The sequence below is a fragment of the Falco biarmicus genome, chromosome 2 (assembly GCF_023638135.1).
Source record: "Falco biarmicus isolate bFalBia1 chromosome 2, bFalBia1.pri, whole genome shotgun sequence".
In the NCBI taxonomy this organism is placed as follows: domain Eukaryota; kingdom Metazoa; phylum Chordata; class Aves; order Falconiformes; family Falconidae; genus Falco; species Falco biarmicus.
Window position 1 is genome coordinate 20,934,447 of NC_079289.1, and position 72,089 is coordinate 21,006,535.

A 72,089-nucleotide genomic window follows, 5' to 3' on the forward strand; every position below is an offset into this window, starting at 1 on the left:
GATCTGTGTGCATATGTAGATCATCAGAGATGAGTTTAAGCAGACAGTCCTGTCATTTGAGAAAGGAGGTAGTATAATGAATGGTCTCTCCCTGACACTTACAGATGGTCCAGAGGGCTGGCGAACCTTCACTTTACAGATATTTTCCCCCCCAAAAAATCTGCATTACTGCATGATGTTTGGAAGACAGATTAAGAAAACAGATAACTATATATATCAGAGGTTATAGTAAGTATTTTTTAGTGATAATGTATGAAATACATCTTGGCCGTATTACTTGTTTTCTAAGGTGAAAATCTTGGGGGACAAAAAAGGAAAACTGAGCAAGCTATGATTTTCAGCTCCTCAGCAGTGAGTGAAGAAGCTTAAATACCATGTCTCCATATTAAAAAAGAAAGATTAAAGCAATACTGGACAATGTCTGATCATCTCAAATAACAATAACCAAATCAAAGCCAGTAAGCCAGAAGCCAATTTTGCCTAGATTTGCTGTAAGGTAATTACATCTTTGTCAGCTGCTGCAGTTTTCGGAGGTGTTTTCAAAACATGTGGAACTGACAGTGCCACAGATTTGCATGGCTGGTAATTGTGCTGCTCTCCTGTCTACCTCTTCAGATGGCTTTATGGCTTCACTGTACTCATTAGAGGCAACCACTTCACATCATGAATTGATGTGAGTCACAGTAAATGGTTTTGTCTACCACTGACACACTCTGGTCCATACATGGTGGGGAAGATAGATTATTGGATGTGTTTGAGCTAGTTTGTATTCCTTCATGCTGAATATCTGTGTTGTGGCCTTCCTTCCAGGTCCTTGGATTTCATAGCACACTTAATAAATATCTTTAATTTGTGTCTACATAAACTGAGGAGTAAACAGAAGCTTTATCTCACTTCAGAATAAATTTGCCTCAGGTCCTTGTTTGATAGCTCATTTTCATCTTCAGAAGTGACTTGAGAAGGAGCTATTAATGCCACCAACAATCATAAGATGTAGTGACTCCTGATACACTTCTTCAGCACATTGTTTTACACAGGTGCACAGGATAAGAAATTAATAAAATCATGGTGGAACTACTACAAAGCTCCCGCCAGACAAAAAAGCACTGAAAGCAAGTGCAGTTTTCAAAGATGTCCTGGAGATCTGAGAACAGAAGTCCCAGCTAAAAACCTTTCCTTTCAGCAATAGAAGTCCAAATTCACAAAGACTACCCCTGTACTTCAGAGTGAATCTAACAAAGGCAACCATGGAAAGAAAATGAAACCAGGCCATAGGAAATTTCGAAGTGATGAATGTGTCTGAAATCCTGCTTTTATTATGCGTTTAGGTGCCTACCTGAAATCTGAGATATGTAAAATGGCACTGGCATCCCTGGAACTGCTTAAGCCCAATATTTTGGGCTTGGGCTTGCTCTTTTTTTGTGAAAAATGTTGGTGGTAAAGACTACAGTTTGGCTGTAGGCAGAAAGTGGGTGGCCACTAGGGCTGTGGTTCCCAAACTTACTTTTTGCTTCTCTCAAGAGCACCCTGGCCATTGCAGCTGCTAGTGAGGCTGGGACAGTGCCAGTCTTCACCTATCCTAGTGAAGTGGGGCTGTGTCATGGTTTAACCCCAGCCAGCAACAAAGCCCCAAGCAGGTGCTCGTTCACTCCCCTCACAGTGGGATGGGGGAAAAAATCAGAAGAGTAAAAGTGAGAAAAGTCATGGGTGGAGATCAAGACAGTTCAATAGGTAAAGCAGAAGCCGTGCACTCAAGCAAAATGAAATAAGGAATCCATTCACCACTTCCCATTGTCAGGCCGGTGCTCAGCCATCCCCAGGAAAGCAGGGCTCCATCACGCATTAACAGTTACTTGGGAAGACAAACCACCATAACACCAAACGTCCCCTCTCCTCCTTCTTCCCCCGGCTTATATACTCAGCGTGATGCTATGGTATGGAATATCCCTTTGGCTAGTTTGAATCATCTGTCCTGGCTATGTCTCCTCTGGTTGGCAGGGCCTAAGAAACTGAGAAGTCCTTGACTTAGTATAAATATTACCTAGCTACAACTAAAAACATCAGTGCCTTATCAACATTGTTCTCACATCAAAACCAAACCACAGCACTAAGAAGAAAATTAACTCTGTCCCAGCTGAAACCAGGACAGGCCGCTGTACCAAACAGCCAGAAAGACAGCTAACAGGACTGAATGATGGGTGATCTAAATTTTAATTTCTTTGCAAGGTCATCCACAGAAGTCATTATGGCATGATCTCTGAAGTGGTCTGAAGTATCTTTGCATACGGTTTGGAAGGTCACTTCCAGACAGCAACATCAAAACTTTCAAGTGCTGGACTACCCCTTCCCTCCTGTCTCACTGTCACTCCATCATGTTCACTGGAATGAGAGCAGGAGCACCGGGTCACAGTTAAGGTTGGTTGCCAAATTTCAAAGCTTTCAAGACCTCTTTATTTCATAACTGAAACATTGTAATAGCACTGCTTTAAATTAGCTAATATGTATTTACTAACTTAATCTTAGTACAATGCAGGGGCTTAAGGGTCTGGGAATACTGTGCAGCTTTGATCTCCATAAACCCTTATTAGCACAGGTTCTGATACAATTATCTGCAGGATCACTCTATATACTTACAGGCTAGCAGTCCAGTCAACAGATTAAATTACCTCATTTATCATTATGTGATCTGTTTCTAATTAGTTCACTCCAGTTAATGGTTTCTTAAAACTTTTTTGAGTTAATTTTTCAGAAACACATAAACCACTTGAAATAACTTCTCGAGGGTGGGTAAATATATTATTTATTTTCTGGCATGTTTCCAGTTGTGTGAGTTACACATACTTCATTTACTTCATAAAATAGTCATTTCTTTGCTCTCAGAGATGGAGGGCACAGAACTGTGTTGTGATGATGGTAGAAGCTGATAAAAACCATTTTAACACATCCATTACACTGTCCTGGCTCATGGAGCCTGACATTTACAGTTCTGAAATACCTCTAAAGACAGCTAGTTTTATCTTCTTCCAGGAAAGCAAACCCATGAGTCTTACTGAATGACTAGTACTCCATGAACAAACATCAAATTAAATTTAAAGCTGCAGGTTGTACTACTAGTATGGATTGCAACAAAGAGGAAATGTCAATGGTTTTGCATGCCAGTCATAAATTGCTGGTCTTAATTAAAGTGTAGTAAAATTTTTAATTTGATCAAAGCATGTAGCACCTGTTGTAAGCCTGCTGTTTCATCAGGGAGATTTATACCTTTTGCTTTCTTCTCATTACTCCAGTAATTGCGTTTGGTTATTACTATATTTGCTATTACAAATACACCTCTCCTGAAGATCTGTGGGCCAGGATTTAGTGCTATTAGGCCTGACTTGGTTTGATTCCCTGTAAAGGAAAACTCTTCAGTCTCAAGCATTTCATAAACCACCGTGACCAGTGTGCCAGCAGGAATGAAGTGGAATTTAACAAGCTGGGTATATTGGTGTGGATAGTGTGTAAAGCACATGAAATTACCAGTCTCAGAAGAAATTCTTAAACTGGTAAAGAATGGCTGTCTCAGAAACTCATAACTTGAGCTCTCCTCAAGGACTGAAGTGTTAATAAGTTGTCATATTAGTTTCTGCAAAGCGAGCATTCACTTCTGGAGGAGAGTAAACATGGAGACAAGACAGGGTTGAAAATCCCACTGTACTGCTGCTCAAATCAAATGAAGCCCAAATTCCAGGTATCATCAGCTCAGTGCCACCTCTTCCCTTCTAGGTGACATCCTAGGTTGTTTTCTGGAAATTCTTCTTTTCCAGAAAAAATTTAAAGGGAAGGTAATCTCTGAAACAAAGTGGTAGCTAGCACTGGCACATACCTGCATATGGATTGTGCCAGGGAAAGATCTGTGGACACAACCTGCACCTTCAGCCTTTTTGTATAAAATCTTGTCCTAGTTTAAATGACAGGACATCTGTGTGGCAAATGCTTTCCATGCATCAACCATCATTTTTACGAGAAGAAGCCAAAGACAGGGTAAGAAAAGGGCAGCACTGGAGGAAAGAAAGAATTTGGAGAAGGAGAAAAAGTTTTTAAAAATGTAACTAAGGAAAACGGAGAGGAAAAACAGTGTTTTGTCTCATCCAGCTGTCAGTGACTCAGGCACTAAGGCAGACTCCTGCCCTTGGATGTTGGAGCCTCGCTGGGAGCACACACAGCACGGAGCAAGATCTCCCAGTCTCACATGTTTCCTGTTAGATCACCAGAAGGTAGAAAATGGGGGGAAGGGGGGTGGGGCGGGGCAGGGAAGAGACCCTTTTCCCCCACATTCTCCAGCTTTGGAAAATAAAAAATTCCGTATGAATGTCCCTCTTTCTTTCCAGCTACACCTATACTGTTAACAGAAATAAGGACTCAGAAATGCAGTCTTCTGTAGTAAGAGCAGTGTTCATGTCCTGCTGTTGCCTGGTTGGCAGTCTAAGCTGGATTTCGTATCTTATGCTTATTTTCCGTTGTAAGGAGGAGTTGCTATTAAGGCAATTATTACTCCCAAGCTCAGAAAAACCTCTCATTTTTTCAACACCGTCTTTGCAAGGCTTCTTAGTTTCCATGGAGAATTTTTGTGCAAAGTGGCTTTTTGTTAGCAGCTGGTACCTCTAATTATAGCTAAGTGGATACTCCCAAAACTGAAATAAAGTTTTCTTTAGCCACCTTTTCATGTTAAATTCAGTCCCGTCTTTCTGGAATGACCTGGCACCTCATTGCTATCTCAGGTATACCTACTATATGGTGGTGTCATGCTGTTTTAGATTGCGACTCATGAGTTAGACTGAAAGTATGACATTATAACCTATTCCTTTATATTAAAAAATAAGTTTATTCCCTGACATGTTTTGTTTTGTTTTGTTTTTTTCCTCATGGAAATTAATTGGCAAAGTGGGAAATGTACATGTTCTTTTAGAAAAACCAAGAATTAGCCACAGCCTGATGTCTGCCACAATGGGTAAAGTCATTGAAGGTAGATCAGTTTTGCCCCAGTGTAATGGATGTGGTATTTTCAACAGAGTGAAGGGATATTGTTATAATGTTATAATGATGATAAATGTGAGGTAATGGTCTCTGTCATAACAGAGTGACTTCTGATCTTTTTCTCTTCCTGAAGTTTTGCTACTGTGGATTCCTTGCTGTTTGCTTCCAGCCCAATGTGGATACATTAAGGGCTCTCAAGAAGTTTGTTCAACTGTTTAAACTGTTAAATGCTTCATGATTCTTTGGTTCCAGTGAGAGCCATAAGTCTCTTACAGTCAGTACTACAGAGTACTGTAAAACAAATATTATGTCATGTTGGCATATACCATACATTTTGAACACTGCCAATGTATTGTGGTTTGGTCTGGCCCATTGCTTCATGAGCAAGGCTCATGCATATGTTCTCATCCACACCTCTATCCTGAAGTCTCAAGATTATTCTAAACTTCTATCATGATTTTCTGAATAATAAGTAAGCATATTTTTAGCTTTTTACCTGCAGTAAGGTGACATATACCTGCAAACCACCAAAAAAAAAAAAAAAAAGAAAAAAAAAAGACCATTTGAATGTGCAAATATCAGATCACCTGGTGCATGAAAAACAAATGCCATGATGTTCATGGAGCATAAATGCCAGAGTTTGCATAACTAAATGCTAGCATAAATTTCATTGGGTGAATAATAAATTCCTCACAGTGTATCCAAGACCATCATGCTGGAAAGTTACAGAAACGGGGAATATTTTTATTTTAATTTTTTTTGCCTTCTTTTGGCTTCTTTGTGGAAGAAGCTCTTGTGTCATGAGAATGGGCAAGAAACTAAATTTCTTTCAGTAAGTGAATAGAATTGTTTGATTTGTCACCTTAAGGAAGTGGGAAGAGAAAGACATAATTTCTCAAAAATATTTTAATTGCATGTATGTCTCAGATGACTACTGAGGAACAGTACATTCACAGCCTGGAACTTCAACCATCTTTATTTTTCACACTGTTTGGGTTTTCCTTGAAGGATGTGGAATTCCTATTTGCACTCTCACGGAACCTGTTTTTGTGGTTTTGCATCTTCACATATGAAAGAGTTTTGAATCACATGCTGTAGCATATGTCTAGCCCAGCTGTTCCCTCCGTTTTTACATGGTCCCATCACCATAAATCTCTGAGCAGATCACAAGTATAACAAATAACTCTTGCAGTACCCATGGCTGGGGAAGCATTTGGTGTCTACCATTAATCAAATGGGTAGATTGGAGAAGACTTATGAAGTGTTTAGTCTCAAATCAAGCAAGAAAGCTTGAAATCAGTCCCCCTGCTCAGTCCCAGCCAAAGGCACCTTCTTCATTACATCCTCTCCCAGGAAGCAGAAAATTTGAGTGTGAATTTTCTGCAGTGACATGTATGGGCAGTCCTCACGTGGCCACTGGTGCCTTCAAAGATTAAAAAAAACCCCTGCATCTGTGTGATGGGTTGACCTTGGCTGGACACGAGGTGCCCACCAAGCTGCTCTATCACTCACCTTCTCAGCAGAATGGAGAGGAAGAAGATAAGATGAAAAACCCCTTGTGGGTCAAGATAAAGGCAGTTTAATGATGCAATAGCAAAGGTCACATGCACAGAAGAAAGGAAAACAAAAGATGTTATTGTCTGCTTCCCATCAGCAGGTGATGTTTGGCCACTTCCTGGGAAGCAGGGCTTCAGTACACTTAGTAGTTACTCCAGAAGACAAACATCATAAATAATGAATGCCCTTCCTTCCTCCTCCTTTCTCCTAGCTTTTAGATCTGAGCAGATATCATATGGTATGGAGTATCTGTTCGGTCACTTCGGGTCAGCTGTCCTGGCTATGTCCCCTCCCAAGACCTGCCCACCCCCAGCCTGCTGGTGAGGTGGAAGGTTGGAGGGGCAGCCTTGATGCTGTGCAGCGCTGTTCAGCAGCAGCCGGAACACTGGTGTGTTATCACCACCTTCTAGCTACCAACACAAAGCACAGCGCTGTGAGGGCTGCTGTGGGGCTCAGCCAGACCCAATACAACCCGAAACCTTCAGTGCTGTGCAGCTGTATTCTGTACTGCCCTGGGAAAGGTGAGCAGTTCTGGTACAGGAGCCTGAAAGCAACTTTTACCTTTTACATTGTGAGCACCCCAGTGAGCCATCTCTGCTCATATACTTTCCCCTTCCCCACAACAGTTTCTACATCTGAAAATTAACAAAAAGACCAGTTCCAGCGTATATTTTTGACCTTTTTATACACTGTGCTATTTTACATGAAGAAAAGGAGGAACTGTTTTGATCAAGGCATTTTTCTCTGACATAGCAAGACTCAATAATGTATCCTCACAAATGCCTCAGCTTTCAAATGCAGAACATACCCTTACATTTATACCATAGAAGGTGCTACTGGGATACTCCAAATTCCCCTCATTCCCAAGAGATCTGCTGACCTCAGAAGAACAGAGGCAGGGAAGGAGTTTGCTTGGCCCCAGATTTCACAATGTTGTGATGCACTTGTGGAGCTTCAAGACCTAGGATTCAGGCACAGGGCTACAAGCTCTTCTTGCACTTGAGTGCACCACCAGCTGGGCTCGGAGGAAGACCCCAGACTGGCTGAATTAGCATCAAACCACTTCCTAACAGCCACAAACCTTAAATGGCTCCCCCCTTGCCACCCCTACCAGTGAACCTCAGCACTAGGAAAAATCTGCTAGAGGGGAGGAGCACATATCTGAGACCTTCCTCAGACTGGGCAGAAAAATCTCACTTGAATTTATTATTGGCATTTAAGTACATTTTACTTAGTAGACAGACACATCAAATAGGTGGTGTCACCCATGCAGTATAATGCAGCTTTGTGGAGACCATCTCATCCTTGGGATGAGGGGCAGGGGCAGAGGGAAAATTGTATGTGTTCTCCTGCCTCCCACCTGTGGGACTTGCCAGACAAAACACAGCTGCTTACCAGAAAACAGAACTCTGCAAAAATAATCTGGTGGACTCTTTACAATGCCTTACACCATTCAGATTGTGTTTCCTCTCCAAGATAAGCAGTTAGTCAAGCAGTGGAGAAGTGGGGTGGGATTCAGGACAAGTGGACTGTCCCAGCTGGGCATCCCTGGCTCAGTGGGTGAATGTGAGATCATTATTTTATCTCCTTGGACAGTCCACTGGGGTAAATGCTACCTGAGAACAAGTTTTGAGATCTATTGATGTACTCTGTGGTGGACTGTATTATACTGCCCCCAATTAAGTGTTTTTACTATATGATCAAGAATTCTCTTCCTTGATGAATGGCTGAACTACAGTGAAGATGTCCTGCATGTTCCCTGCTGAAAACTTTCTTTTCAAAATGTCAGCCTGCAAATACCAAGTCATATCAAAGAAACCTATAGCAAATAATATAAATAATTGAAAGATACATAATCAAGATATATGAATGTCTGGAATAGCCGCCCCTAGGGAGGGAGTTTCAAGAACAAGGGGATGTTGCTATCTAGCCAGGTAGTTGATTTTTTTTTTTTTCAGCAGTCTTGGTGCTTAACAGACATTCATGTTATTGTTATTAATATGATCTTAAAGAGTATTCCCCTTTGATTCCTGAGGACTGTGGTATGCAGGTGATACAGAAGCATTCAAACATTCAAACCTCACCTTGACAGAACCTGATGGTCTTGAAAACAACATTACCTATGACAGACAGGTCAGTTAAAAACCCTTGATGAATGTCCGGAATAGTATCTAATGAACCTAAGAAAGCCATGAAAGACTGGTACACACGGAATTGGCTTACATTGTCCAAAAAATGTTACTAACACACAATAATGAAATACAGTATGCTTTGCACAAAGATTTTAATAGTGCCACTAGACTTCAAATTCTTATTTTTTTTGGTTGGATATAAAGATTTTTCTGGATAAAAATCTTGCATACCTTCCTTAATCTTTTTGTCTGTATTTTTGTCAATGGAGGTTATTAAGAGGGGCTAGTAGTAAAAATTTTCTTTTCATTGCAGTTAAGATTCAGCTTATGCACTCTGTGTTCAGGTTAAACAGTGAACCTCACCATACCATGCTAGAGAGCTTGTGTAGCTTTGTGGTGCTATAGTGTTTGGACTTGGCTTGTTGAAGAGAATCTTTCCTTACAAAGTCTTGCATTTCCATCTGCACTCACCCTCTAGTCCCACTTCAACTGTTTTTAAAAAATGTAAGCACATTCATTTTCCGTGCTTCATTTAATGAAGGATTTGCCTTTTCCCTATTAAAAAAACCCACCTCCCTTGAATTAAAGACTAGAATGTAAGCAATATCAAATCTATTAAAAAAACTAGCATTGGTTGAAAAGAAGTCACTGATACAAATCATAAATATCTAGACTGAATACCTTTTCTTCATTTTCTAATCCACAGACTCACATATGCATATGCATGCTATTCACCCTCTCCAGTGCAAGACCAACCTCACTAACCCTGTGAGATGCCGCCTCTCATACAGGCACAGTTGTAGATATTTCTTGTATGGTATTGCTCTTCCATTCTTGGTATCCATATAAAGGCTGTGTCCAATTTCTTTGTAGGTTGCAGAGACTTAGAGTTTGGTATTTCTTTACCCATAAATGTGCAAATTGTTTTCGTGCAACATTTGTGTGCATGAAATGCAAATGCAGGCTCATTTACATATGCAAATGGGACTGGCTGCTAAGGTTGGCTCTATTTGAACCCTATCTAGAATGTCACAGTACCTCCCAGTATCCAGAGAGGTTCTAGCCAATGTTCCCTGAAGGAAAGGCTGGAGAACCATGCTGGGACAGTGCACATGATAGAAAGGCTCCAGGAGGTAACAGCTCTAATGCACCATCTAAGAACCAACTCCAGCAATCAGTGTGGCTGAATAGCTGAGCAAGGACAACCAGTGAGAATGTATGATGGATCTGACATGCACTTGACTTGGAGGGAGGGGCAATGCTGCTGTGAATAACAAAAGCTCACTCTTTTTGGTCAGTGACATTTATCTTCAGAAGTTCCCTCTTAGACTCGCAGATACATCTGAAAAGCAGAGAGGACCATCATCACATCCTCAAGGTCACCAGTGCCCCAACTTTATTTGGACAGCATCGGTCGGGAGTGGGAGGTGTGCTGTCCCACAGTGATAGCAGCAGTATCTTCTGGCTTTCTGTCAGCCCCTGGGCTCATGTAGGCAGAGATGTTCCTCAGGGTTTGCCAGGTCCTTTTGCAGGGGTGGAGCTGCTAAGAAGAGGTTATGCCTTTTCACAGGAAGGCAACCTAAACAGATTTTTCTTCCTTTTCTGAAGTAGCTTGTAGGACATGAGTGGTTCACATTTCACAGGGTGAGAAGCCCAGCACTCACCTGAATTTCTCTGTAGCACAAGCCATCATCTAGTTGCTCAAGTGAATTTTCCTAAGCACTTATACCCACAAGACTCCCACTCATATCTTTATGTGCCGAGCTAGTCTGAACAGTCAGGGTATGAGCAGTGTGACTCACATTCAGATGTAAGAAAACAGTTCTTGAAAAGGGTTACTATATACAGCAGCTCTAGCAAGAGGTTCTGCAGGAGTTCGAGGTCTCCTTCCTGAATTCTGTGCTAGGGAAGGCAAAGTTAGGGCAAGAGTAGGCTCTTCTCCTCTGCAAGAGTAACAGCTGTAAGTGGAGCAGATACAAAGAGTAAAAAACCCAGGAATCTCAGCAATTCCTTTGAGCCATATTTTAAAGATTACATTCAGTACATCAACATACCTTTCTTTCTTATGTTAATGAAGTATCAGTCAATAACTCTTGTGTAGAACAAATCCTCTTATATGTATAAGCATGTAGCTGTAACTCATCAGGGTAGCCCAAAGCACTAAAGCAAGAGATCTTCAGCTAGGATAAGTCAGCTTAGCTGCAGCACAACATTTCCAGTTGACATCGAATGAGAATCTGGCTGTACAGATGAGGATAGAGCTGTAGATAGCTGAACATAGCTCTTCCTTTTAGTGGAGATTATCTAAAACATTAATAGTTCTGGCTTTTATAGCAACTCTTGCCTCTCAAATCTAGCCGGTGTGGGTTCCAGTTTGGATCTAGACCTGTGAAGCCTGAAGGAGGTCTGTGTGTGGGCACATTCCTGCAGGACTGCACTGATAATGCCTTCTCTAGTATGAACTGTATCTGTATTTATTTTGAGCTTTATTTGCTTGTGGTTTTGAAATGATGTTATCTCCTCTATTCTCTAAGCAGTGCTGAAAAATCAAAAGCATTAATTTCCAAGAATTTGCTCTTTTTGAACATTGAACAAGCAGAATATGCTGGAGGTTGTAACAGCGATAGAACGAACAAACCAACAAACCCCCCACACCACAAAATATCAAGTGACTCATAATGTTTACAAATTGCTACCTACTAAGTGACTCAAGGTGTCTGAAATAGATCATCTAAACTCAGCACAAATGCAACATGTAAAAGAGGCCGAATTCTTAATTTGGCTGTTTATAATGGTGTTTAACAAACACAATGCAAATTCAAGAAGCCAGATTTTATATATTATTTTTATAGAAAAAGGCTTATTAATTATTTGTTTGTCTATTTTAAGCCACATCTAAATTATGAAGCATGTTTTCTATCATGACTTAGAAAAAACTGAGATATTTATATGTAACCTTGTCCCAAGAAACACAGTGAGATTGTTTTGGTAGCTAAATCCAGTATAATGCAAATACATTTGGGAATTTCATTTTCAAAATAAACTCAACTGTATCTACTATTGCTGTCAATCATGAATAGCATTTCTTCAGATTAACTGATTTATCACAATAGGTTAAATAGAGATACTCTTTCTGATCAGATGATCTCTTAGACATGTGATCATCTCTTCAGGTGTATGCAATAGCCAAAACAACTTTGCATAGTTCCAGAAGTCAAACCCAATTGGTGTATGGACTATTTATAGCTAGAAAAAAATAACAAAGGGCTATATACTTTCCCCTGCTTCAGTTTCCTGTTGTTCTCAGTATTTTGTCAGGGTTTTGCCCAGAATTTTTCAAAATTTTCTTCCAAATCATGGGCACTTTCTCTGAAAGTTTTCCTGGTATTTTTCTGCTTTGTCTCAGCTTCTCTTCCTTTGTGAACCACAGTGTTTCCAAGTATTTAATGTTTTTCTTTTAATCCAGCCTCAATACCTGATAATCTTGGTGTTTGTTCTTTTTGCAAAAAGTGGGACATAACTGGCTCTGTATAAGATATGACCCATGCGAATGCTGGATATAGTAGTTCTACATTACCTGTGATGGGAATGATATGACAGGAGCCTCCCATATATATCCTAAATGAGGTTACACCTTGGTGAATGCACTCTGACTACATATAGCAGATTTCCCAAACTCTGAGACATCCAAAGATATGATGTAACATGTTAGTTAGAACTGCTAGAATTCCTGAGTTTCCCTGGAACAAATTTGGGAAAAAAGAACAGGGTAAACAGGTAATAAAACTGCACCTGCCTCCAACTACTTGTAAGGAACTTCCTGAGCTCAGTGGATTTCCCTCTTTTGAATTTCTCTTTCTCCTCTTGAATTTTGGCACATACAGAAACCTAAGCCAAGGAACTCCACTGCTCAACTGAACCCCAAGTGAATGGGCATCTTACTTGTTTTTTTGCCTCTCTTCTGAGACATCCAAAGATATGATGTAACATGTTAGTTAGAACTGCTAGAATTCCTGAGTGTCCCTGGAACAAATTTGCCAGGTGATACCTGCTGGGATTTAGCATTAGTAGTCTGAGAAGTAGTCTGGTTGGGAGGGAGCAGGAGACCAGGAGACCACCGCTGTGAAAAGGTGAGGTCACACAGATGTGGCTTTGGTGAGTAGGTCTGTACGAATGTATGATGAGTTTCTGTGCAAGACCATGTGTATAAAAGCGGAAAACTAAGGACAGAATGGGAAGGAGGGTGTGCTGGTACACATACATGCACTGTACACCCTGAACATCCCCAAAAGATACTGCTTTCATTGGAGTATACAAGTACTTTGACTAGTGACAGCATACATCTTTGGAAAGATATAGCGTATGTTAGGCTTCCTGAAGGGGTGACAGGGTCTTTTCCCAAGGTCACATGTTCAACTCATCAAACTAATCTGATAACCACTTGACAACATTAAAGTGATGACATTGAAAGCATCACCACAAGTTTGAGTTAACACCTCGTTTAAATTTGCTGAGTGTAGTCATCCTTATTTCTCAGATCTATTCTTCCTGGCTCTGTGCAAACTTGGGCAGGCACAATTATATTTTACACTCTTCTTAGGTTCTAGAAGTTTTCTTTGCAACTACAGTTGTGAAAGGTTAATTTCAAAAACAAAATCTGAAATTCAGAGGGGCTGAAGGGAGCTGGTGGTACCTAGGGTTGAAATAATTTGTTTAAAAATGACTTTGCATGTCTGCTCTGTGCGTATGTGCATGTACTAATGTATTTGGCTTTACTCTGTAATTGTCATTTGTGTTTGATGATGATACATGTACTGCTGTATAATGGAAAGTCAGGTTTTGGAAATTGTGGGATGACACTGTACCTCTAAATACAGATGAAGAGTAGCTGTGCAAGTTTGGTTTATCCTGCATGTGGTGGAGGCAATGGGAGAAAGCTTTCTGTGCTGATCAGGAAGGTCTGACTGCCTGAGGCACTGAGATTTTGAAGTTGCTCTGTGTGTGCAGGGAATAGCCTGGAGGAAACAGAGTGTTTGGGGAGGAGATGAAGCTGCCCATAAGCTCACACCTTTGGAAGATCTACCAGGGAGAGTAGGAACATGCCAACAGACATGTAAAGTTCTGCAGGGCCCTGAATGTGAAAGTAAGAAACTGAAACTGAGGTAAAGGGGAAGGTGCTGAATTTACAGTTACTGTGATAAGAAGATTTTCCACAGAGGAAGTACATGAAATGACTAACAGTCATTTCACTTCAAGGCTGTGAAGAGCTTTCAGATGAGAAATAAGCTTGTTATGAACAACTTTTTAAGCTGCCACCCATTAGGGAAAAGCTCTGAATACCATTGCCAGTCCACCATTCTCTATAGCGTAGATTTCAATTTGTGAGTGACACTAGCATTACACAGCATGCCACAGCTCTGTCACCTACTTAGCTTGTGCCTAGAAGTGGCTGCAAGTCTTTAATCCAGAATGTATGGGTCTGATTTTTTTTCCTGGCTTTGCTATCTGTTGTTCCAATGCAGTTAATTTCAGTGGGAATCCCTGTTAGCTAGTTTGGAAAGATAACCCAGATCCTCAGTGGCTTTAGATCAGCACCAAAATCCATGCCAATCCAATCTGCAAAATATGGGCCAAAGTCATGACAGGAACCTAAAGCAGCCCCCAGAACAAAAGTTGGTACCTTCCCTGTAGATGTAAAGAGAAAACACAAAAATTGCTGTGTTATTTGTGTTCACTTCAAATTATGAAATAGTAACATTATGCCGTCCTTTCACATCTCTGTTCTCCACCTACAACTCTTTTTTTTCCACTTGAGCTGAAAACTTTTCCAGAGGACAAGATTGGAGTTTTCAAGACTCTTAGATGCCAGTCCTACGAATATCTTTGCACAGGGTGGTCTTGCTGATGTCAAGTTAAGCACATGCCTGAGTGTTTAGAAGACAGCCTTATTTCTGACATCTAAGTAAACAGGCGATCATCTTAATTTCTCCAGGAATTTCTGATTAGAAGCACTTTTGCTTAAAGGCAAAACAAATCTGTAAAAATACTTAAATTCAGCATAAAAAATACCTGTTAAATGAAAATGGTATTCATAGCTTTAAATCTTTACTTAGTGAAATCCCTTTTAATAGACAGAAATTTAAAACTTCACCTCTGTTATAGTACCTAAATGCCACTTTATAAATTAGAAAAGGTCAAATGCATCTCCATTAAACAGAATTTATTCTAATGCTATCCCGGTTAAGCATCAGTCACTCACCTTTATTACGATTAAACTGATTCTTTCTTGTCCCAAGATTTCCAGACAAAAATCTATTCCAGTGGTGATGAATTTGCATTATTATGACACCCACTAATAACAATTTGAAAGGCAGTCTATTATGCTTGCACAGACTCTTCCATCCAGTGATCTCAAGCCACTTCGAAAACCTCGACAAACATTCCTAAGCAAGATGAGCATTATTGGCCACATGAAGGGCAACGTTTACAGACAGGAGTCATGCGGGTGGGTTAGGCACTGCACCGTCTGGTTGAGGATCAAGTTCTTCAAATCTAAAGAGCATTGTTAGATTTTGTCCTGCTTTGGTGAGGCAGGAATTCAGGAGGGCTCTGAGCAGTAACAGATCGTGCCACTTACAGACAGACAGAACAGTGGCTATTTTGTGGTCTCAGGTGTCTGCAGCATGCTTTACTCTGAAAACGGGGACCTGGGAAAGAGGCACATTACCAACAGTCTTTGCTTCAAAGGCATGACAGGCTGAACAAATAGCTAGGTGACATTGTTTGAAGCTAACAATTTAGTTGATAAATTTAGTCAGCATGCTCCACTTTCCTGTTTCTAAATTGTCTGTAAAGTAACTGGCTTTTCCAAATCTCTAGGTACTGCAGTAGTGTTTTTTTGGCCTGTGGGCTATTGGAAAAATGGCTTCTCTGACTACTCACTGTGTGTTGATTACTGCTTGTGCCACATGGTTGGTCAGCTTAATGGTATAGTATTTCTGTTTCCTGATTGCACACTTCAAGCTTTATGAGCAGAAATAATCTTTTTGTTCCTTCTCTGTGAGTTATTCATGAACACATAAAATTGCTTGATGACCATAGAGAGGTTAAAAAAAAAAAGTATTTAATTGGCTTTTGAGAGCCTTCCTAATGTTTTTAAGCTTGAAAATACTTATTTGGTACAGTGCCTTTGCATCCCTGGCCTTTGCATCCCAGGGATTTTAAAAAATAAAATTATTCATCCCCCAGGTTGCTGGGATGAATGAGTTTGCATATACCAATAAAGCAAGATTTTGTTCAGGAGACTTAGATCTGGTTTTGTAGCTGCTATATTTTGTCAGATCTAAACCATCCATTTCTACCAAAGCAGCTTAGTTTAAAATAACTTCAGTTTTGGTTTTGCCATAGACATACATGGAAAAACAGCTCAGAGGAGAGTCTGTAACTATGTAAGAGAACATAAGAAGCTCTTTGAACTACAAATAGTCTTTTCTTTCTATCTTACTTCTGAGTGAATGCATATATACAGAAAGGGTATCTGATATCCCTCAGCAGAAAAGGCAGGTCTTACATACCAGCCATGAAGTTTCAGAACACTTCCAGAGATATTTTAAGTGCAACAAGTAATGATCTATGTAGTTTTTAAGTGCAACATGTGACGATCTGTGCATTTTTTATATACATCTGCATAGGTTACCATCTTACTTATACAGTATATCATACAGGATCCAGCATCCTATAAAATCTTTTTTGATCCTTCAAAAATATACAGCTTTCTTGTCCTTTGACTTGAAAACCACCACCATTCAGTCAAAGAAATATGTAATCACATCAGCTCGTTTAAAATGCTAAGCAAGGGCCCCTCTGGGAATGGTTTCACAGTGTCTAACAGGCAGCATCAGCCTACACACAGTGCCCTAACAGCACAAATAATGTCAGAGTCCAACCAAGTTTAGAGGTGAATGAGGTAGGTCAAACATCCTGTCCATCTGCCCTGCAGCTTAAATCTTTACTGTAAAGCCAATGATCTGTGAAAACCATTTTTCACAGTTAGAAATGAAAACTCACTGATTCACATGTCTCTTGAAGTCTTGAAGAGTGACTTCTAAACCTAAGATTACATATCACTAATTGTACATTGATTTACATTACAGCCTTGAAAGAAAAAACACGAGAGAAATTCACAGTGCATTTTGATCGGCTTTTAAATTAGCATGTTGATATTTTCCTGGAGCTTTTAAATGAGCCCTTTTCAAGAGGATCTATGTTATCAAAACTCTATTAACCTATCTGTGCTAAATTTGGATTAAATGTAGCTAGAACAACTTCAGATGAAAATAAACCCCTTATGGACAAGTTCTAGGAATCTGTAGGACACAAAAGCTGGTTAACTGACTAAAAAATAAATGGTGTTTTTTGTAGCCATGTTTTAAAATCTTGAATGCTAAAAATGGTGAAATTAATGTGTGCAAAAAGTCACACCTACCTTCTCTGGCATTATTTTATGCAGTCCTGAATGCTGAGTACCAATACGGCCTCATTTTGGCAAAGGGCTGGCAAGGTAAGAAGGAAGGTTATGCCTGAATAGTGTTACAGCAGACTTTGCTCAAAACACTGGAGAAAACACATCTGAGTCAACAAAAGTTCCCCAGGAAAGCATCTCACCTCCTCACTCTGGCTACCTTGCTCTGGGCCAGGCTGGCAGCATCTTGAATCCTGTGTTCAGTTTTGGGGCCCTCAAATCAGGAGGGATGTGGAGATGCTGGAGTGTGTCCAGGGAAGGGCAATGAGGCTGGTGAAGGGTCTGGAGCACAAGTCTGATGAGGAGCGGCTGAGGGAACGTGGGTTGTTGAGTCTGGAGAGGAGGACACTTGAGGGGGACCTTATCACTCTCTAGAGCTCCCTGAAGGGAGGCTGTAGGCAGGTGGGGTCAGTCTCTTCTCCCAGGTAACAAGGGACAGGACAAGAGGAAAGGGCCTCAAGTTGCCCCGGGTGAAGTTTTGACTGGATATTAGGAAAAAAAAAAAAATCACAGAAAGGGTGGTGAAGCATTGCAACAGGCTGCCCAGGGACGTGGTGGAATCACCGTCCCTGAAGGTGTTTAAAAAACATGTAGATGCGGCACTTAGGGACATGGTTTAGTGATGGCCTTGGCAGTCCTGGGTTAATGGCTGGACTAGATGATCTCAAAGTTCTTTTCCAACCTAAATGATTCTATGATTCTAACTAGTGGGCTGGCTCCTGTAAGCTCTGATCACCTTTTTCCTTTCCATAACAGCTGTCTCCAAGCGTAATGATGTTCAACAATTTAAAATGGAATCAATGCTTTTTGCACTTTTTCTTAATTTCCAAGAGGCACAAACCATCCCTTTTCTGAACAACTCTGGCACAATATGCTCCATATAACTCCAACCTCTCCACATGCTCTCACACTCCATAACCTAGATGATCCAAATCTGCCAGTCTTGTCCTGCCCTCATCTGTGCTCTCTGCTCACCTCTGACTTGCTCCGGTTCATGTTCAGACCTTGAAATGGTGAGCTCTGTTCCCACATGCCCGGGCAGTGGCGATGGCTTTGCTCAGGCTTAGCAGATATGCCACATGCAAGCTGAAAATGCTTCCCCAGCAGCGCCTCTGTCTGCCTAAGAGGTTGCCTGTGATCGGTCCCACAAGACAAGTCCATAGTATGACGCCTGTTTTCTTGCAAACATGGGGGAAAAAAGAGGCAAGCTGTTTGCTGGGGCTGCCAGCCTTTCCCCCCCAGAGCTCCAGCATTACACTGGTGTTGCTGTGGGGATGTAATAGCCCTCAAGGTGGTCTTTGCCTCACCGTCTTTATTTTGGCTTTCGATTGTATAAGCACAGCGGGTAGAGACTTGCCTGCTTTGCCTTCTTTTGAGTACCTCCTCATGTGTAAATCACCACAGTACTATCAAAGCATCCTTTTCCCATGCCAGACCTCAGCGCTGTGTAACTCCAGGCTTTAGCAGCAGTAACGGCGCAGGTGTCAAGCTGTGTTATGAATTGGCAGAGCAGCTTCTTCTTGCATTTTAGCATGAGGTTACAGTTTAACATGTTTGAATTTTGCAGGTTTGTAGGAAAACTTGTTGTCAAGGTGACCTGCACTTAACAAAACCCCAAATACTTTTCCTCTTTCTCCCAGCACAGCTCTGTTGGACCATTTTAACTGTGAAGAAAGCCATGCCACCAACAATTTTACTGCTTGTATTTCTGCTGGCATTTCCACCAAGCAGCAAGTCAAACTCATCCACCTCCTGCACTTCAGGAGCTTCTGGGTCTGGTAGCTACTAATGCTGAAAAAAACAGTTTTCCCTTCGTTGCTTTTGCTTCAGTCATGTTAGTGGTACTTGAAAAATGATTCCTAGTCTGACAAGTGGTGCCAGCAGCTGAGCAGGGCATATGGGGCTGCGGCTGTGGGGGCCAAGCGGTGCTGGCTGGATGCCCGCATGGCCACCATCTGCCCGCCACACAGGAGGGTGATGGGACTGGTCACCATGGGGGAACCTGCTGCCAGAAGCACTCTATTTATCCTCTGAAAAAAAGTGACGCATCTTCCTGCACCTGGCGATGGGCCTTGCCACAGCTGCTCGCTGGCAGGGCATGGTCCCATGGGGATGCCATGTGTCAGCCCCGAGCACTGCGCCTCGTCGCTGCAGGGGGACAAGGTCCCTGTTCCATGCAGTGCTTGGCAGGGCTTGCTTCTGGGAGCAGGGGTGGGTCTGGGCCAGATGCGGAGGTGGCGGGCGGAGTAAATCCTGGGAGAAGATGCGGCTTATGCAAGGGTGCATGTGTGCAGGGCTGCATGCCTGCCGAGGGAAGGGTGGGATACAATGGAGTGCCCCTGGACAGGGGGAGCACTGTGGGGGCACACACATGCCTTCGGTGAGGTAGATGGGGCTCTTTCCTTACACAGAGGTACTGAACACCTCAAAGGAAAGGCCCTTTGATGATTTGATTAGGCCTGTGATATGTAAGGAGAAACAAAAATGAGGTGAATGGAATATAAAAAAAGGGAATTTTAACAGGGAAAATTTCCTATTAATTGAAAGTGTTTCACATGTTTAAAAGTCCCTGTTAAACAGCTGATGTTTTGATACAGGCCTCGGAAACAAAGCTCATGTATAGCAGAGACCCTCCAGAGGCATCTCCTCTTATCTCCTGCAGTAAATAACAGAAGCTAAAGCAAAAAATCCCTTTTTGGTGTACTTCAAAACTCTGCCATCCTTGGAGAAATTATTTAGAAGCATCAGCTAATGAGTGTTGTCAAATGCTGAACTGCTCTTCCTTGATCTCGGGGTGAATCACTCATTTTGCTGGCAGGTTCAGAAAGGCCTCAGTTCAAAAAGGCCTCACAAATCTTATATTGCCTCAGCTGAAGGCCATGTTCTGCTGCTGCTCAGCATCGCTGGTGCCAGCTTCACCATGGGTAAAGCTGTTTGTTAAAGGTTTCTCTTGAGTATTTACAGGATAATCAGATGAGAAAAATTTCCATCGCCACGCGTGAATCTTCTTACGCTCTTTTTTGGAGTAATGTTTTCTGGGTGGTCTGTTTTAGTGCACATAATGAATGCTAAAGGGCTGTGAAAAGTCCCAATAGAAGTTTTTATTTTAGCAGGTCCTTTTTTGCACTGCCATCTTTTATCCTTGACTGGATTAAATTGTTTGCCCCTCTTACGGCCAGCCAAGAATTGCTTATCCAGAGTGACACTATATGCCAAATTTGAGAATGGGCAGGGCAGCTGAGGATAGGCTCATTTTTGTAAGTTTTTTTTAAAGGAAACAAGGAGTGTCAGCCAATGCTGTAATTTTTCTTTTACATTAAATAAAGTCATGAACAAAATCCTAAGATGCGTTTAAATTACAAAAATTCTGCTTAAGTAGCTCCTGAGATAGGAACTCTGCAAAGTCCTATCTCTAGCGGCAGAGCAGGGGCCTCAGGAGCACCAGGGAGGAGGAGCAGGCATGCAGCCTTTGAGCAAGCAGTAGTTAGGAGCAGTGTTCCCCAACCACCTGGCAAAAACCTCTAGATGTCACCAGGTCCTGTTCATGGGCCACTCTGCTTTTACACAGTACCCTGGACATAGAATGTTCTTATGTATCACGCTGGTATGTAAAAGTCACACTGTATGCTCACAGGGTGGGTAGTGATAATTAAATAGTAAAGGAGCGCTTATCACACAGAATTACTCACTTGGGCAGTTCTGAAATAACCACTGGAAGGATTTTAGGAGCATATCAATAGCAGTATTTAGGAGCATATCGATAGCATTCATATCCCAATCAGCAAAATTCATTATTACTGACTCCATGGTTAGAAGAAATGTAATCTTTCCATGTCTATACTTCTGTGGGTGAGAAAGGAAACACATGATTTAGAATAAGCATAAAGAAAAGCAGAGCATATAAAAGCAGAAAGTCTAAGATGTAAAGTGAATTTCATTTAGTACATGGGGAAAAAAAGGCAGCAAGTTTCTAGAAACAATCTACAGGACAAAGTGCAGTACAGATTCTGTGTAAGCGGAAAGGAGAGCAAGGCAGGCATGCTGTAAAGAAGCCTAAAATACTTAATGTTTTATTCTGCTTAACTTTAGTGAGGAGATGGGAGCTTAGGAAAAGTATAGGAAGAGAACATGTTAAAGGGAAGATAGATGTATTCAAACTAGCAGGCCTGATAAATAGTCCTGTATAATCTCTGAACCACTGGTGAGTCTCTGCAGTAACATGAAAGGGTGCAAACATGGGTTTTGTCCTGAAAAAATCAGGAAGTTATTATAACTTATCTATTTATTCCTTACAGCAGCAGCTCCTGGAAAGGATCTGAATTTATTTATTAAATAAACAATAAATAAGCTGCAGGAGGATTCTAAAGGGTTAAACTAGCCAACATAAGCATGCCAAGCATACGCTGTGTCAAATCAATCTCAATTCCCTCTCTGAGAGCATTTGATTTAGTGAATGAGAGGAAAGCAGTGCATGGGATGCATCTGTAGACAGACTGATCCCACACAGGTCTTCTGCAAAGCTGAGGAAATAAGGCTAAGAATTGTTAACCTAAACTGACTGAGCAGCTCTCTGAAATGCTGCTTTGAAAAACTTAAGAGGCTTTCAATAGCATCAGCGGTTTGCTGTTTAGGTGTAGTTGCAAGTGTAGTCTTACAAGAGTGGTGGCATGGAGAGCATTTCTTGCTAACATCTTGGCAATATAAAGAATGAACTGATATATATGCTGAAGCCATTGCAAGCTGTTTGAAGAACATGACCAGAATTTAAAGTGACCTTAATAAACTAGGGAGATGATCTGAAATCAGAAGGGGAAATATAAATGGCTATGGGGCAGCAGTACAACAGAAAAGGAGAACGGATGTCATATGGAGTGAGTCAGCAAAGTGAAGGTGATGCAGAAACAGTAAATCTTATTCTGGGAAGCACTATTAGTCTGCTGTGAGGAGGGTGCAAGAGGCAGCTACTCCGTTCAGTGAGACTTTGGTGGATACCTGGGATCTGTCCCAGTACCCAAGGCACAGTACACTGGTGCAATTACCGGTGAAACCCTCACTTGTGAAAATGAATATTCCCTTGAAGAGGAAAAAAGGAGATAGTTTGGTAACAAAAAACCCATCAAGAAACACTGTTTACCAAAATTCATTACAAAGATACTGTTGTTCGGCCCGCTGCTGAATGAGGTGGGTGCCCTGGTGGTGAAGGACACAGAGGCGATGGAGTTACTGAATGCCTTCTTTGCTTCAGTCTTTACTGACAAAGCCAGCCTTCAGGTTTCCCACAATGTGGAGGCAAGAGAGGAAATCTGGAGAAATGAAGACTTTCCCCTAGTTGAGGAGGATCACGTTAGAGATCACTTTAACAAACCTGACACCCACAAATCCATGGGCCTCGATGGGATGCACCCCCAAGTGCTTAGGGAGCTGACAGATGTTACTGCTAAGCCACTCTCCATCATCTTTGAAAGGTCTAGGAGGACAGGAGATAGGTTTTGCCCACCACATGGTTAAGTCTACTCAGTGTAATCTGTAGCAAATACAGACAGACTTATAGAAGAAGAGGAAAATGGAAGATGGGGTGGAATATCACATAATCACAAACAGACTGGGTCCCTCTGACATCTCTTCATTTGGCACAGAGCTCCTGGCTGTTATATCTGTGCTTAAGCTCCAGTGAAGACCAGTGTTTCAGTCCTTCATGAATTTTGAATTGAACTGGCTGCACTCTACTTGGTTTGAAACTGCATATTCAGATTTCCCTTTTTCAGGCACCAAGTTTCACTGCAGGTAAGGGAAAAACATGGCACATTAGTAAACAGGATTGAGGATGTTCAGAATTCATTGGTCTCATGGTTGTTTCACCTTGCCTAAGCATCCACTGAGGAAGGAGCTATGTCCAAACTGCTGGGTGAAAGTACACCTTCCTCTACATTGCAACATTTTCCATTCACAAATTCATTGCTTTCCTGCTTTGCTGTCTGGCAATGATGTCAACTGGTGTTTAGTAAAACAAGATGAAACTATGACATAGTGTCTATAATTTAATCACAAAGAAATGTGAAACAGTAATGATTTGGAGTTGCTAAACAAAATCTTAGAAACACCAATGGTCTTTAAGTTCATTTCAGATGTTCTGAATCTGTGAGATTTGGATGGGTTTAACTTCCCCCCCCCCCCCCCCTTAAGTGATTTGTAATGAGAACTGCTAAACTTCAAGAGCACCTAATTTGCTTTCTGATCTTTATTGGAAGTTTTACCATATTTTGAATTGATTTATTAAAGTCTTTCTCTGGAACTGCACACGTACAGAAACTCCATGGTTGAAAAAAAGAAATAAATGTGTAGAACCTTTCAAAAATCAGTAGCTGCATGTCATAGGATTTAATGCAATGAATGCCCTAGCTAATATGCAGTGCAAGCCAGAAACCGTCATCTAGAAATTCAAATGTCTAATAAAAACATCTGGACACATAAACCAGTGTCACTTCTCTTGCCCATGGTAAGAGACTGCTGTGGCTAGATTTCTCAGCTGGACAGTGTATTTCTATTTCTTGTGCCCTTTTCAGGATCTTAAACAAAAATGAAATTAGAGCTATAGAAAATTGCTTGGGGCATTGCAAGCTTAGCTTGTAAACTTCTGGTCATTCAATTTTCATTCTCCATTGTCAGCATGAAGACAGACATTAGTTCTAAGTAGATATAAAAATATTTCACCTGTTGCAAATTGCTGTGCAAAAGAAGAACAGCAAAACTGAAAATCTGAATGGAATTGTTGCCTCCAGAGTGAATTAATTTTTCACTTTTCCTAAGCCATGATCTCTTTCTGGATATGTTTGACAGGGAAAAGCTGCGTTCAGGAGTGGAAGATGTGTCTGCCCCATGATGTGGCAATTCAACATCAGTACACAATTTGCTAGAAGAAAAAGATATTAAATTTGCATAGCTCTTACGTAAAAAAAGTATGTTTAAAGGTCACTTTATATTTTTCTTTATTTATTTTTATCTGTTTTATGTCATGAAATCTAAAGACTAGGTTTTGGGAGAGTAAGTGTGGGAGATGTCAGTGTACTGAAGACTCCTTTTATGTTTCCTAGTAATAGCTGATATATATGTTGAATAACATTGATTCAGATAAGTATCTTTTGACTGGAGAGATGGGACCTGAAAAAAATCAGGCCATTGAGAATAGCAAAGTTAACCATAACTGTTTGTAAAAGCCAAATGCAAAAATTTCCTTGGTGGCTCCTAGACATCCAGAGTTACATTTATATACATATACATATGTACCCTGCCAGGTACGTACATATGTATTTACATTTATATCTATATAAAAGTCTGGTTTATCTTTTATATGCAGTAATAGTCATGAAACTAGTGTTTGTCCTGATGTCCAGGGCTCAGAATTATTTTCTGCTATTTATATTGTGTGCCTAGAAACAAATTGCTTCTAAATATATATCACAGAATGGTTGAGGCACCCGTGGAGGTCATTTGGTCCAACTTCCTGCTCAAGCAGGGCCAGCAAGAGCTGGTTGCTAGGGCCATGTGGAGATGGCTTTTCAATATCTGCAAGGAGGAAGACTACAAGATATGCATGAAGATACAGCAACAGATCTAACAGAGCACTAGGAGCTTGACTTCTGTGTAGGTCTTAGAAGCCAACTAAACTAGACATACACACAACACCCATTGAAAAGCATAGATACATTTAGTTTTCCCTTAGTCATCCTTTCCCATATTTTTATGAAGCATCCTTTCTTTGTACCTAATTTTGTTGTACAGTCATTTCTATCAATTCCTGTTTCAATTACATATGCTAAATATATTATTTTCTTCCCTCATGCTAGGTCCTTTAGATTCTCCTAGAAATTCATTGCCTTTCACTCACTGGTGATAACAGATAATAAGCTTAACTAAGACCAATATTTATATTTATAGTCATCTTTCCAACTCTCCAGTGACTTAACTGGCATCCTGGCTGTTATAATAGATCAGCTAACTTAAAAGTGTTCACTTTACTAGATCTTCAAAGCTTAGTACATTAACAGATCTTCTATTATTTCTCTTCCTGGATGGGTATCTAGAAAGAAGGAAGGCAGGGAAGAATGGAGAGGAAAAGGGAAGGCAGAAAGGGTTCAAGCTGTTTCATTGCAAAGCTTCATCTCTGTAATTTCTGGTTCCTCTTCTGAGCAGCAGCAAGAGAACGACAAAATGGAGGGAAAAAAAAGGTGATAATACAGTCAACTGTCATGTTATGTTATCACACGCCAGAAATGCTCAGAGGCAAATGAGAATGGGCCACACCCAGATCAAATGTAAGTGTGTGAGATAGGGAAAGTTTCCAGAAGGAAACATGGGCTTGCCAGGTTCGTAGAAATGAAGTATTTTCGAACCTCCTGCACTGAGGTAAACCAGCATAGCTCAGTTGAAGTTGGTGAGGATATGGCCCATATTCCCTGTTATTCTTTAGGATTTATAGTACACGCTAATAAAATAAATTATATGTCAAAGCAAATACAGAGTCATGTCATGCACTGGGCATATCTGACAAAAAAAAAAAAAAAAAAAAAAAGAGAAGTTGGTTCATTCTTTCATTTGTATCTGAGATCAATGTTGAACAATTACCTATTCTCAAAAATATCATTTATGTCTCAAAAAGATGTAGATATGTATTTTACCTGCATTTTTTGTGGCTAGCACGATATATATAATAGCCAGAATAATTGGCCTTTATTTGTGTATTTGGATTTAACTACAGAAATTCAATATGCCCATAATATGCAGAAAACAACTAGTTCTGGAAGCAGAGAACAAAGACAAACTGATTTCCTATGATCTTCTGTCCGAGTGCCAGCAGCCATCCTCCTGGATGTGCAAAGGCTGCTTTGTTTCTGGGCTGAGCTGCACAGCATGGTGGCACTCTGACTCCCATGTCCTGGTCACATGCAGCATGGACCAGCCAGTTGTTTCACAGCTTTCCCCAGAAAGGGAGGTAGAATGTGAGTATTGGCTGAGGGGTTCACTCCAGCAAGTCCCACAACTGGATGGGCAAGCAGCAGGACCCCAGCTTATACCAATGTGGTCCAGCAAGTGGATCTGAGTGTATCTATATGTAGTTTCTATATGTAGTCTAAAGAACTTCTTGTTCAACAAGATAGGTGGTTTTTACTACTGCCTTTCCTCCTTTAAATACAATAAGAAGGTTTCTCTCCTCTACCTGGAACCTTTATTTGTGTAGAATAAGGATTTAATAGTTATGAATTATTTCTCAAATTTGACAGAAGTTGGCCACCTGTGTAAAATTGCTTTAGGCATCTATGTCAGAGGGATAGAAAAACAAGTTTGCCAGATGGGGCCTGCATTTGGAGAATTCTGGTCAAAGCCAAGATCTTAAATTTCCCTGAACTGAGTACATAGCTGATCCACTCAGCAATGGTAATATGCTTAAAATACAAGGAAAAAAATTCCCTTGTTGCTGTCTGCAAGTTGTGCATTACATAAATATCAGTACTGCACCAGCAAGATACAGAATGAATTTCAGACTTACTGTAGTCCTGAATGTTTCTGCATCTCCCTTGTAAACAAGTGGGGAGCAACCAAGAATTAGTTTGCATTTGTGAAGAACAGATCTAAAGGTGCATTTTAGCCATGAAGTTCTTCTCGTATAACTTCAGCTATGTAAAAGAAAATTGTCTGATCTGAAGTAACTTTCTAGGCACACTTTGCACATCAGAGAGGTGCTTGGATATGGGCTCCTTCAAAGCACCGTTTTTCCTGTCTCTATTGTACATTTATTGCAGGTTTGCAGGAAACACCTGCTTGAGATGCTAATTTCTGTGTAATTCAGTTAACTGCTAAAAACCTTGAAGATGGGGATTTAAGTGCATTTGAAGAACGGCTGTCACTGACCACATTTAGTCTGCTGAAGGTGTATACAGGAATTTACAGTATGAACAGGAAATTAAATACAGGAGTACTTCTTTGGCTAATCTTTCAGATAACACCTGGACCTCAGAAGAAGAGGAACATCATGTTCTAGGCACAGTCTAGGCTATACAACCTTCTCTGTAAAAGTGCAGAGTCAGCCTCAGAAAGGGCAGTGTGTCATGCACCTCTTTTAAAAAACAGTTGTGCTTGAGAAGTGTCTTGAAGGTGGCAAACTACTTCATCTCAAGGGGATCATTGAACCAGCCACCTAACAAGACAGAGTTCTGTATCTGTTGGTCACATGCTGGTGGGGATAGTTATCTAGCTCGTGTCATGTGAACAGGGGTTGTGTATTATAGTGGAATGGTGTTTAAAGTGCAAAGCAGCTCAGCATCCAGGTGCTGTGGATTTACCAGAGTTTACTATCCACATTCCATTAAATGACACCTGTGAAGTAACACAGTGCCTGGCATTTGCAGTTTAAGTGAATACACAGCTGCATTAAAACCTCTTTAAAAAGAAATTAATAAAACCAATATTCTGTCCTGACAGTTTACTGCTAGGTTGAAGGGAAAATTGCAACAAGAATTGTTTTGCAAAAAAAGATCATATTTTATAATGGAAAGAGAAATTCCAGTGAAAACTGTACAAAAACTGTGCAGAAAAATAATTGGAAGCAAAAATGAAGATGATAGAAGATACTTCCATGAAACAGAATGAGACCTCTGAGGACAGGAACAGGAATAAAATGGAAATTAACATCCTGGGAAAAAAAAAGCTACACTACTTTTGGTAAAGGAATTCCTATTATCCCAGGATATAAAAAATATGGCTTAAGATGGTTTCTCCAATAGTCTCCATACAAGAACTATTTTCATTGGGAATTTTCTTTTTTGGCAACAGCAGTCCCCTAGAAAGTACAAGGACTTGCCTCAGGAGTCCACAGACTCCTCTGCCTGACAGATTGACAGTTCCAAAGAGGAGGATGGGATACTGTTTATAGTGGGACATAGTGGAATGCAGCTCTATCCAAAAATGCTGTGGATTTACATACATTTAATATCCACATTCCATTAAGTGACATCTAAAACCCAGGGGGAGAGACTTTACTTAAAAGAGATGCTGGATGATTCAGAGGCTTAGTAATGGAATACAGAGCCATTCACCTCTAGGTCAACTGTCTGAGTTCAGCTCAAGTTATTATTGACCAAACATTTATACTAACTGCAGGCTGTGTGGAATATCAATGGCTTTACGGGTCTGCTAGGTATATTATTTTTCCATGTCTGAGGTGTCCGTATGGCAAAAATCACCTTAGACTCCTCTTATAGTCAGGGAAAAGCAGGTATGTTTAAGGCATAAATCATCTGGAAGATGCTGTCTTTAGGATGAGATTAATTGCACCCTGAAAGTATCTAATTCTCTCTGCTGACTACAAAGGGAGCACAGGGTGACTTGCTCCTAGGTAAATGTTTATACTGCAGGAGTCTAAATTTGGATAAGATTAATACCATACTAAGTGATTTCTCTATAGTTAGCCAGAGGGCTGCGGTAGGTCAGCAATTGAGCACGGGTATTGTGGATTCACCCACAGAGAAATGCTGGCTTATATCTGCCTTCGGTCACCTGAATCTCACCCTTACCATGTCTCAGTGTCCCCTGGGAAATAACCAGCAACCTTGCTTACTTCTTATGGAAGACATAAACCAGTCCAGGGAGAGGCACACCTTGCTACTAATGATGCCCTTTTTCTTAATACTTGTCAGCAAGATTTGTTAATTGTAGTGTGTGTGGTCTTCAGAAAGACTGTGGGATGGGACCTGTCCCCCTGACTCCATTGTGTCTTTTCCTTTACTTAAGAACCTGTGTTCAGTCAGGAGCTCTCTGCTGCTCTACCAGACTTTTCTGCCTGGAAAAAGTTGGCACTTCCACTTTTAATCTGTGAATGGGTAAATCACTTCCTCTTGCAGCTTTTTTAGAAGCCTTTGTTGAGTGACTGAAGTAAGAGCAGATTGTGTAAGTCTCTGCCAAGACATTTAATAATTTTAGTACTAAATAAAAACAATAGCATCATTCTCAAGGAAGTACGTGTAGTGGCAGGTTAAGACAGTATGCAGAACATGACACGTGTGAATTAGCCATCTTTCTCTGCTCTTGAAACATTGGCTCCCTTATAAGTGATAATAAAACCATAGGAAAGTCTTCTGTAGGTAAGCTGTACATTTATTTGTTTAAGAATCTTTGATGGTATATTGGCTGCTATACGATCCATGTTAGATTGTGAGATGCTAAATACAGCTTGTTTTTGAAACTCCTTGTTAATGTTTGGCAGACACTTTCTTCAGTAATACCAGTGATGTCTGGGCTCTTACATAGTGAAGTGCTTGTCCACTTGTCTTTGCATCAGTTGGTACGTGAAGATGGCTGGACAAACTCTGCTTTTGGTATGTGCTCTATCATAAAGCATCTTTTATTAAGATGGCTATTAAGAAGGCTGCCCAGATGTGTCTGTGTGTTGGATGGAAAACAACTTCTAGGTGTAAACTAAGACACTGCTCCAGTCTCGAGCTATTTTGGCCCTACCATGAATGATTTAAGCCCTTTGTTGTGCATTAGAGCATATGCAGCTTCTCAAGTAACCTTGACAATTATGGTAGATCTTTGTATTCCACAATAGAGCTCACATTTATGTTAACAGCATTGCTTGCTTGCTATAAGATCTTTCTATTCTATCACATCCTTCTTTCATCTGTGCCTTGAAGCCTATAAGAATGAGTTGAAATGATGGAAGCAAGCACCCCTTCACCCAGTTAAATTGATACTATTTACTAATTTAGAGGTACCTCTCTTCCCCTGCCCCAGGACAATCAGATAGTGCTTTTATTCTTACACTCAGCCAGGACAACTCTACTGTTAGAACTGTAGAGACAGTACATAGCAGTCTTTTTTCTGACCAAAATCTTTGGGCATTGTGGTCGTATCATACTTACAGTAATCATATAACAAAGCCAGAGAACTGAAGTCAAAGGAAGATGCATATGAAAATAATGAATTAGGCGTTAGCCACAGGCCAACTTTCCCTCTCTTGGATGCTTTGCTTGAGCAGCCCCTGTCTCTGTCCCCCACCCACAGCTCCATGTCTTGCAGCTGCAGGAAGAGCTGCCCAGCAAAATGGAGAGCTCTTGCATTGCACTAATTGTGTGGTATTCATGCTTTACTGTGCACAATCATAGATTTGCAGAATGGTTTGGTTTGTAAGGGACCTTAAAGATCATCTAGTTCCAGCACCCCTTCCACAGGCAGGGACACCTTCCACTAGAGCAGGTTGCTCAAAGCCCCGTCCAGCCTGGCCTTGAAGTCTTCCAGGGATGGGGCAGCCACAGCTGCTCTGGGCAACCTATTCCAGTGTCTCACCATCCACACAGTGTAGAATTTCTTCCTAGTATCTAATTTAAACCTACTGTCTTTCAGTTTAAAACTCCCTCCCCTTCTCCTATCACTACATACCCATGTAAAAAGTCCTTCTCCAGCTTTCTTGGAGGCCACCTTTACATACTGGAAGCCTGCTATAAGGCCTCCCTGGAGACTTGCCTTCTCCAGGCTGAACAACCCTATCTCTCTCAGCCTGTCTCCATAGGAGAGGTGCTCCAGCCCTCTGACCACCTTCGTGGCCCTCTTCTGGACCCATTCCAACAGCTACATGTCCTTTTAACCTTGGGAGTCCCAGAGCTGAATACAATACTCCAGGTGGGGTCTCATAAGAGCAGCGGTGCATCTATATTAACATTTCAGTTCAGATCGGAAGTGAGCTGTTGAATTCACCCTTATGACTGTCCCCGTTTACTGTTCTGTTTGTCCCTTTCACCATGTTTTGCTTCACATTGCTGAGCAAGCCTGACTGGTTTGGGGTGAAACTAAACCAGAGCCTGTGCTCCAAATATCCTTCAGCTGCAGACAGATCTTTATTTCATGAAACCAGACCAGAAGTAATCTGAAGTAAAGGCACTATGATATGGCTGCTATGTCCTCAAGAGCTTTTTTGCTCTACAGATTCTCTCCTACTGGTCCTTGCTAATGTAGACATCTCCTAAATGTCCTTCTGTGCTTTTGACAGTGAGGAAGGTGACTGTGTAACTAGTGTGCTTTAAGAGATCCATGTGGGAGGCTGGCACAGAGTAGCTGTGGCCTCAGTGCACCGAGCAGTGCATGACTGCACTCTGGCTACCACGGCATTGCAACTGAGGACATTGTCCAAATCCAGAGCAATTTCAGGCACTATTTCTGTGCTACCTGGATTCCAGATTGCTGTAGATAGTGCTAGTGCTCTTTAATTTACTTTGCTGCCGTAATAAGTTTTGCTTTGAGCTAAATAAGTAAAGTTCATACTGTGTTCAGTTCAGACTTACAACTATGCTACAGCAATACTTTAGTACTATGTCCATTTATGGTAAATAAACTGCAATATATCTACTACATCATATTTTAAATTAAGTAGTGCTATACTATCTTAGCTTAGACTTTTCACAGTGGGATACATTTCACTTAAGTTCAGCTATGTAAAAATGCCATCTCTAATCCAAGCTGTTATAGGTGCTCTATAGAGACACAAAGGATGTCTTGAGATGCCAGTTCCAGGATATACATCCAAGGACAGTGCTTTAAGTAATGGAATCAGTCATCCTTTGGCTATTGGGTGAGTACTGACAACTGGTCTAGACAAAAGCCTTAACTTTCAAATGGCTAATGTAGTTTAGATGACTCCATACATAGCCTTTAATGAGGCAAAGCTTCCAGTGAACTGAAGAAGAACAGAAAGCTCTCAACTCTGTCTCTTGAGGAAAGCAACAATAAATATGGTGAACAAAATAGATTCAAAACAAATACATCTTATAAGTCAAGCCAAATGCTTTCTTTTTCCAACAAAAACAGAATTATCAAGTGGTGAAGCTATATTTGATGGTGGCTTTAGTAAAGCATCTGTCAGACTTTCTCATAGAAAGAAAAAGTGTGCTACATTGAAAACTCTATGAAAAGGGTTTTTCATTGGCTAAAGCTAATGACAATCAGTGATGTTTGGTGTTGGAAAAGAGTCTGTGGAACCTGGAAGAGGAGTGAAGAACACATTAAGAATATGGACTTAATGAGACTCAGTTTAAGTCAGGCTCTGAGTATGTCTCACTTAACACATCCGACTGTATTTTGACACTTATATTTCCTTATTTCCTGGTTTCTTTTCCACCCCCCACCCCCTCCAGTACCAGATTTTTTTAATCAGTACAGATATCATATCACCTGTGTAGGCACTGTGTCCATCTACCAGGCCCCTGTGCTGCTGCATCCTGTATGAGCAGATTTTCTTAAAAAATGATGCACACATTGGAAGGCATTTCTAAAGGAATGAAATGATAATGAGGATGAAGAGGATGAGTTCTGAGTTCTGAGAGACAATAGGAATCTTATTCTGTAGGTTATTTTCAAACAAGGCTAAAATCCACTGCAGTGAATGCTAGACTAAGATCAAAAGAGGCATTTGTAAATACTTCTGTTTTTGTGAAGCCTTGAAAAAAATCCAAGTTATTAGAGACAGTGGTAAAAAAATGAAGCTTACTTTTAGCATCCATACTTCAGTTTACACCACTCTTTTCTTCCTTTTTTAGTGTTTTAAATTTTTTTTAATAATTACTCCCTTATTGATTTCCATTAGCTTTACTAGTGTGGCAAATCTGAGTCTTCTGGTCCAAATGACCTATATCCGTTTACCATCAATACTGTTCCAACTCCAAGTTTCCTGACACCACTTTAATGTGAATTCCAGACATTAGCACAGCACTGCAACATTGACCTGACTGATGCTTTGTAATACACAAAGTGAATATACACAGATGTTGACCAATCTTTTCTTTAAACGCCTCAGATATTTTTCTTGTCAAGATAAAATATTAAAACACAGAGTGTTTGGTTTGTGGGTTTTTTTTGGTGGTTTTTTTTTTTTCCAGAAGAGTGGGTGCATTTAATAAATTCCCCATTTATTTTAAAAATAGTTTTTTAAACTCTGTTTGGGAAAGTAGTTAAGCACGTGCTTAAGTTATGTTGACTGAAAACTAAAGCCATGCCATCACATGTCTGGTAGAGCTCTTTCTTGCTAAATACCCACCAACTTGAAACGGTCAATCCCAATACACAGGGTCTCCATGGCCTATAATATCTGGCTAAGTGCATGGCTATGTTGTTTACTCCCTTGACCTCTTGTTACTCTTCTTGAACTCAGGCTCCCTGTCTGCTCCTCCTTCCCAGCTATGAGTATGTACAAGTCAGCTGTCCCAGGTCAATAGGAGAAGTGTTATCTGACCTCTCCTTTCATCTCCTCAGCTCTCAGCAAGTTAAGTATGAACCCTTCCAAGATTTTAGTCATGTGGGATGAATTAGTCCTACCTGACTATTGAAATATTCACAACTCCTTGCCTCCTACCCGAAATGCTGTTTGTGGCAATCTGAGACTTTTTTTAGTTTGTGCCCTGTCACCCCCTATCTGTCCGTCCACCCATCCACCCCCTTCCTGTGAATGTCTTGAAAATATTGCTTCATCAGTATTGTCTTTTTGACTAACAGCAAACTTTTCAAAATAATGATTAGTTTTTACCTGATCTGGTGGACGCATGTAACAAACATGTTCAGCAAATAGGGGATCTCACAAAGCACTGTTGAAAGACACAATGTCTTTTTAATGGCAACCAGAATTCATAAGTTGTATGGATATTGTTCAAATAATCACCAGTTTTTTAATAACACTTGAATTCAAGGCTCTTTAAGTGGATCATATGCTCATCTGGAGTAATACCAGTCCAGATTTATCAACTGTGAACATCTTTCATGTCTGCATTACAATGTAACCCTCTTGGGACATAAACTTCAAATATATGATATGAATCCCTTTAAAAGTGCCTTATATATACTAATGGTTAGATCTGTGGACTGAGCTCCATTTCACGGATCTGATCTTATATACTTTTCTCACAGGCAGGTGGAAGACACTGTGGTCATACTGGTCATATCAGAGCTACATGGGGACATGGAGAAGAGGGTAGTAAGCATGGAGGCTTTGCAGCTTTGGGCATTATTGTTTGTTACAGTGGACCGCAATAGTTTTAGAAGTAGTGTAAGAATGGATATATGATTTAAAGTAGAATATTTACTGTCTGCATCTTGACTAATTCAGAAAATTAAACCTATCTTAACCAATGCTTCTTGCAGTACCAGGAAAATTTCGTAGCAGTTCTTCAAGGGCTGGTCCTCTTTTTATATACATTTCCCTGCACAAAACACGAGCTTTTATCACACTTCATTAATATAGCATATTCTGGCCAGAGAGTAAAAAAAAAGCTAGGCTAGTACATAACCAGAAAAATTTAGATTTTCCTCAGTATGTGACTACATTTGACTACATATTTTGTCAAAAGCTCCAGAGACAAAATTCTCATTTGATTTCAATGAGATAGGGGTTTATTCAACATTTTTAGCATATTTATGCAACATTTTCAGCCAGCATGCAGCTATTGTGTTCCTTCATCATTGCTAGGCTGTTTCTGACGAAGAGGTAGGTTACTATAAAGAGCTACCTGTGTGGTCTCTCAAAGTGGTAAGCTGTATTTTTACTCATCCTTAGCTGATGAAAAGTCTTTCAACATTTCTGATAATTTGAGGAAATGCCTATCTTGTTCTTCCTCATATTTCATGCACTGAAGTGAATAGTATCTCCATTTTAATTTTTTTTCTGTCAAGTCGATTGCACAAGTTCTTCGAGCTGAGCTTTTTATCTCCAGTTTCCATCTCTTCTTTATAGTGTTTGATATTATATTTAATAAAAATCTGCCATAGCCCTAAACATTTCATGATGTGATAGTTCTAGGAGAAGACTTGTAGAGGTGGTATGAGTTAGTTTTGAACTGCCTTTCCCAGAGGCCTGCGCATTAGCTGTACTTAGGTGTATATATAGGCCATACTTTGCACGTTTTCTGCTTGAAACTAGAGAACTGCTCCTCAAGAACAGCTGAGAGAAGGAAGTAATGGTATAAACTTGTGTTAGGTCCTTGGACTGCTTTTGCATCAAGATACAGGAAATACTAGGTGCTTTTACCAAAATGACTTGAATATCTGTCCATTTATTTCTCTATATTTATTGGGGGTGGGACAATCCATCCAGGATAAATGTATGTTAAAGTGAGAGATAGCTTGAAACACAACATTATTGAAGTAGAGAAGGCAGTTCCTGAGGGCTAGATAGCCAGTGAAGGAAGCCCTGAAAGATACAGCAAGAGGGAAGGCAGTGATCCAGAAGTTAGTGTTTCTGGAAGACACGGAGAACAGGCTAGAGGGTAGTCATGGATGAGGATTGTAGCAGAGCTGGGGAAAACTCGGAGATAGCCATAGATGTTTGTGAAGAACACTTACAAGTCAAAGATGACACCAAGAAGCAGAGCATGAAGAGCATTGAAGTCAGGCAGAGTAGAACAGCCATACACAGGGGAAGTAATGGATTTTTTTGATAAAGAAAGAACAAGTATTAAATATGGCATGTAATGGTGGCTAGCTGAGGACCCCCTTGGTAATGCAAGAACCTGCACAGATAGTTAATGTCATCAGAGTTATCATGATGGGTGAGATTAGACATAAAGACAAAATGGAACAGTAGAGGGAAGAAGACCAAAAAGAACAAAGGATGAAAAAAACCCCTAAATGTTAAAAATTACAAATGGAGGTCATAAACTGCATTTAATCAACCTTTGCCTGTGGAGTGCTAAACCACAGCAGCCAGAGAGAAGTCAGATAGGAAGGAATTAGATAAGAGGACCTACTCAGGCACTCTGGGGATTGCTATTCTGCACTGAAATGTACAAAGGGCAAAGGAAGTAATGGGGAAACCACTGTAACACAAAACAGGTCTGTGCTTTTCCCTGTAGCCAACTTCTGCAGCAGCACTAGGGAAAAGACTTGTAAGAATGGTATGAAATTGCCCAAACAAGAATTTTTGCATGCTTGCAGGATTTTTTTTTTTTTCATGCAGTAACTACTGGGCAGGGAAAAACTTTGGCAAAAAGCAATGCATTGTAATTCCAACTTCTTTTAATTAATGAAGAAGAAGATATGATACATCTAGAGCTGTAGGATGTAGATCCCTGATTATGCTATCATTCATTTTTAGTTGTTCCATCTCAAGATTATTTATCTCATTTCCTCATGACTGTCTACCCTAAATTCAGCTGTTAACAGGACTTATTGCTCTAAGCAATAAGAAAACCTAGCAGGCATTTCACACTTAGAACACATTGCATATCTGTAGCTTAAAGTTTGCTTCAGGAAAACTCAGACCTATTTATAGCGAAATTCACACTGTTTCAAACATCTGTCTTCACGTTTTAGTTTCCTAAGTCATGATACAAGTATGGTTTAAGATCCTGTCATCTCTTATGTATTGGGTATATACATGGAACCACAAATGACCCAGAGGGAGGGAGAATTGCCTTGAATCTGCTTGACTGAGCACACAGCAATTTTCCTTCTTAATCCTAGTCCATATAAACTCTAGAACTTTAGCACTTGGTTATGTATAATTTAAGCTAGGAAAGGAAATTCACTCATTTCATTTTTATAATTTGTTTTTAATTTTCTAAGCATTATTCCTTTAGATTCATTTGCTTTGCTTCCTGCATGTTCTCAAGATAAATTCAGCCTCCTTCCTTCCCTCCTTCCTTCCTTCCTTCTCTTCCTTCCAATTCATTTTCATTTCCAAACCACTATTTCTGAGGAATTTGAACACCAGGTAGAAAGTATTTCAGATACAAGGAGAGGCTGATTTGAGTCAATCATGTTAGAGCACTTTTAGTGAACTTTCCCTAAAGAGCTGAGTAGATTTTTCTGTACTCATGTGGTAACACTAAGAAAAAGTTAATAATTTTTTAAGCTGTTGTCAAGGCAGGGAGGGAAATAAATTGCTGTTAGCCCACTCCAGCAGTAAATGCTTCTGGTCAGTACAATGAGAAGTAGCAATGCTGCACCCATTCGCTACAGTCTGACCACAGCATGATTCTATACACCAGGACACAGTACCTAGGTCCTGCTTGTCTGACCCTAAGGCTGAAAGAAGCCAGGCATAGATGCAGAGGACACCTGTTACTACACACACCCATGTGTAACAGATCACCATTTAGCTCTGCACCCCAGCCCTGGCCATAAAACTGCAACTAAACAGTCTAAGCTTACTGTGAGAAAGTCCTAAACAGTATTTTTTGCCTTTTCTTATTCTAGATTCAAAGGAAAACTCATCTCGATTCCAAAAGCATAAAAGAGTCAAGTGATGGCTGTGGTAGGGGTTGCAATTTTTGGAAATTGTAAAAGCTGGGATGCTGTTTTTGGAAAGAAAGACAGAGAGAGGTTTCCACAATAGCAACATGGCATTTAACTTAATTAGTCAATGAGAGAAAGATATAAAACCTCTCAAAGGAAACATGCAAATAAAGAAAACTTCTCTAAGTCGTTAAGGTTTCACAGATAGAAAAAGGATTCTTGCATGGAAAGGGGCAGTGCCACAAATGAAGTCTTTCTAAATTCTGTATTCAAGACCTTGGCAGATCTGCTGTCATTTGCAGCATGTGTACATACCGTGGGACGGGCCCTGAAAGCAACAGCAGCATGGCTGCAGACCATGTCCTTGCTCTCTGTAGCACTCCAAGTCACAGCAAGTGGCATGGAATGGACCGAGCTGCTCCCTTCATGCTCTGGCCAGAGATGGGTGGGCTCATGGGGAGGTACAGTGAGTCCCCCAAGGGGCTGTATATGCATCTATGCTTCCTATGGTCTCTGGGAGCATCCCTGAGGGATTCACCTTTGGGGAACAGTCTCTTAGCAGGAACAATTCATCAGCGCTGCCAGCTCAGGACTGTCCGTAACAGCATTTTCAAAACCACAGCTAGTAACCGGTAGACAACCTTCAGCAGCCAAAGAAATATTTTTGAGAGAAGCACATGCAAACACACACACTTAAATTTCTTTAGAATACAAAAATCCTACATAGGACAGGTTTAGCTTCTTAGATTGTTATCAAGCAAGAGCTAATTCTTTCACCAAAACAGCTAAATAAAGGCTTCAGTATGTGCAGTGATATTGATGATTCAGTGAGAGACTGAGTCTTTGAAGTCTGTCACCAGCTTTGAATCCTGAGAAGTCTGTTTCTGTCCATGTCACTGCCACCCACATGTGTCTATGCGTCTGTGTCTGCCTGTGGTTTTGCTTTAAATTGTCAGTTTTCCTCACAGCAATCAATGCATCATCATCAGGACTCTGCAGTGAACAGCATGGAGAGCTATGAATAGCCATACCCCGGGGACCTGCACATGGAGTGTCACTGAAGGGAACAGGGACATCTGCACCCTTGCATTGCAACTTGCCCTATAAATGGAAAGGGATTTACAATAGAGAAAGCCAAATTACAGAACCAGTGAGCTAGGCGCTTGGCTGTGTTTGTGTCTTCAGTCAGCAGCGTTTCAGCATTGCTCTGCCATAGAGGAAAGCCTGAGTATGGCAGCAGGAATAATAACTGATCATTGGTATTAGTAAATAACATCTTGTATTCTCTATCTTTTTCTCACAGACCATCAAGAAAGACAAATTACTTATGTTCATTTTGCAGATGAAGAACTGAGCTTGAACTCTTTTGGTGGTTGCACACAGCATCTTTCAGTCTTTTTAAAGACAATATAAAATTTGTGAAACATAAAATAAACATACTTAAGTAGTTCCACACTGATACACAAAGTGTTCTTTCAACCACTAAGAGACCTTAAAAACATTTATGAAGATAACAATACCTTGAGATGTTAACGTGCAGACATGATACAGGCTAATTTTTGTCTTGTCACAAGACATAGTTAATTTCATTTGTCACATTGTTGCAATTCTGATTTTCCAGAGCCATGAAATACTATTTGCATTGGAAATCTTATCCTACGGAACTTGCTAAAGTTAGAAAAGCCACAAACCCATTAAGGAGGGTGGAAAAAGCCACTCTTCACACTGATTGTTGGGTTCTTTTGACTGAAAGCATAGAATTTGAGGGTGTGAAAACCAAATATGCTTCCAGATTACTCAGCAGGAAACCTGGGGTGGGGTTTAGGCCAACTAGTTTCATTGCTTCATTAGCATCTGTATTTTAGTTACCTGATGAGCCTGTGTTTAAGCACTTAGTTCTGCAAACAGGTTTCCCCTATGGAGGCTTTCCAGGGCCTGTGTCTTTCTCTATGTGGGTAGGACTAGGACCCCTGAATACAGGTGTGATTTAAGTGTCCAGGTTGGTAACTCTATGAAAGCAGATGACTATGTTAGTCTCAAAGGAAAGTCCAGTACTACAAAAGATTCTCATGACATCATCTCTGAGATTTGATTCAGATAGATGGATGATAATATAGTCCTCAGGAATTAGAGGTGACTTATTCTTCAGAGCCCATTCTAATGCAGTACCTAATGTCTGTTGACTGCTTGGGCTGGTCAGCTGTTTTCCTGATTGTTTCTGTCCTACTTCAAGTTACCTGGCTAAATGTGAGGGGATATTTCTTGAGACATTTTGGTTCACTCATGAGGAACTGAAAACTAGACAAAAGCAGGCCCTTCACAAGTAGAGGTCATAAAAGGATGGTCCTTTATTTAGAGATCACAGGCACAGAAGTCACCTAAATGTAAAGGTACCATTACATGACACCAGTGTGGCTGCATAGTGTGAATGGATCAGATTTTCTGTCATGAGAATTGCTTTTTAATTTTTTTTTTTTTCACCAGGTTCAAATAATATTTTAGTTCCTTATAAATGTAAGGACTTGCAAGCATTAAGTTGATGGAATAATTTAGTTTTAGCTGCGACTGCAGTATTATGTAAAAGGTCATTTTATTACAGTAAAAACTGAAGAAGACACTCTGACTCCTTAAGGACAATTTCAAAAAAACCCCATGATCTAAGGTACTGTCCTACATGCAACATTTAAGAATTTTTGTTTTCTTTTGGACATACTTGCAAGATGAGAGCAGGATCTTTGTTTCTTAAGTGTTCATCTGTTCCTGCCACTTACTGTCTTTGCTGTGCAGTCTCATAACAAAGCTTACATTAAGCCCCCAGAAAGCTATTTATACATCATTACTTGGCTAAGAACCACGTCCTGTCTTGGTTTTCTTACCCCAAATCTACCAGGTTTCCTATAAATAGCTTCAGCGTCTTGGAAAAGCAAGCACTGGAGTACTTTTTATGCTCGGAAAGGCATTACATGCAGTCATTCCTAGCCACACAGAGAAACAGTTATGTTTTACACTCATTTTAAGGTGTTACCTAACCATTGTTATTTTTAAGACAATTTGTATTACACAACTGTAAATGATGGTGGTTGCTAGCCAGAAAGCATCAGAATAGGGAGTCCTCAAAAAAGTATAGGTGCTGATGGGTGTCACCAGTGGCCTCATCTCTGGACAGAGCAGTCCTGTAAACAGAGATGGTACAGGCTATTTATTCAGCAAGTTTTCATGTAAACTCTAGGGTTGATAGGTAAGGTGTTCACCATTAGCCTTAGTATGAATGACTTCTACTGCAGAGAAACAGAGGAAGATCATGGAAAATACAGCCACAGTGAGGCTGTTCCCTACATTTGGCAGCAGGTCCAGGTTTACCTGTGTGTCCTGGCTGCTTTGCCTGAGGCCCATAGTACCAAATGGTGGTTGTATGACAGCTTGTTTTCCTCTTAGCTGGTGTTGCCATGTCCCCCAAGATGCCAGAGGTTGCTCCCTCTAACATGATCATATCCCTGGTGGTGTGGCCCGGTTATTCCCTTTCCATGTTGTAGTACTTAGCAGTTCCTGACCAGATTTGGCTGAGGAAGCTCAACCACCTCATCTTCAGCCTAGGGTGCATCAGCAGAGTGATTCAAGGCAGCTAGACTCTCCAAAGTACGTAATGATATCACAGTAACCACTGTAGAAATGGAAGTGTGTTGAAGGCATGTTGACAGCTTAACTAGTCCTTAAATTTTAGGTCCCTGATAAGCCACTCACTGAAAGTTTAAATTCTCCATGTAGCCAAAGGAGTGTGCTTGATGCCACAGGCAGCTATCTCAGGCAACTGCTCCACAAGTAAAACTCACAGAGCCCTTCTCTAGAAAGATTTTTCAATAGTTCCTGAACACTTCTCCATAGGATGAGTCAACAATATCCATTCCCATTCTAGTTATTATTGGACAAATTTTGTACTTGGAGTTCTCAAGATTGCATATTTCCACTTCAAAATAAAACATTATGACTTTAAAAAATTGAAAATAACGTACTCATTGTAAAATGTGCTTTACTATTGAGTAATAACACTTTTTATCTGTTAGCAAAACAGATTAATAAAAACACAGTAAATCTAATGCCTATCTGAAAAGACAGTATCTCAGCTAGTCACAAGCCTACAGATTACCAACATTAAAAAAATAGGACAAAAATTGGCTTCTTTAAGTTTCTTGAGCAAAATAGAGTGCAGTTGAGTACTTGGAAAGATCATAAATCTCTCAAAGTCATGACTGGGATTTACTCATGAAATATCCCTTGCTTGTGAGGATGCTCAGGTACTGTGGTGTAAAACAGAGTCTGAGAGAATAACCAAGAAAAATAACCAAGAAAGAGTGTGAATATAATTCAGATGGTGACAAGCTGTCCCTCATTTTAACAGAAAGCAGGTACTTCTCATTTAGTCATTAGAGGTCCAGAGAACTCCAAAGTACTCTGCATGCTGTAGGCCTGCTCCTCAGTTTCTGTCACAGCATGACTGAAGAAAAACTGATTTGGATCTGTGCCTGGTGCTCTGCTAGCCAGAGTCAGGCTGGGGAAAAGCGGCAATAAGCCAGTTTCTCCAGTTCAGTATCACATGTAAATTCACCTGTAATGGGAAACTCAGAAATTCTACTTTATAGTTGATCTATTCATTCACTGGTAAGCATTCTTCATTCTCATCCATTCTTTTTTTTTTTCTTTTTTTTTTTTTTTCTCCTGAGATAGCTTTCAGGAGAAGCCATAGTCTTGACTGCATTTTGTGCTAAATCACCTTGACCAGAAGTGTTTGTGGTCGTTTGCATAGTACTCAGCTTAAACAAGCCCTTATGTAAGGGCAGATAAATTTTAAGCATTCACATAGTAACTAGAAATCCCTGGGACTTTCAAAAGCTGTGGAGGCCCTTGCTGACAACACAGAAGATGCGAAGTCCCAGATAGAGAAGCTGCTTTTCTTACTAGACTAGACTGAGGTTCTCACAGGGTCACAGGATAGCTCAGGCTGTGAATGAGCTCAGGAGGTCTCTGCTGCAACCTCATGGTCACAGCAGGTCAGCTTTGAGGTCAAGCCAGGCTACTCAGAGCTTCATCCAGTCGAGGCTCGAAGATTTTCAGGGATGGAGACCTCACCACCTCTCTGTGCCTCTGCCTGAGTGTCCACATAGGAAAAAGTTTCTCCTTATATCCCAGCTGAAACTCCCATGTTTCAACTCATGTCCATTGTGCCCCTTCTTCCTACTGTGCACCACTGTGAAGAGCCTGTCTCCATCACCCTGACCACCTCCAACAGGCACTGGGGACTGCTGTTAGGTCTCCTTAAGCCATCTCTGCTCCAGGCTGAACAAGCTCAGCTCTCCTAGCCTCTCCTCAGGGAGTGCAAGTGGGAAGGCAATGGTTGGTCCATACTATGGGACCACTGTGCTGTCAAGGTCTCTCCATTTTGTGCCCTGAAGCAGAAGAGAGGGAGCTCTGCTGAAAGGTTAATGGCATGGTCAGGCCTTACATTTTTAACTAACAAACAACTTCTTGAAGTAGAACTTCACAAAGTGGAAGACCTACACTAAAGCAACCTCTAGCAAGGAGCTGGAGGGAGATTTTTAGTCATTTCAGGCTTCTGTAAAATTGTTTTAATAAACCTGAAAGTTTATCATGCATTTAAAAAAGCTAGAAAAACAGTTAAGTGCAACAAAGCTGCACTGCTACAGCTAAAAATATGTTTTTTAAATGAATACTGCATTTTTAAATTAAGAAATTGGACAAAGTCCTACAGAACCCTGTCTCAGGTTTGGCATTAAGCCTGCAAAAATACTTATTATGGTCAGCCTCTGCTACTGAAACATTTATTACGGGTGGATGTAGGCAGGCTTGGTCAATGTGAAAGATGCTTCTAATCTCCTTTGCTCTTGATGAGTATGTTTTTCACCATGTTCCAATTCAGTAGAGTCTGTCTCGCTGCAGAACAAGCTCCCCACCCCCACCCCATCAGATTTTATTACTTAACTCACAGATTTGTATGAAAGCTATTTTTGTTCCTAGCAGGGTGCAAGGAATGTTAAAAAGTCTATTTCTTTTTTTTCTTTTTTTTTTTTTTTTTAAAGATAATTACTATGCTGGTGTTGCTTGTCTGCATTTTATTTGGGATATGTTTAAATTTATAAGTTGATAAAAGCCAGTTTTCTGTTTGATCATTAAATGGTATGAAAATTGGTGAAGTAAGACCACAAAAAATGGTAACATAAACATCTGATACTGCTGGAAAAAAAATGCCTTTGAAAAAGTAAGGCTAAAAGAATATCTTATAATGATTTCCTCTGTGCGACTGGAGACTGAAATAGATCCTATAACCTCTTGTCATCGTTTAGACAGGGTTCTAATTACTGTGTGCCATGTTGATCTATTATGCACTGTACCAGAGCTTGTGATGTAGTTCGTATTAAGAAGGTTAGCCTTCCTTAATTGAAGTACCTTAGGCTTAAAGAGTTAGTTGCTGCTTCATGAATGAAACCTTGTGTAGTCATTTAATGCATGGTTCAGATCCCATTGCCTTGCCCAAAAGAAGTACTTCAACTCATAATAGTTTGTTTGAGATGTTGCTGGATACAGTAGATATACCTTTAAGTTCTTAGAAACAGACACAAATTAAACAAAACTACAGTATCTCCTTTAACTGCCCCTAGAGCTTTCTTTTTGTTTACAACACAAAACGAAATTTTTTTTTTCTCTTGTGCTGTTTTCTGTGTGACTTGTTTTGAGGGTAAGAAAAGGAACTGTATATGGGACTTGTTACACTACTGGGTTTTAATATTTAGCTCCTTTTTTATCTTGCTATACTGCAAGATGTTTGGAGCAGGAAATTATGATTAATTTGAACAATGCACCTGATAAAGACACTGTTCCTCATGGGAACAGCTAGGCATTATTGCAAGTCCAACAGAAAAAACTATCCACCTGGTGTCATTACTTAAAAAGAAAAAGAAAGAACTACTGCAGTTCAAAACTAGCTTTAATATATCTTCCAGAATTAACCTCCAAAAGTGATTTGAAAAAAGCATCAAGAATGGTAATGGTCTACTTAATGAGAAATTACTTACTCTGATGGGTTCTACTTAATATAGCTTATTGGAATCATCTCTTTTCCAGCCCCTGTCCTTGGCCTCAGCTTTGAGGTCTTAGGATAAGCATGTGGTGCCACAAAAACCACTAGGAGCATGAAGAATAGTTAAAGAGTCTTACTCAATCCATGTGGCTGGAGTATGCCTAGCACAGACGGGAGCTTTGGAGACTTTGGATACCCACCTCTACACTCCTCACTGGATGTCTGTGAAGGAATACTCATTTTTCAAAGTGTAAATTTGCCACATCTTAGCACCTGTTTCTATAGCAAGAGCTAAAAGCACAGCTCCAACATAAACCCAGTGTACACAAAACAAAACGTTTACCTTTACTTTGGAAGGATGTTAGCTAATCCTTGAAAGAATATAGAGAAGCTGGGATATAAAACCCAACATACACTCTAAAGCTCTGACATGTAGAACACAAATTATTCCTTAAAAGTTGAATTGCTCTTGGTTCCAAATGATCTATGTGAAAGCACAGTAATTAATACAGCACCCGAGTTAGAGTGAAAGGTATCTTCTCTCAGATAAGTTTTGAGTGCCAAAAAGAGTTGTGTATAAACCCAGAGGTTTATTTACATTTTCCCCTACTTTCAGGATCATGCAGCACATTATTTTGATTAGTCAGCTTATGTGGTTGAGAGTAATTTTTTAGGCTGATCTTTCCAGCTTTTCTTTTCTTTTCCAATTAAGGCAGGCCCTTTTAAACTGACTTTATAACCGTTCTGACGTTTCATGAATGGGTGCACGTATGCACATGCACACTGGTCCACACACAATCCTCCATGGTTTCAGGAGCTCTCCAATAGTAATTATCACTTATCTTCCCACATCAACCTTAAACTATCAAGGTTTCCCCAGGAACCTCCGTGAATTATTGATGAAATTTCATATATTTACTGACACACAATGTTAATATATGCCTTTGTAATTCATATTATATTTCACTTTTGAATCTTACTTAATTCATTCTAATTTGAATGCAAAACATCTGACCAATTATAGTAGAGCTGATCAAGCAATCAATGTAGAAACAACACAGGCAAACTCACATCATCGCCTCCTCCTTTTGTGAGCCTGAGATGGAAAGAGTTACTAAACACCCTGTGTTTTTCTAACAGGAAGGGAAGAAGGGACCTAAAAAAGATCTCTGACAGTGCAGGAGGGCATGATGTTGACTTGTTATGCTTCTAAGCAATGTAATTTAACACACGAGGAAGACGCCCTTAGTCTAGTTGTGACCATCAATATTTCTGACACAAATACAGACTTTACACAACAAAACAGTTTGCTCCCAATTTTAGATTAAAAAGTATTATCAACTAAAAGAGTGGGCTTAGCAATTACACAGCATCTAGAATCTTACATCAGAAATAGAAATAACCCAGATTCAGAAATAACATGCAGGCACATCAATCAATCAAATAAGGGTGCTACTGAAAAAAGATCTAAATATCTTAGTCACAACAAAGATGACTATTTTCAGAGAGGGCTCTGCAGATGCACATTCTGTTTGCAGCTGCAGCCCAGCCCTAAAAAGAGAGGTCAACCGGGTTTGGAGGAAATCCAGAGTGAAGATCTGAATGAGCTCCACAGCCTAACCCTCCAACTGGGCATGAGCAACTCAAGTCAGATCAAGATTTTAGCTCACTGCAGCCATCAGGGAAGTTTTGAGGTGTCTTAGCTGTACATCTGAGCAATAAATCAACTTCCCTTTGGGTCAGCAGAGCAAAAATATGTGTTGTTTGTTTTCTTGCTACCACTGTTCAGAGCATCTTTAAGGAAGGGGAGTAATGCTTAAGGGTTAAATGGTGTAAAAGGCAGTTTTTTTGATCAGCTGAATCATACAAGGTGATGCTTGAATACCCCTTAGGTGCATTCAGTAGCCTGTGAATGCAGGAACTACAGCATGAGAAATAAGGAGGGTGAGAATCCGTGGGTGAATACCTCACCTGGTATAAAATGACATACATACACCAGCCTGCTGGATTTCAGACCAGCTGAAGAGCTGAGTCGTAGTGTCAGAGATTTAAAAAAAAAAAACAAACAAGTAAAGAAATACAGAATATATGATTTAAAGTTTTAAGTGCTGGTAGTGACAGACATACAGATAACCTCACGGAAGGTCTGCTCAGATGGACTGACCTTGTCAGCTGATTCCAGTGTCACCCTAGCAGATCTTTCCCAGGCAAAAACAATGATAGCCCAACAGTATGACTTCTTCATAGGGAGCAAATGCAGTGTTACAGGGCTCTTTCATGCAGTGCAGAGAGATTAACAAGGACAGGCAGGATGCTAAAGTTAGCTGAACTAAACCAGAAGTGAGACACAATTTTTCAAGGCAGAAGATTATCACATTATCGAGGGGAATGGTGAATTCTCTGTCTCCTGGTGGTTTCAAACTGAGCTGGAAACCTTGGTAGCTGTTTGACTTCTTGCAAGTGCATCTGAAATATCACAGTGTATGATTTAATGACTCCTTCTGGCCTTTGTCTCAGTGGGGTGTGAGTCTATCAACAAGGCAATGGGGACTGACTTCCAGGAGTGCATGACAGAAGGAACTTGGCTGTTGGCTACAGGCAGCTCTTGCTATAAATAAACACAAGGCCACCCTTAGCAAAGGGAATCTGAGGATCAGGGAATTTGGGGACATGCTGTGGGACTGATTCTTTCTACATTTTTTAGAATGAGAAACAGCTGAATGCAGGGCCCTTTCCCCTTACCCCTTGCATGACTGTGTGTCATTTCGCTTTGAGCCCTCTGCATCTCACCTTGTTTATGAAGGCTAACAGCTATGTCCTTTGTGGGTTTGCTGTGTGAGGAACTCTTTGCCTCAATTTAAGTACATCTTTTACACTCAGTAAAAAAAAACCAAACCAAAAAAACCCCCACAAACATATTCTGCTTTCTTGAATTCCTTGGAGATTCAGTGGACTTTCAAGGAATTTATTACGTCTTCCTTCACCTCATGAAACATCTGATATTGTGAAGGACACTTCTTTTCCCTGAAGAATGAGTCCAGGTTAGCCCAGCAGGAATGGAGCATCTCTATGGCAGAGCCCTACATGTGCTAATATGGATCTGGGTGGCCCATTATCACAGGGATACTCTGATTCCCCTGTGTGTCAGGCAGAATTTCTATCAGGATGATGTGTGGCTCTTACCTGTGCACAAATACAGCCCACCCAATGCATTCTGATGAATGATTTGTTAACTACTAATCTGTGTACCTCTCTTCTACTGCTGTCATCTTGGAGAAATTATTGCTGGTCTTTCCATTATACATACATCCTACAGGTGTTCCTGGGATCACAGAACAGCCAAAGGCAAAGCTATTAATCAGAGACCAGTATAATTTTATAATTTGGAAGAGTGGTGGGTGCACTTCTGCTGCATCCCATGGCATTTGAAGAATAATTTAGTTTCTCCAAGGCTAAGGAATGACCTTGGGTTCCCTGCTGTAAGAGCTTGCTGCTGTTGGATCACAGAATTAGGACAGCGTAGCACAGTTGAGATATCTTATATGTAGGAAATACTGGGCAAGATGTGACCGCAATGGCAAAAAAGAATCATAAAAAAGGGGAATCAAATCTAGGCATGAATCAAGGACCAGAAGATCTGCATGAGAGTATTAAGGTGAAGTTCATAAACTCCTAACTGAGTTCATAACACTGCCTTTCATCAGAGTTACTCATTCAAACAAGCATACTATCATAAACAAAACCTGGAGAAGTTTCAAGCACAGACCATGGAGATACGTACTTTTGAAAATGTAACTTTTCCCTAGATAGTAATCTGCTTAATAGATCATCTAAAAACAAGGATGACAGAAAAAGGGTAACTGAAGAAGCAACAAGTGTGTTTATTCTCAAGGAAAAAAAATACGATTCTGAACAAGCCAAGTGACCTTCGCCTGCTGCCAATTTTCTTCAGCAGAAACTTACACTGTATTTTAAATAGCAAATTAGATTGCCACCCCCCAGGACCTCAGAGTTCTTTTCTTCCTATCCCAAGTGCTGTTACTTGGCACAGCAAGTTAAAATAATTTAAAAACAATAATAAATAATCTAGTGTTCAAGCATATCTTTTTGTGGAGTTATTTGGAATGTATTTACAAAAAGTCCATTGAATTTATCAGTGATAATACTTTAATCCAGCTTTTTTTAACATTCATTCAGCAAAATGCTATAATCATTGATAACATGATTGGGGAAAAGTGAGGAAGTTTCTTTGTCTTCATAAACTCAGCAAAATGGATGGAATGAAAGCTAAATCCCTAACACGCCACCACTGGAGATGGCTATACTCAGTGCAGGCATTCTCAAAAACTCACGCTGCAGGTATCTGTTTCTTCTGATGATCATGATGCTGCCAGGCAGCTTTAGAAGTAGTCTAGTTTGATGCAGAATACATAGTGGGATTTGCAGATTACACATTCGTGTGCCTTTCTCTCCTATAACTGATGTTGATGTCTTGACTCACTTGAGCCCCATAAGATCTTAGGAATGTGACATTTTGTGTCTGCTTCTTTGTCCTGTTTAATTCCCTAGACCTAATGGCTTCTGTGTGAAAAGAGTCTGATGCTCACCTCTCCTCCTCTCACTCCAGAAGGGTGATTTTTCATTTACCCCAGTCTAAAGAGAGTTTGACAGAGAGAGCCTGGGAATGGGGCGAGTGAAGGGCTGGTGACATTTCATGAAGTCATTCTTGGTGGCTGCGGAGAGGCACAGAATATGGGTCTTAATATGTCTGACTAACAGCAGCAGTGTCTTACACCTCAGGGACTGACTGGGAAAATGTTCCTCCGGGTAGGAAATAGTCCAGGCCAGCTGATCTTAAAAATGTGTGTGAAGTTCCTACTCTGCCCCTTGAACTCCAATATCTTTAAGGCTGGTCATATTTACTTGCCTGTTTCTTAACACACCTCAGAACATGGATACTTATTTAAAGGGTACTATTTCTGCATTTGGGATCCATCAAAGACTTGTGCTCACTAAAAGAAGGTGACACTCACAGGTCCCTACTTTTACAAATGCCAGAATTCATACTGTTCCTTGTTCAATAAAGACTTACGCTGCTCCTCCAGAAATTGTACACAGAGACAATGGAAGATACCCGCAGAGTGCTGCAAGCAGTGGTGCTGGGAGCATGAAGTTACAACCCTTTTTAGCGTGGCAGTGTGTGCGTGAGATGAGCCACAGCTCTCATAGCACAGAGAGGAAGGGATGCTGATGCCTGGGCCTGGTACGGCAGGGCTATTGCAGGACTGCTTTCTCCCATAACTGCCGAGGCAGAGAGAAGATTGGAGAGACGACAAGGGCAACCTCTAAAATTACTTTGAGTGGGCTTCATTACAGTCACACATGAAATTAACTTCAGGAGAAGGAAAAGCAAAATTCTTACACTTCCACATCACTTTTGGACAAGTGTGGAATGAATTTAAATGTTAATATTCTAACCATTAAAGAAGTAAATGGATTCCTAAAGTAAATGACTCCACTATCAGCTATTTTTCTCTTAACTCTTACCTACAACTCATCTACAAGTGGGAATGTTTAGGTACCACTTGGAAATTCTGTACAGATGTTTGCCAAACAGTTGACATTTTCACACCAGATAGTGTTTTGTCCAGTATGCATAAAATAAATTGATACCTCCTTCTGCAAGTATCTGTATCTTATATGGAAAGCCTTGCTTCCTTTACCTATCATGCAGTCACAGTGCACTGGAAACAGATGGACTTTGCATTTATTTATTCCCTTTCAACTGAAGACTTTAAATCACTCTGAAAACATTAACTATGTCTGAGGTAATTTTTCTGATACAGGATTTTGTCTGTTTGGTTTTCCTGGACACGGGTAACGTAAGGAACTTCTTCATGAGCACAGGCCATGTCTGGTCTTGCCTACAGTGGAGATTTCCAGTGAGGCATGGTCACCCAGTGAAACCATCCGAAGTAAATGAGCAGCACCAATTTTAATCATTATTCAATAATACTTTTTATTCTGGTTTGTTTTGTTGTGTTTTTTTTAATACATCTAGGGAGTTGCTCAATCCTGTAGCCTGATAAGGCTGAGGCCACTGCAGCCTTGTACCCCTGGTCCAACCTGTCACAAAGCTGAGCCTGTATTCCTGGTAGGCCCATGCGCACAGCATACATGTATATACCACATGCATATGTATATACAGGGCTGGCCACACAGATCACAGATCGACACATAGAGCACTCACATGAACAGGATCAGCACCACTGGCTTCGTTTTGCTCCCCTCTCTGACTGAGCAGGATGGAGATCCATTAGAGGGAATATTTATATGTATGTATGATCAGCGTGGATCTCTCCAGCAGATGGGCTCAGACACTCAGTCTTCCAGTAGCTGGCACTTGAACATGTAAGTCCATGTGGGCACAGTCCTACTCCATTTTCTGGTACAGACATCCTTGCACACACCAACACATGCACCCATACCCACACCACCTTTCAATAAACCACTAGACCCCATAAGTCTCTTTGGCAGACATCTGGAAGCTCCTGGTGCCCCCAGTAGCCACCTCCTCCAAGTTTCTCACTACCAGACACACAGCCCTCTGGCTCCCAGGCCAATTCATCTACTTGACAGGTCATACCCCTTGACTTTCACTAGCACCCACAGGTGCTCATGTGCACAGCTGCAGCTGTACCAGGTGCTGCACCATGGACACAGAAGCCTCTGATCCCTGGTCCCAGCGCACTCAGACCCCCATACACACACATGTGCACACAGACTATACAGTTCCCCACCCAGGAAAGAGGTAGAAAAGAATAAGATCAGACAGACCGGACTGATCAGGCATAGGGCATAGCTCGGCTAATGTACTGATCAGCAAACTACTCACACACAACTAACTTTTTTTATACACTTATTCCTCTATTTTCACAAGTTTTGTTGTCCCAAAAACTACCTTGACACCCCCATCCTTCCCCGCCATTGTTTTCTTCCCTAACCATCTCATAATAAATCTCTCACAGTCCCCAAATGCCTTGGCTTTTGTCTCATAATAAATCTCATAGCTCCACAGGCAGTGATCCCCCTCGGTCCAAAAGGTGCTCCAGAGATCCACCCCAGAGTGTGCCCTGGCCATCGGGGCAGAGGGTCACCCAGGACAGCCCTGGGAGCAGTTGGGCTGGTGCTTATGTCCCTGAAAGGGGTATTGTGGTTGCCCCACCTGTTATCCTTCCCTATGCTTATCTTTGTGGGTGGAGATGAGATTTTTATCATGTTAGTGAAAAAACTCCTCTAGTATGAATCACCTGCTTGCACCAATGCCAGTGGGATTGCACTAAACCAGCCGTATTAACAGACCTAAATATGTTTGGCTAGGTGCTCTGCTGGTGTGAACTGCCATAACTCTGCTGGCATCAAAAAAGCAATGACAATTGTCCCTGGCTAGTGTAGCCATGTTGCTGAGTCTGGAAACTTATCCCAGCAAATCTTTCATCCTTTCCTGAGCCATCAAGTGTTTGCAGGTGCAAGTTTTGGTTTGTTCTCTTTGATGCTGGAGAGATAGGGGAGAGCAAATTCCTTTTTGAACCACATGAGAAGCAAACTAAAAAGTTCACGTACTTTTATTTCTATATTTTGTTACTGTCTCCTCTTTGGTTCATCTTATGACAGGACAGTCATATGGAAGGAGACATAGAAATGCAGGGAGAGAAAGAGACAGTGAATGCTCATGCAATATAACATTGAATATTTCAAATATCGCAGTTAAATTCTTGCTTGTTTTTCAGGTTTTTCTTTATGTACTTTAACTCCCTTGAACTAATGAACTCAGATCAATTTTAAAAACAATTGCTAAAAAGAAGCGTGGTTTCTTTTCCCAAGATTTCAAATCTTATATTCCTAGAAAAACCCATCAATTTTTCAGTCTTCTGTTCATAGACAACCTTTCCTAGTCTCAGAAACTCAAATGTCTTCTAAGTTAGTTTTATAAAACTAAATATTTACAGATGCAGGACTGCACCTTGGAACCATGGAAGAACATATTTTAACATCTTACCCTTTCACAATGATGTTTTCATCTGCTCAGGTGGTGAACACATGTGCTGTCTTTCTAATTTCATTACATATATATCAAACATCAGTTATGAATAAAGATAATACAATAGTGACAGCTAATATGTTCCTTTTCATGGTGTGGGATTGCTTTCTGTGAGTTTGCTGAAAACTGGAGAATCTACTTGCAAAAATAAGAGCTTTTCAGCAGTGCTCTTTGAGCAGTCACTGTAGTAGGAAAATGACTGCAGAGATTTGGGAACTGCTGGATGCGAAGTTTCCTGTCCTGCTGTTTTGAAGTCAATGGTCAACGTCTCTATGTCTGCAGTGAGATTAGAGCCTAGTTGTTTGTATTCAAATAAATATGGGTCTGATGACCCCAGGATTTTGTATGTGCATACGTAATCCTCTATCCTTGCCCTCCAGACCACACTTATGGGCCCACAGATATTAAATTAAATATAAGAACATCATTAAATCAAATATGAATGTCACTATAGCAAAATTATGCCCAGAAAGGCCCAACGAAGCAGCAGTCTATCAGTCACCCAGAAACCTAATCTCAGAAGCTGAGGTAAACCAGCACAGTTGCTGATTGTGGTTGAAAGTGCTGTGATGTACTCCCAAACAAGCTACAGCTTCGACCATTGAAATTAGCTTGTATTTAAAGAATAGCAAAATTATTAGCCAACATTTCAGCAATCACACACACAGTAGTGTGAGATTTTCCATCAGCATTGCTATGTATTAATTTCTTCTTTAAAACCCAAATCTTTTTTTCATCTATCCATAAACTTGCAAAAAGATACCTAGGCAATTTTTCCTTGTACCTTTCTTTACCATTCCAGCACAACCTGACTGAAGCATAATTGGAGCCAGATGGCAAATGCCTAATCTTTTTATGACAAACTTGTCAAAGTAGATCTTCATGATTTTTTTTTCTTCAGCTTCATCTTAGCTTTTAATTTTTGAAGAACTTCTAATTAAAAAAAAAAAAAAAAAAGATTTATTGGAAAAGTTTCAACTTTTCCTCACCAAAGTTGATTTTTATTTTTTTTTCCTCAAGAATATCTTGTCTATGAAAACCAATGTTTTCCATGACACAGCATAGGAGGTCTGGGTCAACTGTGGGGCATCAGCATAACAAAACCCCTGCAACCACAGTGGCTGTCAGCCTGCTGCAGGGTCCCAGGCAAAGGGAGAGGCTTCAGATACATAGCCAATGGTCACAGGATGGCCGACACTGGAATGGACCTCTGGAGGTCATCTAGTCTTAGATGAACAGATGACCTAGAGGTCTTCTTGTCCTCCCTACTGTGATGACGGCACTGCCTGGGGACAATGAAGGGCACTCAGATCAAAGGAATATTAGAGCTGGACATCTGATATCTCCATAGCACTGTGAGCTTCTCCCTACAAAGTACCTGCAGCATCTCTTCCAGCTTGAGGGAAAGATGTGCATAAAATACCCCTTCCTTTTCCCATTCCTTGGCTTTTGATTGGGATGGAGGACTTGAGCAAGCAATGGGTCACATACTTGTCATTTCTTCCCAGGTGTCAGTGTCAGTTCTGGAGAAGCCCTGGGAGGAGGGGGAGGAGGAGGAGGAGGAGGAGGAGGAGGAGGTGGAGAAGGAGGAGAGAAGTACAAGATCTCCCATTTTTCCTTTGGATGTTTAATCTTGCTAAAATTTACTTGCTGATCAGTCCTTCTTACTTCCCCACATCTCAGGAACTTTTTCTCACTGTTGTCTTCTGAAAATTTGAGGAATTTTCAACTCATTCTCCCCCTAGTTAGAGGGAACCAACTCTGCAAGAGCAAATAGTCCCAAGGAAGATATAAATCAGATAGCTTATAAGCACTCTTCAACCTAATAGATGGTGGACCCTAATTTCACTGTCCCAGATAAACTGGTGAGGAATGTCATCAGGAGATGATGCCTTGATCTCCTCGCTCATAGGTTAATTAATGAACTTGAGTTCAGGTTCTGTTGCATATCTGAATGTATTTTGAAATAATTACATGCTGCAGTGCTCTGCAGACTGGCAATTTGCCCTGACTGGTGGTTTCTGTCAATCAGGGGCAAGGAACTGTACTTTATGGGCCAACAGAGAAAAGGGCCAGGATATATTTCAATGGTGAGCAATGCCAAATAGGTTCCCAAATATCTTGGATGAGAAAGCTCTTGTATCAGCTGCACTAACTGTCAAAATTTTATCCTAGGTTCTGACCCCTTGGACTTAAATAGAAATAAATGAGGAATGAGTAAGACAAACAAGGGAAAAAAATGTAAGAAACAGCAAATGTTTGGGGATATAATCAACGAAAAACCAAACAAACCCCCATGTGATGTCCCCACATCTGCCTGCCAAGCATGTGATTTACATCTTCTGCAAGAGGATTTAAAAGAAATGTCTAATAACGTATTTGATTCTCTTAACCCTCTCCCCTTTTGTTACCTCTGTCCATGACATTTAAGAGCACAGCTGGAGCCCCCCGAGCTAACTGAAGTCATATGATGCTCTGAGGGCAGCCAAACATCCCAGAAGCAGCAAGAGGCTGACAGACTGAGCAGCCCAACAGGACAGCAGAGTGCTTTTTAGAAAGAGAGGGAAACAGAAAGATGAGGTGGAGAAAAAGGATGAGAGATGGGGAGGATACAAACTGATCAGATTTGTCATGTCAATAAAAATATTCTTTTTAATGAAATATTGCATGTTTTTATTTTTCTTTTCTTCTGTTCTAATGGAGAAGTCATATTGAACTATTTGTGGTATGTGAAGCATTGGAAAAATAATCCTGGAAGAAGAGAGGCACAGATGTTTTCTATGTTTGATTTTTCTTTTACAAAAACATTCTTGGTCACCACACTTTGCCACAGGAGACAGCTCTGTGGGCCACGTACTGACATCCTCCTATGCTGTTTGGGGTCTGTGTGGATCAGTAGGTGCTGCTGAACCAGGGGAAGAGAGGGCTGGTCTGCTCAGAACTCGCTACTGGAGCGGCCATGCCATGCTACCAGGCTGGCAGCAAAAGAGTCCTCTTCTATCATTCCTGTTCAAACAAAGTCCACAGAATCACTGAACCACAGAATAGCTGGAATTAGAAGGGACTTCTGGAGATCATCTGGTCCAACCCCACTGCTAAAGTAGGTCCAGCTAAAGCAGGTTGCACAGTCATGTCCAGGTGGGTTTTAAATGTCTCCAGAGAAGGAGACTCCACAGCCTCTCTTGGCAGCCTGTTCCAGTGCTCTGTCACACTCAAGGTAAAGTTCTTCCTTGTATCCAGAAGGAACTTCTTGTTTTTGACTTTGTGCCTGTTGCCCCTTGTCATGTCGCTGGGCACTACTGGAAAGAGCCTGATCCCATCCTTTTGACACTTGCCCTTAAGATACTTGTATGCATTGATAAGATCCCTCTCAGTCTTCTCTTCCCCAGGCTAACCAGGCCCAGCTCTCTCAGCCTTTCGCCATAAGGGAGATGCTCCAGTCCCTTCATCAGCTTTGCAGACCTCCACTGGACCCTCTCCAATAGTTCCTTGTCCGGAACTGTATACGTGTCCTCACCAGGTCAGAGTATAGGGGCAGGATAACCTCTCTTGACCTGCTGGCCATACTTTTCCTAATGCATCCCAGGATCCCACTGGCCACCTTGGCCACACAGGCACACTGCTGGTTCATGGGAAACTTTCTGCCCACCAGAACTCCCAGGTCCTTCTCTGCAGAGCTGCCCTCCAGTAGGTCAGCCCCTTGCCTGTCCTGGTACATGGGGTTGTTCCTCCCTAGGTGCAGGACTTTACACTTGCCTTTGTTGAACTCCATGAGGTTCCTCTCTGCCCAGCTCTCCAGCCTGTCCAGGTCTCGCTGAATGGCAGTGGAACCTTCTGGTGCATCAGCCACTCCTTCCAGTTTTGTATCATCAGCAACTTTGCTGAGGACACACTCTACCCCTTCATCCAGGTCACTGACGAATAAGTTGAACAGGGCTGGACCCAGCACTGACCCCTGGGGAACACCGCTGGCTACAGGCCTCCAGCAAGACTCTGCACCAGTGATCACAACCCTATGAGCTCTGCCATTCAGCAGTTCTCAATCCACCTCACTGTCCACTCATCTAACCCACACTTCCTGAGATTACCTATGAGTATGTTATAGGAGACAGTGTCAAAAGCCTTGCTGAGGTCAAGGTAGAACAGCATTCACTGCTCTTTCCTTGTCTACCCAGCCAGTCATTCCATCATAGAAGGCTATTAGACTGGTCAGGAAAGATTTTTCCCTTGGTGAATCCATATTGACTGCTCCTGATAACATTTTCCATCACATGCTTAGAGATGACCTCCAGGATGAGCTGTTCTATCACTTTTCCAGGGATGGAGGTGAGTCTGACTGGCCTGTAGTTTCTTGGGACCTCTTTCTTGCCCTTTTTGAAGATTTGAATGACACTGACTTTCCTCCAGTCCTCAGACACCTCTCCTGTCTTCCATGACCTTTCAAAGATGATAGAGTGTAGGATAGCAGTGGGGACAGGTATGGCTGTGCTGGGATTTCCATTGGTGCCACCATCAATACAAATCGTTCTTTCCTGTTCTGAACAAGAGCTAATTTAGAGGTTGGCAGCAACATTTGAAATTCCATGAAAAAAAGGTGCAAAACAATAAGATCTGTGCCTGAATACTAGAGCAAAACCCAGCCTAAGTGGTAAGAAGCTGGGGACATGGTTCCTCAATTTGAGTCCATGTAGCTGTAACGCCTGTCAAAACTGGCAGCACAGAGCCAAGCAATGAAGCCAGCTGTGGAGAGGGCTTCCTGCTCCCTTCCATTGCTGAGATGGTGTAATGAGGAGTTAAGGATTTCCACAGTTAAGATTTCCACGCCATGGTATAACTTGGCAAAAAAGGATGATTTTTCATTTAGGGGTAGGCTTTTTTTTTATTATCCCAGGACAGTCACATGATCATTATGGAAATACAAAAATTATCTTGAGCCTTGAGTTCCAGAAAGTGATTTATACTTTGCATAGGAAAAATGAAGATATGATAACCTTCTTTTTTCCTCTTTTGCTCATTCGTATGCGGATCTTCATTTCAATGCATCAAACCAGGGCTGGAAGGGTTGTGTCTTCCCTCTTGAGCTCTTCTGAGTTATGTAGTCACTCTGACCAGAACACCTTTCCCGCCCTCCGAAATGGCATGAGGCTGTGGAGTTGAAGCAATTGCTGTTCTGCAGTCTTCATGCTGCAGTTTAAAAGCACACCACAATCAACAGTGTTTGTAATAATGAAAACCAGGTTCAGGCATGAGAAAGTTCAATGGGGTGTGTACCATATTTAAACCAGAAGAAAGTCTACGGATTAGTGGAGAAAGAGTATAAAGGAAAATGTAACAGGTCATCAAGCTGTTGTCTGGGAGGAGCTCTAGGAGGTGAGCACATCCCGTCATAACACCAGATCTGGAAAGAGAAGCATTAAATCTGCAGCGGGAAGAATCACAAATTTATGGTAGTTAATTCAAGAGATGAATAATTATAGAAGAGAATCTAAGAATAATAAATACCTTTGAACATCAAAAATGATTTTTAAAAGGAAGTGAGTTGATAGAGGGAAAACTAAAACTGAGGTGAGGGAAGAACCGCATCTTATACAAAACAGAAGAGAGGTGGACAGGGGAAAGAGAAGCTGAAGCAAGCAGAGTGGAGGCACTGTTGCTGCCTTGTTGCACTGTATCATCAAATATTCAGGTAGTGTGAGAAGTTTGGGCCATGGTCTCATTGAAATCAATGGGGATCTCAAGGCTGTAGGTTTGTGCAGGGCTTTGGTGGTGTAAGGAGTCAAAATCCGCCTGTTCAGAAGTTACACCTGAAAGTCTCATTTCTCTCTTGAGGATGGTCCCGTCTGACCCTCACCATCATTCATACATACACACAGACAGTCCTGTGGAGGAGACTTTTGTGTGCCTGGCTAGTGGTTCAGTTTCATATGGTTTGAAAAAAGACTGATGACTACTCAAAGCCCACCACCCCAGTAAAAGAAATCCCAACCTCAGAACCTCTTGAGAGAAAAAGTCTGAGGTTATAAACCTCCTTTAGGGTATAATTCTTGCTTTATTAGTTGTTTTCCAGAGCAGCTTGGTGCATTCAGTTGTTGCTAAATCCACGTCCAATGCTAGAAGAAAATGTGGGATCCAGTAAATGAGTATACACATTTTGGCAGAAGGGAAGTGAATGTGGTGTAACTGGGTTAGCCAATAGTTATGCCCAAGTTCCCGGAGTAAAGCTCATAGTCATTAGCCTGCCTCAGCTTCTGCCAGAGAATTAAAATCGACCAATGTCTTTCTGTGCCATATCCTACCACAGTGCAGGCTTTTTTTCTGTAAGATATGGAAATGGCATAGTGAAAGTGTTTGTGTTTATGGAGGCAAATCTATAGTAACGTTCTTACTTGTAGATGGTGCTGGTATTGACTTCCTTGTATGTATGAGGGATATGGATATGGTCGCACGCTGGCAGCTGTAGTGTAAGGCAGTCAGAGGACAGGGAAGCCCATTTGCAGCAGAGCTGGATAACACGGAACAGTCATTACTTGGCCTCTAATGCAAATTCCTCTCCAAAATGATTGGAGAGATGAATCCGTTACGTTCTGAATCTTCAGGGTTTCCTGAATTCACTTATGTGCAGGAAGGCACTGCATATCTTAATGTTTTATTTTTAATGCCTTCACCAGAAACTCGAATTCCCAAATGAGAGATATTTTTTATATATTAGTGTGGTTATTCTTATGCAGTAAGCATATAGTGGTGACCAGCTGAAATAAGGGAATCTAATTAGGAGGTTTACAGGTGGTTTATCTTAAAAATTCTTCTTTTTTAACAGTTTTGAAACTTGCATTTTGTTGGCATTTGGCATCAGTCTGAGAATTTAGCAGTCATCTGTGTCAATCTGACACAATCAGGCTATAATGACGTCTACTCTATTACTGGGAATAAGAAACATGATTTTGCTATAATCTCAAGACTAGGTACATGAGGGACATCTCCACCACAGTCTATAGATCTACATTAGCACAAACATTTTATATATGAGGCCAGAAAAAGCTACATTTAGAGAACCTTGTGCTAGGGTCTTTCAGAGAAGTGTGAAAAGAGCTCCCTGAGGAAAAATTCAGCTAATCGAGTTAACTCAGTGGCAAAATCCACTACCATTTCACATGCATGACTTTAATTTTGTAGTGACCAGATTAGCACAAAATAATAATGCTGTGTTATGTTGGAGATACTGGTTGAATGTAATCACAGACAGACTCATTTTGTAGTGTCTTTCCACTGCTAGATTGTTTACCTTGCTACCTGGCACGATGGAAAATGCAGGACCCGCAGAGAAAGGAGGGATCTACAGAGGCCAGGGATGCCTTTTTACAGCGGATTTTGAAATACCCGATTTTGATTTAAATTTAATTTTGTGAAAAATACCGATCATTCTCCACATAGTTAATGATCTTCTGGAATTTTCTGAATAAAATGTTTTTATCATGACATAAAGCAACTAAATAATAAATTAATAAAGCATTAAATGTAATATGCAGTTTCAATATCATTAGAACTTTTCTATCAGAAATTATTAGAGAAATAAAAGATATTAAACTAAATTCCAGGAAAATAAATGAGAGAGTTATTTGGTTCTGGCAGTGCTGAATATTGTAATGGAACATTCTGATAGTTCTTTCAAAATTTCTCTGGAAAGCTAACAGAAACCTTTTCCACATCGTAGAGCAACTATGTGTGTGTAAACCATCTCTCACACAGTTTATTTCAGAACTCCATCCCCAGGCAGCCTATATGCATCTTCTTGTATATCCTTGCAATTGCACATTAATTTGCGGCTTCCAGGATCTCTGCCTGGAAATCCTCTCCCCAGATCTGCCACAAAGTTTGTGAGATCCCAGAAATCCTCTTTTGGTTGAGTCTGTAGCAATGACTGCTAAAATGGAGTGAACCACTGGTGATCTGCCATAAGGCAGCCAGCACTTCAGCTTCAAGTTAAACTTTCATGGTCTATCCATCTGAAATGTTCACACCACAGAAAAGATTTTTGAGAAAGGCTGGGGACCACCTGTGTGCCCTTGGTTTCCAGCTTAGGAGCCACTGCTCCTTGCTCTCTGTCGGTGCTATCAACTTTAACAGGAAAAAAGAGGTCATTTGGGGAATTATTAAAGTTGTTTGCCTACTATGTGCATAGACGACGGAATATTCTTAATGAGCCAGATAAATGAGAAATTCAGAGCCCTACAGCAGTCAGGAAAGGGCTTGAACTTTCTTTAAATACCAGCAGTTCTGTAAGTCTGGTCAATTGATCCTGGATAAAAAGAACGTTGTTGGTATCTCAGTAAGCAGGTTAATGTGAATTAGACTAAAGTGTTTCAGAGGTAATGGGGACAGCTGGGTTAGCCAAAAAATGCATTAAGAAAATATGTTTTTAAAAATGTAACTTTGCAGGGCTGTCAGCACGAGGAGGGTGTGCGTCACGCCAAATGGAACTGCAACATATTCCTGACAACTTTCAGGTTCCATTAGTAACTGAGGATGCCTGTGAATTCAAGTGTTATATCCATTAGCGAGTAATTCATGCACATCTTTATTAACTGAATCTCTATCCATCTCACAGACCATCTTTGCTATTCTTAGAATGACACCAGGAACACTGTGCAACCAAACACCACAACTGAATTTGGTCTTTTGCATCTACAGGAAAAGCCATGCTTGAATGTAATTATGAAGAAAAAAAAGTAACCCATGGATTAATTTGGGGCCAAGCTGTGCTTTGGCTCCAGGTTATACTGAAATAGCAGCCAGGGTCACAGATGTTCTCCTTTCCCTCCTCCTGCCTGCTGTATTTCACACTACAGCCATGCATAAATGCAATCTTTACATTCAAGGAAGAAAATACAGGGACCGTGCCCTCCTTACTTCCATAAGGTTATACAAGGTGAGATTTCAAAAAGCTTTTAAGAGCCTGAAATTCAGGATTGCTGGCTGTCAGGTACCTGAGTCAAACAACAGTCCAGTCCTCGCTCCCCCTCATTGCCTGGAAGTTCATCTGAGTTTGCCGGATGAGAAGTCCTCTTCCTAAGATTTGATGCCTAAGCACTCTCAGTATTCATGAAGGTAAAGGAAGAACAATTACGAAGGAGCATGATACTGTAATGTAACAGACATTCAGGCAGGCAGACAATCCTAGGGGTCTGAGTTCAGGATTACTCTTCTTTTTCACCCTATTACTACTTAATAAGGGGAAGGGGAGGTGGAAGGTAACCTATTCTGTAATTTATGTCACTCTTTTTGGAACACTGTCTTTGAACCCCTAGGCCAAGGAGGAATTTTTTCAATTATCTCAATCTCTTTCTTCCTGCACGATTGCTCTAACTATTTCCCATGATACAAAGAACACAGCAATGCTACAATCAGCTGGGTGCAGCTGATATGTCTTGCACTGAATTCATTGTTTTGGGGCGATGGTAGGCATGCTTTGAGCAACCTGCTGGGTAAGGCTGCTCAGAGAAGCTGGGCACTTGGGACAGTGTGTACGTTCCAGGTGGCCTCAAGGAGACAGGTGTTCAGATGTTCAGCTCAACGGGCACAGTGCAAGTAGCACAGAAATTATTTCATGAAAATTGGTCTCATGTTACATCCCTACTACACAGACAATTCCCTTAGGTCTCTTTTGTGGTCAATATGATGTACCCCGTTGTTCTGAAATACAATTATTTTGTTCAACACGCCTGCAACATTATGAAGGTTCTGATGCAGCTCAGTCATTCTTTTACATCAGAAACCTGAGGGCAAGTGTTTCATGTTCTGGGACATGACAGAGGGGTACAAGAAGGTGTTTGAAAATGGAAAACCCACTGGCCTAGTGCTGAAGGACTCTAAAAAGCAGAGGGATGAATCTAGGGCAGTGTCACCCACACTGCTTCTTGGAGCAGCTCCTGGACTGACATGTCCATTGTCCCCAGAACCGGGCACAGGTTTTGGTTTGGAGGAAAATAATTGGTTTGCTCTGCCAGACAGTGCAGGAGTACACTATTTCTCATTCAGTGCACATGCATCTGGAAAAGTGCAACAAGAACTGAGGAATGGAGCTATTTACCAGGACAGAAATATGCTTAGGTGCTAATGCAGGGCCTTTTATCACTTTCTTGCACTCCTGAAGTGCAAGGGCCTCAAGTGGGTGATAGGCAGAGACAGGACTGCCTGTCCTTCCACACCAGTCCTCCGCACAGGAGGGAGGGTGTGCCCCATCATGGGTGAAAATGGGCACTTTGCCTTGAAGGAATTCCCTGAGGAGAGCTTAGGAATAAGCTTAGCTTGCACCCAAGGGGCACCTCCCCAGAGCAGTTCTGGGCTCCAGCTGACATGCTGACATGCTATAGTCAGATAGCACAAACAGAGTTTTTTTCATCCTATGTATTTCAACCCAGCCTTCCCAGGAGTCCAGAGATGTGTATTTACTCTTCCTCCCTGCATCTTCCCCTGCTTCCCCCCGCCCCTACCCCCCCACCCCCCCTTCCATGTTTTGCTTGCATTAAGACTGAAGCCAGCAATGGTTAATTTATTTGCATTCCTGTCAGCACAACAGCATGGGGACACATTGAGAAGGCTGACTTTCTTAATTACAACGATAGGGGGTCTAAAGGTGTAACACTTTATCTTTCTGCGATAGCAATATGTTGTGCAGGGCAAAGTCAATTCTAAGAATGCCAAGTGATCTTTCATGCTCCTCAGCTGTTGGTGTTTTAGCAGAACAGTGAAATACATTTCTGTAGAGATTGTTCCAAAAAGAAATGTCTTTTCCAAACACAGGGTTTTATTTGTACGTAGTAATATTTTATGTAACAACACAAAGTTCACCTGCTGCATTATATGGAGATAATCTTTAGAAGCAAATCCAAAAAAATAAAATAAAACCTGCACTCAATTTTTTGATCTGTAACTAAATAAAGACTCTGAGAATGAAACATGATTAAGCATCGTATTTAAAAAAGACAAGCAGTATAGTACAAATTACAGTGTACCACATCAAAGGAAACCCAGGAACACAAAATCCACGGGGCAGCTTGAATAAGTTACATAGAACAGGAGCATAACAAGGATCTGAGGCTGCATTTAGAAAAATGTCGGTGTATCCTAGTGGATGTTTTTCAGGTGGACAGCAAGATTATACAGAGTCAAACATTACACTTGATAAGAACCAGTCACGGAATAGCACGGTTTCACTGCAGTCTTTATGGGTCCAAAGCTGGCATCCCTGGAAGCACTGCCAGGCCACTCACTACTTGCACAAGTTGTTCCAATGAGAAATAGATAGAAGAGCTCAGTAGGGCTCACCAACAAAACGTGAAAAGCCATCAGGATGTCCTGAAGTGGAGTAGTAATTCATTTAGCATTCAGGTACTTGTGCCATTTGTTTTGAAGGCTCCTATCTCCCATTTGGGTTGCTGCAGCAGTGGCTGAGGTACGCCTGGCCATACAGCAGCTCCTCATCCAGGAGTCAGGCTCCAAATCAGCAGCCTTGGAGCTGGGTGTCAAACAGCGCAGCTGGAGGGCCACAGGAGCTCTGCCACAGCCGCTGGCTCTCTGAGGCTACGCTCTGGCATATGAGTAAGTTTTATTCTTAAATCCACACCACACACATCTCAAAAAGTTTCATTTCAATGGCAAGCACAAATAAAGGCGAAAACAGTGGAATTCAGATATACCACGGGCCATATAAAGTTGTCAGCAAAGTTAATGGTGAGGGATGACCATTTTCAGGCCGACAGCTTGCACACCTGCATTCAGTGTCTATATTCAGTTATCTTCCTCCAGGCTCAGGTAAGTGTCTCTCAGAGTGCCTCAAATACCCAAGATACACCAGGTGTCTGCCTGTGGACCACAGAAAAAATGTTGCTAGGTTTCCAAGGATCAGGAGGAATTAACTTGCTTATTTAAAGCATTTTCTTCTTTCACATTAATTAAAAATCTTCTGAATCCTATAAAAAAATAATCTACACTTTATCTCATTGCAGTGAGATTTTTCTTATCTGCATCTCATGCTTCTAAAACACTGAATCTCTAATACTCTGGAACATACATTGTTACACTTCTAGGGATTAAACAAAACAAAGCTTCCTTTTTGATCACAATCGCACTCTTTTATAATGAAGAGTATAGTAAAATACATTTCCTATAAAAATAACATGTAGGAAAAGCAAGAAAATTAAGTACTAGATTTTTAAATAAAGAAGTAATGCTTTTTAATTAAAGTAAATAGGATAAAGATGATAATAAACATTTTTTGTATTTTCTCCTTGAAAGCTTTATAGCTTATTATCTGTATACTTGTAGGATGGGGGTTTCTCTCTAGTGGCACAAGCAGGCTGAGAAAGTGAGAGTATACAGTCTTGTTCTGTATCAGCCACTTACCCAAAAGCCATAAGGTATGTGCTTATATTCCAGGATGTGGAAAAAATCATTCAGGTTTTACATATTTAGTTTAAATTGCCAGTTCCTTGGGATTTAGATACGTTTTCCTTTTAAATAATGCCTATTAAGTGTGTTCATATCTGTAGCTCTGAATACATGGTGGTCATGAAACGTCAGCTTGAGGTGCTTCTGTTGACACAGTACCATGCTGGAGTTTCCTGGCAGCATTCGCTACAGAACGCTTCCTGCTGAACGATCCCCTCCTCTTCCCACAGCCCTATACTTTCCTAGCCCTTCATTAATAACTATATGCTGTATTGTTTGAGACCTTTAATGTATACAGGTAAGATCACATGTATCACTCCGAATCAGGTTTCCCTTAATATAGAAAATGTGCAAAATAAAGAAAAATGGAAAACAATCAAGACAACTTGTTTAAATGAATTCTTTATCTGCATGACTTCAAATACTTTGACATCTATCTATATTTTTATTTGGAAAATGAATCAAAAATAATTAAATGGGAATGTTAACATCTGTCACCAATCAATGGACTTGCAGTAAAATTAAAATGGCATTTTTTTCTCCTAAAATCCACTTTTTTCATCTGATGCCATTCATTGAGATCAGATGCATTTCACTCTAGCTGTGTCAGATCTTGGAATTACATAAGTAATAAAGTCCTGAAGGCCAATGGCATGGGAACAATGGAATGTGTAACAATATAATCAGCAGCAAAATCTATATTTAATGTGTGGCATTCTAATGCTATAAAATATGATGATTTTTAAACCTCTTTGTTCTTTCTTGCCAGGTTCTATGGCTGCTAAGAGTTTTTAATCTTGTGCCATTTTATCTTAGCTGAAGGTTTTGGTTTTTTTTTTTTTGTTTCTGACTTTGGAAATTATTATATAAGACACATGAAGGAGAGAAGTGAGGGAGTATAAATGGATAAAACAGTCTATACTGTGCTTAGCAAGTGTTAAGCAGAGCCAACAACTTTTTATACTTGACAGTCTCTTAATCTTTTGCAGTGAACACAGAAAGAGGTTTTCTTGTTTCAAAAGCTACCATGGCATTCAATAGCAAGCATTTTATTGCTGGGATTAGTTGAGCTCTATGAGTTTTTTAATGAAAATATTGCTTTGAAAAAAGGGAAAAATTCCAGGTCAGCCCAACAAATTTCAGTTTTGCTCACTCTAGTGGATGACAGATAGAGCTTTTTATACTGTTCCCTTTTATAGTAATAATATTAAACCCAACAGTGTGCTAAACTGGTGTCAAGGGGATGGTACTAAGGATACGACAGGAGAGCCGGGAATCTTATAAATAAAGAGGATCCCTCTGTCAAAAGGCCTTAAGGCAAGGACAGGAGGCCAAACATGGCAAAAACCTTCAGAAACCAATCCAGAACCCTAGGGAAGCCAGATGAGGTGAACGGGCAGAGGAATTAATTTACTTGAGCTTACTGTAGGATCATGATCTTAATTTGCTCTGATGAACTTAAGTAGAAATAATCAACACAAACATTGGGACTCTGGGAGAAAATGTCCTGGGGTAGGATTTGTCTCACTTAACTTTGGCTACTTGCTGTTAGGCAACGGCCTCGATCTCCTTGTGTCGGGTCCATCAGCAGAGGACTTGCAGCTCTGGATTCGTTCCCTCCTTTCCCAAGAGCCACTGATGACTTAGGTTAAACTAAGTGCCTATCTTTTAAGTGGGTAAATTAGGCAAGACGAGTCCTGTCCCAAACATCTTTGATTAACTGGAATTTTCTTTAGCATACCTCCAGCAGCTGGCAGCTGGGAATGAAAGCCTTTCTGAAAGAAGTGCTTGTGACCCAGCCACGTGCCTGGGACTTCCAGCGCTGACTGCAGGAGGGCTGGGAGCTCATTCACTCTTTTTTCCTATGGCATTTTCATATTTTGCAAAGTCTTTAGATTTCTGCCAGGGGTGGAATATTATGCCTTAACCTTGAAATAAAATTTCTGCTTTTTCAGAGGGTAGATGTTGGTAACTTAAATGTTTGCAGCTGTGAGGTGCTTTGGATAATACGGGGTGCCTCAGGGCACTCAAGGCAGAAACAGTCTCTGAATTTGCAGAATATACACAAAATGGAGTATTTAAGAAATGGGAGATTTGAAGAAACAGTCAGTGGTCATGTGACATAGCCATGCTCTCACAAAAGGGGAAAAGCCAAAGTTTACTTCTACCTAAAACTAAAGAAAAGCTCAGGGGAAGACGAGAAGGAAGTGGTCCTTCTGATTTTCCTGAAAATAAGTGTTTAGAGGAAACCCTCTGTTTCTGAAGGACATATTTACTTGGGTCAGACTGTGGGAGCTTTAGAGCATCTCCAGCTCCCTGTGACATCAAATGTGATTTCAGGTGTGTGGCACTTCTCTGTATTTGGCTCCTTTGTGCACACTATATAACTGCTGGTGACCCTCTAACAGGTCCTATCCATGTTAGCGAACCATCTTCTGGAGTGGGACCAAGTTGTACCCTTGGGTCTCCTCCTAGTCCTCTTCTTCTCTGGGTTTATAAAGTTTTAACATCTCCAGAGATCTTTTCAGAGGTACAAAGAAGCAAATGACTACCAGCAGCTTGCACTGCCTCTGCCCATCCCTCTCCAAAGAGCTGACCACATCTCTGTAAAAAGAGATGGAAACTTTGACAGAGGTTTTAAGTAATGAGGACAAATGAGGGCACAGACTTCAGCAGTGGCCTGATTCCAGAAGAGGACTTTGCTGATGGTTCGTAGCCCCTCCAATCATTTCCCCAGACTGACAAGCTGCTCCGAAACTGTGTATTGGCACATTCTTCAGAACAATCAGAAAGAGACAGATAGGCAGGCAGCAGAAAGTGGTCCTCCACTAAGGAGGACCCACAGCTTTGAGCAGGGGCCAATAAGAGTGTAGATCTTTTTTCCTGGTGATGGGCTGTTAGAATAGCCCATAATCAAAATGTGGGAGGAGTTGCCTCTGAATCACATGGGTAAGTGTGGAGATGTGCAATGCAGGTAACTGCACACTATTCGTGCAGCAGTTCATTCCTCCAGTGCCTTGCTTAGGTAAGATCATTCATCCAGATAGACAGGGTAAACCATCCCTAGGAAATGCACCTAGCTGTTCTACCACCTGGGCTTTTCCACAGTTTGACAGATCATTTGCCTTCAAAACAATTGAATATACCCTTTTCTCCTTCAGACTTTCCTGTCATGTAGCCTGATGGTTTTCCTGTTCGTCCACTGCTCTCATTCCACCTGTCTTTGCAGATCCAGAAAAGACTGGCAGTGGCATTGCATACAGAAAAGCTACAGGGATTTTCAAGCCCATGAAATGCGATCACCCGTAATCGAGTAGTCATTTTATGGAAGCAAAGGCCAATATTTAAGACTGTACCAGCTTTACCAGATGAACAATTTTAACAGACACCTATAAAACTGATTTTTATCAGCTGCCCAATAGGTTTAACACACCTTTTGGCTGAGAGGAAAACCGCTATCAGAGCATCTCAGTATCACCCTTGAAGTGAGTCTTCTTCAGACTGGAAAACATGCATTACTTGCCCAGTTTTGTGGCTGTATTTCAACATTCTCTAGATCCATTTTTTGCCTTCCTCTGGCTATAATGCATAAACTAGCTCTCACATGAAAGGAAAGGACATCTCTTCAGGGTAACTGGGGAGCAGAGGACTGAGTAATGCAGTGCGTTTTGGAAAACAAAAGGAAGTTCAGACTCTGGATTCCTCTCTGGAATCAAAACAAATCCTGGGATTTTCAGATGCATGCATCAATTTATAAAGAAACATAAAAAAACATAGGCAAGTAGTGAAAATGTCTACCTCCGATCTATCTGCAGGACACTCAATATGCAAAAAAATGATGACTTGCACAGCTTAGATCTTATGTAATCATTTGCTAGCGTAAATGATATTTATAATGTGGTGTACTAAGTAACTTGACTGGCCTGAACTGATTTCACTGTTGCTCCAATGGACGCCTCTTTCTTCTCTCCTGTTTGAGTGGATCTAAGGCTGAAATGATGGAGCTGAAAATTCTGAAATAATTCTGTTTATATTAGAAATCTAGATTTACAGAAGTCTGCAGTTTCCCAGAGCTTTTAGCCCAGCTGCTAAAAGTCTGCAGTTTCCCAGAGCTTTTAGCCCAGCTGCTAAGTCCTATACTTATTTCATCCTCAGCACTGTGGTGCCTGTGTTGAAATTATGGCAATGCTTTGAAAAGAAATCCTTTCAGTAAACATACTTGTCTGCTGTTCTTTTCCTCACCTTATGCTCCTCTTCTTGTTGGTTTATTTATTTGCTAACTGTCAGCTGAATCCCAGGAAGTGTGAACTCTTCTGAGTTACAAAGATCATAGTGGAGAGAGGAGGAGTTGTGGAGAACACACACACAGTGTTCAGCACGGAAGCCAGCTCACAAAATTGCAGTCAGACGGTGTCCAGTCTGAGGGTCGTTCTCTGTGACCAATGCATGTGACCATGACCCTTTAAATGCTGAAGAATTGTGAACACATCATTTATCCAGTTTTCCAATGGTTGCAGGCAAGTGAGGTGTTTCCCAACTCCAGTGGTTACAATAAGCACCAGAAATATTTTTTTCCTGGTCTGATTGCGCTGAACAGCTGGAACACATTGCAGTGTCCTACCTGCACTCCTAGGTGCTGTGGCTCAGCATGGATGGCGCCGCTACTCATTTAGTTCTCATACCTTTTGATGTTTCAAGAAAGTGAGAACATGATCCTAGAATGAGCAAGGTAAACAAACTAAACACATTTACTCCCACTTGGACTCCAAGGGTTCATTTTCCCTTGTGCTACCAACTTTCACTTGCCTTGACCTGTGTTTTTGGCATATGCAATGAGACTTGACAACTTTCTAAATATTTCTGTTCATCTGAGGCTATGCTGAGTATCAGTGGCTCTTTCCAGAATGGCAGAACTGGATAGGATCCTGATAGCAGTCCAGATTCCACCCATCAGCCTAATCCCTACCTCATATGCTGATTTCCCCCCCCTCCACTAGACTCTCTGGTGGGTTTCCTTGAGAAAGAGCATTTTCAAGGAGGTTTTTACACAGGAGGGTTTTCATATGATTCACATGAATAGGAAGGTATGCCTCAGGGCAGGGGGGGGAGTGGCATGGCAGAAGATGAGCATGGGGAAGATGTTGGGGCTGGTGGTGATTTGTCTGCTCAGAGCTTTTCTGTCTTTTACAGGGCACAGCAATGGTGGGGTGAGAGTTTATGTTGTCCTGTTTGCTGCACCAGCTGTCTCCCTTCTACCGAACCAGGAAATCCACCCCATCCCCCAACACTCTCCCCCCCCCCCCCCAAAGTAATTGTGTGTGGGATGAAAACTTTGCTGACTGTAGGTGGGGTAAAGAAATGGTGGGAGGCTGGTGAGGCAAGCTAGGAGCCTGCCTCATGCAGCAAGAGGCTTCTGGGGGAAGCAGGGTAGTTGCTTCCAACAACAGAGCTAAGCCAAGCCTGAAAGATGCTGGAAAGATGGAGGCTTGATCTGAGAGACAGAGGAGATGGCAGTGGTTGTTCAAACCCAGAAAGCCACTAAGAATTGCAGGAGTAGAGAGCAGGAGTGTAGGAAAGGGTGCGATGGGAAGGGAGGAGATTCTTATTCAAGCCATTTCATGCAATCTACTTCACCCAGTAGTCTGAGCTAACTCATTTTAAAAAAACACCTTGTTATAGTTTATGGGTTCATTTTCTAATAAAATCTTGCTTTAGAAATTGGAAACCTTTCAGTATCTCTTGGTGCGCTTACTTTCTAGGAAGAGTGGGCAATTCTGCCTCCAAGTCCTGGCCAACTTGGGGCCCTGCTGCAGGTAAGAGCAGAGGTTTGAGGAGGACAGCATGGCAGAGCTGTTAGCAGCACCTAGAAGATGAAAATAAATCAGATCTGAAGGCTGGAGTCACGCAGAGCTTTGCAGATTGAGGGCTACTCTGTACGCTGGGTCTCAAATGCTTCTTTTCCACTCAGTTATTGTGTGCAGCCAGATTTTGAGGATATTCTGTGTTTTTTCAGAGGTTTCTCCATGTATTACAAGCAACACATAGCTATTTCTGCATACCCAGAAACCTCGGATTCATCTGATGTGCACACACAGAGAAATTCTACCATGCAGTTGTGAGACATTCGTTGGAGCTCTGCAGTTTCCAGAAAAAGCTGGGTGGACTTACGGTACATGCATGTATCAATGACACAGCACTTGCATTACTATTCGCAGTGCTTCCAAGAAGCGCTAGATCTACAGCACACACTCTGCAATATAGATTTGCACATGTACAGCCAGTTGGACTTGTCCAGAGGTGTTGAACTTACTGAGTATCTGCAGACTGTAAGGGAAGCATTTGCTGCTTCGCAGAAGCATTGGATTTACTGTGCATATGTAATGTGGTGCACGTGTCCATGTTTTGTGAGGGAACACCTGGACAGAACTATGGGGGCAATAAACAAGTGTTCAAGGCAGGAGAAATGCATGGAGGAATAACTAGGTGAATCAGAAGGAAAAGGTTGTGACAAACGGTAGTTTGGCAGGTGTGGGACAGTGCATTGTGGCAACAGCAATGCTCAGTGGTGGGATGGGAGTTCCAGCAGCGGGCTGATCCAGGGATCACTGCAGGGATCCCACCTGCTCTGGAGCACAGGGGCTTGCTGCCCACCACTCCCCTCACTGCCCAGGGCCCCAGAGAAGTACTCAGTGCTTTTAGTGCCATGGGGAAGGAAAGACCAGGCTTCAGTGATACTCTGCAGGAAAGTCAGATCTATCAGAAGTTCAGGTGAGGTTAGAAGTCAGAGGGAAAAGCAAAAGTTATAGGAGAAATTGCAGTTTCTTAGCTCAGTACACTGATGGATTACAGCGTCCGACATTTTAGCACACCAGTATTTTGTTGTTTCGGGTTTTTTTGTGTGGTTTGAGTTGTTGTGGGTTTTTTTCTTTTTCGATTTAAATACATGAACAAATCAAAAGT